Genomic DNA, 72,089 nt, shown 5'->3' on the forward strand with positions numbered 1-72,089 from the left:
TGTGCTGTTGACATGCTTCCTGCCCCGCTCACCCTGCACCCCCCGGGGCTCCCTTGCAGGCCCTCTAGCACCCTCCTGATACAGTGTGCTCCCTCACTGGCCAGTGGACTTCTGCAGAGCTGAAAACCTGTCCCCGTGACTGATCCTAGAAAGGCTGCTACTCCTCGCCTCTGAGAGAACACTGGTGAGAACAGGGCAGGCCCTCACCTTAGGAGTGCAGTGGTGGCAGTTGCTGTGGTTGTCAGTCAAGTGGGGACAGGCAGCATTTGGGGATGACTGGATGAACACAGAATGATGTGGGCTGATGGTGGAGCACCCAGGCTGGTCTGTGGGGCTGCAGGATGGTGGGGACCCTCTGGCACAGGGTCTCTTAAGGGTGGGAAGACAGGAGGCCTACTGGGAACACTCACCAAGGGTTCAGGCTTAGATTTTGATATTACAGCAAAGGAGACAATAAATACACAGATACAGTGACAGGACTGAAGGTGTTCAAACTTCACTTAAAACCGGCAGGTCCTGGCATACAGCTCCTACGGTAGGGCAAGAACAGCAGCAGCTGCTCACCGGTGGGAGAACAGAGCGGGGTCAAGACGCCATTCAAGCCCTGGGGAACCCACTGCCTGTAATGCACTGTAAAAGAAGAAAATGTAGATATACAGTTTCTATATTACATACAATATATATGCTATATGTAATTAAATTCTGTAATTATTGCATGGCTTGTACTTTTGTACACTAATTTAATGCACTAATTTGCTCAATGTAATAATTTAAACAATATCAGAATTTTTGTGACCTTGTTTTGAGCCTCCATTTTCTAACTGATTGAGAGTCACAGTACGTGAAGGCAGACAAGGCTCTTCTTCCCCAGGAGGCTCTGGGGGTGACGGCTGGCCCCAGGGAGCCCTCTTCCATGGGTGGTGGATTCATGCTTGCCCAGGCAGCCAATGGGGAGTTGGAATAGCAGCTAAAGAACCGACTCAGCTGTCTTCTCACATCTGAGCACAGGGCTCTGGCGTCCATCTCTTTACCTCTATCACCTGCCCCAGGTGAGGAAAGTAGCACTGGATGTCAGGTGCCTTTCTGTGCCAGCGGCCTCTGCACTGGGAGCTCCATGGCCCTATCACCAGGTGCCTGGGACTGGATTGCCTGAACTCTCTGCTCAGGCGCTCATCATTTACACGCCTCTCTCTTTTTGGAATATAACTTTGATTGGCTCCTCTTGCTTTGCATTTCTCAAGGATTTTTCATTTCCCTATTTCTCCCTGGCCTCCTCTCATTCCCAATCCCTGCCAATAGGAACCTCATAGCAAACTCCTGTTCCCACTCCCTGCCTGCCCCCGCCCCAGCCCCTCTTCCACGACGCTCTGGCAGAATTCTGATGCCGAGGCTGTGGCTCACGCGCTTGTCTGCAGCCTGCGGGGTGCCAAAGCCAAGGGAGTGGCCCGACTTCGGCTGTGGCTGGGAGAGAGGAGGGGAGGGCCAGAGGACCAGCCAAATGTTTGTTTTCTCTTTCTTCTCCTTTTAAGTTCTGTGATCTTCAGAAGCAACTCAGGCAATAGGACTCAAAGTCTGAGACTTTCAATATCATTTATCTACGATTTGAGTTACACTATATGAAAAGGGATCTCAGTAAACGAAATGAGTTTGGGCTTTGAAGTTAAATTTGGGTTGAAATTTCAGTTTAACAATTTAGCTGAAGTGGATAATTTTCTGGAGAAAAATAATAATTAAATTTGACTCAAGAAGCAATAAAAATACTTATGAATCAGTATTTTACCCTCTTCTCTGCACTTTCCTGTATGTTTGAAATATTTTATAATAAAATATATTTTGAAAGCCAATAATGCTCAACAAGTATACTCTACATTCCATTCCTTTAGGGAGAAAACTAGTTGTTCTCATTTATAGTTGGCACTAATATAAACCGATGCAATCTTGTGAAAGGGTAATTTGGCAATATTATCTAAATTAAAAATGTGCACATTCCATGGTCAAGCAATCCTAATTTTTTCTTTTTCTTTGGCTTAAAACAACCACCATTTATTATATCTCACAATTTATGAATCATGAATTCAGACAGGGCTTGCCTGGAGCAATTCTGCTCCACACCAACAAGGTCACTTGCTGACCTCAGTTAGACTCAGATGGGCTGATCTGGAAGGTCCAAGATAGCTTCACCAAATGGGAAAGGCTGGGCTCCACTGGCTCCAGAGTGCCTATGTGTAGCCTCTTTGGCATGTGGAGCAAATCAATCTCAGATTAGCTGGAATTGTTACATGATGGACTACTTACATGGCCTGGCTGCTCAAAACATGGTCCATAGACTAGCAGTATAGCCATCACCTGGAAGCTTCTTAGAAATGCAGACTCTGGCCAGTAATCCCATTATTAATAATCTATAGGAAATACTAGCAAGTACATGTACAGATATATGTACAAAGATATTCCCTGAAGCATTGTTTATAGCAGAAAAACACTGAAACAGAAATCTCCAAAAATAGAAGAATGGTCAAATAAATCATGGAACATCCATACCATGGAATACCATGGAACCATTATAAATAATGAGGTAAGTCTACGTGTACTGGCCAGGAAAGATGTCTGCAATATACTATTTAGTAAAAAAAAAGCAAGTGGCAGGTATATATACATATTAGGACTCCATTTTTGTTAAGAAAAAAATTTCAGTAAATATCTCCATCCATTCATCCTAAAGTCCAGAAGGATGGGCACCAAATGAACAGCAGTTACCTCTTGGGCTAGTGCAGGATTTCTGCATTTTTATATATTGTATTTCAATGCACAAAAAAGTGAGAGTATGAAATAATTTTTTCTTTTCTGTGTTTTTTGTACATTTAAATAAAAAACCTTAAAAATACAACCAAATCACTGTGTTCTGGGAATATTTGTGAACCATCATGGCCAGAGGTCATGAAGATATGCTTTCCCGGTGGAAAGCCTGTCAGCACAAACTCATGCACCCTTGCCATTTCCTCAGCGCCTCTGCCAAGCCTGCCACCTTGATTTCCCATCTTTTGTTGTAGGTGAGGAATCATTTCATCGCTCCTTTTTAACTTGAGATCCACTTAGATTTCTTGAAGTGCTTGAGTCGATTTTTGAAGTGAATCAGTTAAAATATTCCAATTTTCTTTCCAAGGTGGAGCCACAAGCTCAAGATGACAAGTGCTTCGGTGTAGACAGGGTTGTTAAACGTCGTTGGTAAGACTGAGCTAGTGTTTGGGGCCTATCCTTTTCTCCTAAAAACAAAGACTGGTAGTTTAGACTAGGGAGGATTTCTGTTTTCGGCCCGAGAAACACATTTAACTCCACCACTGCAGGATATCGTTAACAACAGCAGACAGCTTTTGATGAAAAATGGAACAGATGATGTTTCAGAAAAGTGTTCTCAGTGCGTCTCCGAGACCAAAGCCCAACATGGAAATTAGATCGGGTCCTCAGTGCAGGGCTGCCCCCTATGGGCTGGATTCTCAATTTATTAGTTTTACCGAGTCTGTAGGGCTCAGAATAATGGGTCTTTTTAAATCCCCAAGTTCCTGGAGCAAAATTTGTCCCTCTCTTCTCCACTGTAACTAGCTTTAGCCCTGTAAAGCCTTCTTCAGGATCTCCTTCCTTTGCTGGGTCCCTCAGACCTCAGGGATGGCCGAAGTTGGGCTCAAAATATGACTCAACAGCTGACCCTTAGTTGCAGTAAGAATTTTAGACTATAAAAGGAGAAGTTTAAGTGAAGTGCTTTCCTTTCTCCCTCTCTGTGAGCAGTGCATGTTTCTAGCACAAGTGTTGGCACGCAGTCTAGCAGTTTCCATTTTGGTCATATTATAATCAGTGGTGAGCAAACGGGAGATGTCCAGCATTGAATTTCACTAGGTTGTGAAATAGCTCTGCCTGTAGATGTCTGTATTTTGATGTTTGGTATTGACCAGAGTCAAAGACACTTAACATCAAAGACCAATTATTACAATTCCTTAGGAAACGACTCATGTTTTACCAACTCTACTCCTGTCTGATGACTTCCATCTCTGGGCCCTGTTGCCACGAACCCAGCACAGTGCAAGCGGGCAACTGAAGAGAAACGCGCCTGTGCTTTGAAGCTCCCTTTAAGTGGATCACTTTGGGTTGCCTGCTATAAGGTGAAGCTTGGCGGTGCTAAAACATGTTTAACGCCACACAGGAAGAATGATGAAGGTGAAAACCTGTTTAGAATTTTGGCAGAAAGCTGTCTTTAAGGTATGCATGTTCATATTGACAGAGACCTTAGCAAAGAATTCACACTTACTAAGCACTTACTATGTGCTAGGTACCATGCTAAATGCTTTCCATGGATTATTTATTTCATTCACTTCCTCCCAGCAATTATGTGAGGTAAGCATTCTTATAATCTCTGTTCCACAGGTTGGGGAGTAGAGGCTCAGGGGGGTTGTGACCTGTAACACATCTCATCCCCTGTAAGCTGTAGAGCCAGAATTCAAATCCAGGAAGCCTGACTCCGGACCTGTGCTCCTAACCTCACCCAGCACAGCTGCTTACTTAGGGCATGACTCTGCTGATTAACAGGGGCAAAGGCAAGAAGGAGCATGGAGCTCCTTTGCTGAGGACATGGTGCTGAGCTTCACGAATGCACACATCATCTATGCCTTTACAGGTGGGGCCGTACAAATCCTTTCCATTTCCTGGGTTTTCACTGGATCTGGGATAGTTCACAATAAATTTGTGCTGGCAATTACATTAAATACCTAAAGGTCTTCCATAAAAGCTGAGTGGAAAGAAGCCCAGTGGTCTTTTGTACATAGACAGCTGTGGAGGGAAACCAAGGCCAGAGGGAAGGGACTTGGAAGGCACTTGCTGGGTCGTTCCAGGTGCTATATGCTGAGGCTAAAGATACTTATAATAGGATATCCCTCAATCCACTGGGAATAATCTTGTTTAATCCTTTATCCCTCAAGAAAAATGTATAAATAAAGCATTATATTCTTTTTTTTTTTTTTTTTGTGAGGAAGATCAGCCCTGAGCTAACATTCATGCTAATCCTCCTCTTTTTTGCTGAGGAAGACCAGCTCTGAGCTAACATCTATTGCCAATCCTCCTCCTTTTTTTTTCCCCCAAAGCCCGCAGTAGATAATTGTATGTCATAGTTGCATATCTTTCTAGTTGCTGTATGTGGGATGTGGCCTCAGCATGGCGCGATCTGAACCCGGGCCGCCAGTAGGGGAGCGCGTGCACTTAACCGCTAAGCCATGGGGCCGGCCCTAAAGCATTATATTCTTTGAGAGCAAATCTTTTATAATTTTCCTTACACATCTTGTGGATGTCAGTTGTACAACATCTTGAATATAACAACTTACATTGGCTTTTAAGTTATGTAAAGTTTCTCTACTGACTTAAAATTCTTTTCTGTCTACTTTCTAGAGTCCTGCTTTGTACTTGGTATTATTAGTAAGTGCTGCTCTTTGCAATGGAAGATGGTGTCAGTGACTCCCTTTCCGAAGGGCCACATGCTCTGAGGTGCTTCTCCTAGTGGGGAGGATTTGCATTATCCACATTTGGAGGTTGCTATTCTTTTCCATGTAAGATGAATGGGTCGTTACGGGACTCAAACCTTGAACTTGGTATTGACGCCATGCTATTTTTAGGGACTGAGAGAAACACTGATGACAATACACTCTGAACCCTAAATGAAATAATTATTTTAGAATGATTACATCATGAAAAGAGATTCATGAAAGTTTAATCCTGGAGGGGACATTAAGAATCACTTAGTATTAAACCTCATATTTTTATACTGGCAGTGAAAGCTCTTAGCTAAATGATTTTTTTTTTTTTTTTTTTACAGGTGAGGACACTAAAGCCCAAAGAGGAATGTGACATGCCCAAGGTCATATTGCTTCTAGTGGATATCAACACTGGCTTGACACTGGAATAACTGGGAGAGTTTTTGAAAAATATTGATGCTTGGGTCTTGCTGCGGACAAATTAATCAGGGATTTCTGGGCCTAGGGCCTGGGCACTGGCACTTTTTAAAGCTCTCCAGGTGTCTCAATCTGAAGCCAGAGTTGAGAACCACTGAGCAAGACAAGAACCCAGGACCTAACCCTGTCCCAGGGTTATCAAATCCATGGTAGTCTCTCATTCCTCATTCCTGAGCCCATGGCACACTTGACTAATGGATTATGGAATTCTTTCCCACTCTGCCCAACCTGCCTCCTTCTCATATTGTTCCTGGAAGCTACCACCTGTCCATCAGCACTGGGAGACAACCTGAAACCTAGCTACACCTGGGCACTGTATCGTGCTTTCTCTAAACAAAGTCATAGAAAATATCTGAGTGTTATTCTGGTAAAACTGAGATTATATGTTCTCACAGTCACGAGTTTTTATCTATTAGTCCATCAGGGCTCTGCTGGGGAACACCAGGGTGAAAGCCCTGACTTACTCAACTGAGGATCTGCTCTAGCTCATCTTGCATAAAGCAACTTCTCCTTTTCCTTTCTACATAGATGCAGAGTTGACTAGGTTTGAATTCTATTCTGCTATTTACAATATGACTTTGGGCCTCAGTTTCCTCATCTATAAATAAGAATAATGATGAAACTATTTCACGGGACCATCCTTCTTGCCTCTCCTCTGGTACTGATCTCTAGCAAAATGAAGCCTGGGCCCTCAGTCTAGGTCAGCCTTCTTTGTCTGGCTGAATCCCAATCCTCTCAGCCCCGATAATAACTTGTTCTGATGAACAAATTCTTGATAAGAAAGTGTTAGTTCTTAGACCTTACTCCTCAGTATTCAGAAGGCCTGTAAATGGCTTTCTGAAGATAATGACTACATTTCAATACATTTTTTCTTCAGCACTTTGCACTCTTCCAGCCAGAGATGAGTTTTGCAGTCTCCTAACAATTTGAATTTTATTAGAATCAACTCTATTCAAAACTGAGAGCAAAGGATGTAGACTGCTGGCCTGGGTGCAAGAGCAGCTGTCCGGCAGCCTGGGCCACGCCCCAGGGCCGCAAGCCTGCCGCACACGGGCACCCCGTGTCTAGTTGGAACCAGGCTTTCAGTTAGATCCTTGAGGCTGGCCAATCCCCCACTGCTCTGACCCCTATTGTTTTTGGGTTGAAATGTAAGTTCCTTCCAGGCTCTCATCTCAAATCTGCTCTGTTCGTCTTCCCCATCTCTTGCCCTTCCCTGCTCCCCCATCTTCCTCCATTGTTGCCTCTTGGTCAACTCCATTCACCACGCCTTCTGGAACAGCCATTTCATAGTAAACTCCACACGTCCTCACTCGGCCTTAACTGAACATGGCTTTCTTGGAAAGGCCTCCCTGAGGTCCTTTCATTCTCCAAGTGTGAGATGTCATTCTTATCCACCTGAGTTCAGGTGAGGATGTGCAGTCCTCCTGAGGGAGTGGAAAGAGCAATTGTGAACAACTGTACCACTCACAGTACATGTCACTTGAAAAAAGTGTTTTGACAAACACTTACTTTCTCTCTCAACTGCCTCTTCCGACTAGTTCAATTTCTATCCCATGGGACTATGCAATCCTACTGATGCATCCTACTTAATGCAATCCTACTGACCTCTCTAGTGCAACCTCAGATCTTACCACTGCATTCGCCCACATTCACTATAAAAATCAAGTCAAATCAATTTACTTGTGGTTCTTCAAAAACATCAAGACAACTTAAGAATCATTTCATACAAGGAAGAAGAACCTCCCTCCTTCCCATCCTGATTTAAATGCCTGTCTTCTGTAAGGACCTGATTACTTCTCTCTGAGAGCACTGACGGTCTCAGCAGTAAGAGGTTCACTTCTTTCCTCCACTGACTAAAAGCTCCGAGAGGACGCAGATCACGTATTTGAAACCCATGTCTCTGACCCCAGAATCTGAGCCCCACTACACATACCTCATCTCCCAGTGTACGGCTAGCACAAAGGATTTTGAGAGGAACAGTATTCATACCATTTTCAATCTAGAAGGAAACTTATAACTTATTAAATCCAACTCTCATTTTATAGATGAGCCCCAAAACACAGTAGCTTACCCACAGTGCTCCAGGAAGTTAGCCGCACAAGTGTCCCAGATGGTTTCCCCTATACCACTGAGAGACCATTCAAGACTTTTAAAAAGTTTGGCATCTAATCTCCAAGATGAATACAGTAAGCACACATAATTATAATACAAGGTATTACACGAGAAATAGAAAATTTGAAAGCAGATGAAAGGGGGAGAAATCACATCTTTAGGCTGGGGTGGGGTGTGGGCAGGGAGGGTAATCAGGATTGTGTGTAACAGTTCTCAATCTTTTTGGTCTCAAGACCCTTTTACACTCTTAAAAATGATTATGAACCCCAAAGAGCTTGGTTTTTGTGGTTATATATATTGATATTTATCATATTAGAAATAAAAACTATTTAAGTTAAAAATAATAATAAACCCATTACATGTTGTCAAATTTTATTGAAAATAACTATTTTTTCCAAAAGAAATATAGTAAGAGTTGCATTTGTTTTACATTTCTGCTACTCTCTTTAATCTCTGACTTAATAGAAGATAGCTGGATTCTCATAGCTACTGCTGCACTCACTCTTTTGAGATGATGTTTTAGTTGAAGCCTTAGAAGAAAATTTAGCCTCATGCAGGCATGTAGTCTGGACATGTAGACATGGAAAAGACATATAGTCTGGACATGCAGACATGGAAAAGAGAAGAGTATTTTAATAGTCTTTTCAGATAATCGTGGCTCTTCAATACTACACCAAAACTTGACAAGTGCTAGTTTCTTAAAAGTTAGTTGCAATGTGGAAATGAAATCATATCAATGAACTTTTAGTACTCTGTTACATTAAAATCCATTGGTCTATCTTGCACTTTAAATGCACAGTATTGTAACCAATGCATATTGGTTGTTTGGCAATAATGGTTTGCTGAATTATATAGATCTTCCAAATATTGTCACATTTCATTATATAGCACCCCCCAAAATCACTTGTTCATTTCACCACTAGTCTTATCAGGAAAGTCTTTAAGTATTGGAGAAGATGTGATGCTCACAGTGGTGAATACAAGTTTTCCAAACAAAATTCTAATTTTTGCTTGAAGATTTGAATTTTATCATCGGCAACAAATAATGTCAGTTATTTTCCTGGAGGTTACTCACTTAATTTTTGAGAAAATGTGTGCCATATATTCAAGTCTGGGTACCCACAGTTTGTCTGCCAGTTGTTCTTTCAAACAAAAATGGGGGCCGGCCCCGTGGCTTAGCGGTTAAGTGCACGTGCTCCACTGCTGGTGGCCCGGGTTCAGATCCCGGGTACCCACCGACGCACCACTTCTCCGGTCATGCTGAGGCCACGTCCCACATACAGCAACTAGAAGAATGTGCAACTATGACATACAACTATCTACTGGGGCTTTGGGGGAAAAAATAAATAAATAAAAAATTATAAATAAAAACAAAACAAAAAAAACCAAAAATGGATTCTATGAAAAAAGTGATTTGTTCAGCTCAAAAACCAGTTGCACAGTGCTTTTTGTATACTCCCCATTTAGTCACACAAGGATAGTAAAAAGATATGTTCTTGAAGGCTGAGATTAATAAAATTAATAATTTTTACTGCCTTTATCAAGGATATGCTAAGTGAAACTGTTTTTTTCTACTACAAGTGCATGGTGCCACTGCTTGGACTCATGCTAAGTAAGGTGCCAGCAGGTTTACCTACATTTGCACCAATGTCAATGCAGCGAAAAAGGAAATTAACGTCTTAGTGTTGTAAAAATAGATTTGACCACATGGACCCCCTGAAAGACTCCTAGCGACTCCCCTGAGAGTGGACAACACTCTAAGAACGACTGGTGTACAAGAGAGAGGCTTTGAAAAATGAATCAGATTTTGAAAGGATAAGATGAGGGAGAGCAGAAACATGAAGAAGGCAGTAAAATGTGAGGTATATCTAAGGAATAGTGAGTAGCATGTAGGTTTGGTTGGAAGAGGAGGGAAGCAGAAGCAGATGAAGCTGAAAAGGTACTGTGAAAGGCCCGGAGAGTCTTCATGATGATCAATAAGGTTTAAACCCAGACAGGAAGAGAAGGGTAGGGTGAGTGGGTTTTTGTTTTGTTTTTAAAAATTGTAGTTTCAATTTATATAAAAATAAAGTTGACCATGTTTGCATTTACTAGTTATAAAATAAAAATGATAGCATAGCTTCTTTTCTCATAAGGAATGTGCAGACAATGAAAAAATAAACGTGGTCAAATGCTTTGCTTAAGAAACATGCTGCACTATTACTTTAATTTAGATAGTGTTATTTTCAGAAGGAAAAAGAATATTTATTAAGCACTTATTCTGAACTTAACACCATGCTAGTCACTTTTCATGTTATATAATTTAATCCTTACAGCAAGCTTACAAAACAGATATCACCATTCATATAGATGAGGCAAATGAAGCCCAAAAAGTTAAGTAACTCTCCAACGGGTGTGACTCTTAACTCTGATTTTGTAACACTTCATATTGTCACCCATTACCTCCAGGCATTTGGGGAAAGTTTGAAAACAAATTTAATTATCAAGCACATGTCAATCTATATATCCCATGCAATCTTTTAAAATAGGGCCCAAAATGGTGTCACAAACCCAAATAAATATAAGATGTTAAATCTATAAAGAGATTGTATATTTTGAATTTTTTCTTCCCTTCAAGAACTATTTTAAACAATACGTAAAGCTGATTACTAGGAGTAGTATGTTGGCTGATACAGATTTTGTTAAAACTTAACTGAGAAAAATCAGGATTTGAAAGTTACTTCTAAGCTTCATCACAGTACTTATTGGATACAAAGACATTTTATTCCATATTTTAAAATATCAGATCAGTAAGAAAAAGAAGGAAATTAATTCAAAATCATAATCTGATGCCATCTTCTTTGGCTCAAGAAAAGAAGGGTGCTAAGCTTACTGACATTAACATGCAGGGTCTGGACGTATACCACCATATCAGCATGGCTCACTCTTCTTGCACTGGGACCTGCTCCTTTACATACCCACGTTCTTTTCCATATGTGCGCGCGCGCGCACACATAAACACACACACACACACACACACACACACACTCTCTCTCTCAAACTTATGGCATGCTTCTCCTCCTCAACCTAAATAAATTTTCTGTTCAATTGGATGTTTAGAAACTTTTTGTTGACATTTTAAAAGAAATTATCAAAATTATTTCAAATTAATCCCCATATGAATATTTTACTATAGAAAATGGAACTAAATACAGAGTAAAGCTATTTATTATTTATTCATTTCTAGGCAAGATAAGGGTCTGAGAGTATAATACAGTTCAAATAAAGTAGCTACCTGGCTTGACAAAAAATAGATACTTGCTAAAAGTAGAAAATTATTATAAATAATTGAAAACAAATAGGTAAAACACCTTGAAAGTTTTACAGACTTTGTATTTTAAAAATTATAGTTCACTAGAAACTATGCTTTTCTTCTATATTGATACTAAAATAGTTTTGGCTTAAATTAAAACTGGTAATAATTTATCTATTTGTATATAAATGTAATTCTACATTTTAGATTTAAAATTGTACAATATTAAAAAGCTTATAAATTGCCAACAAAAACATGAACTCATATATACATTTCTTTTTTTTTAAAATAATTTTATTTATTTATTTATTTTTCCCCCAAAGCCCCAGTAGATAGTTGTATGTCATAGTTGCACATCCTTCTAGTTGCTGTATGTGGGACACGGCCTCAGCATGGCCGGATAAGCGGTGCGTCGGTGCGCGCCCGGGATCCAAACCCGGGCCGCCAGCAGCGGAGCGCACGCACTTAACCGCTAAGCCATGGGGCCGGCCCCATATATACATTTCTGACATTTGGGAATTATTATTATAATTACTATGTTATGGAATGCTAAACATGAGAAATGTATCCAAGTTATAGGATGGTTATGATGAAATAATAAAAGAGAAAAAAATATTTTCAAATTAATGATTTAGTAAATTTGCTCATTTGAATAAAAAGAAAACATCACCATTATCACTAATGTGCCAAATTCCATGGGGTTCTGAATGTGTGGGTCTTATTGCTCCGCTATTTTTTGGAATAGGGGACTTCAATCCAAATCCCCCTATGTTTCTGACACAATTACACTGAGATAAAATCTTAGGGAGTAAAAAATTTTTATTGAAAGATAAGATCTGTAAACATATTCTTAATATAAAAATACAAACGTGGCATTTGCCACTATGAGATTTGTTCTGTTGCAATGCTAGACTTACTAGAGTTAAGTTTCACACATATGCAAATGTGTCATGGCTAGGAAAAGAATTTTAATGACCAGATTTTCCTTCTTTGCTTAAGTAGGGTGGCTGGAATGGATTCAACATATTAAAGTAGATCATAACTTTGTTTCAGTTACTCCCTTTCAACATGCCTTGCGTCACACATTTGAACTATACATTAGACACATGTGGTGAAGAGCTTCTGGCAGATTGGAAAGCCCCCAGAATCTCTTGATGGGGCTAGGAACTGGTAACTTTGAGGTAACTGATTTCCTGGATGTGCTGCTTTGTAGGGTTCCTCAAGTCTCAGTCTTATTTCTCTTTTCATGCATTCATCTGATAAACAATATGTCAATCTGATCCTACCAGAAAAATCAACAGCTACCTAAGAAAATATCGTACTTGCTGTTCACTTTACTTGATGGGAGTTTTAGGCATTAAAGGCTAGAAAGTACTTGCAAAATCCAAAACTGACCTGTCTATATTAGGACTTTTCCTTGTGATTTTAGGTACATCAAAAAAATTTTTTAATATATAAATGTATATTCGCTAAAGTAGCAAACTAAATAACTTCTCATATGTAAATGAACAAGAGGAGAAATAAGCTAAAACTGGCAATATATACTTATCATTACTGTGTATAATGTCACTTTGAGTTGGTAAGGTAAGGTCAGATATAGGCAGTATTTTCGTTTACAATACATGTGTACCCCCCAAAAACCTTTAGTTAGATCACTTGGTTTCTGCCATGTCTAAATTATGATCTTTGGCAACAACAGACTTGAGGAGGTGATGTACACACTCCTCAACGACCTCTCTGCACTGGTGGCTTTATCCCCTTTAAATGCTATAAACGAGGAATGTTTACGCTAAGCATTTTAGCAGTCAGTAGTACTGCAGTTGCTAACAAATGGCTACATATCTGTATGAAAATCCATAATTAAACTTCCATTTAACAGGAGATAGGCTAGCAAAGAAGAATTTGGATAACTTGTTACCTTACTTACTAAGTGAAGTGTCCATATATCAACAAAGGAATAGTTCCAAAATGTTAAAGTGCATTTTCTTGCCAAGTCCATTTGATCTTTGAAAATTCGTACAGTCATCAAATGAAATTTCCCATCTTTTTCCAAAGGGCACAATACTGCTATGTACCTTTACCTAAATATTATGATGATTAACGGAGACTGCTCTCATGGATGCATCTGTCTGAATGTGAAAATTCTGCATTCTTAATGTTTACCACAAACCCAACGAAGCTGGTGCTCGGTCTGAAGGTCAGTCAGTTCTTCAACAGTTCTCCAGCTACACTGGCAAGCATATGCCCGCGTTCCTTTCTTCTTTACCAACTTTGTTTTTAATTTGTGGAATTCTGGCATGTTGTTCCTATTGGTAAAACATGAAGGTTTTAGCTGAGTGGCTTTGTTCAGTGCTTAATGACTGGAAAAAGAAAAGGAAGTCTAAAGTGCTTTATTCTCCTATCTTTATAACATCCAAACACTAAACAGCCTTGGTTCCATCACACAAACAACAGAAGATGTGCTTCAGGGTTCTGCTGGTATTTCCTCGGCATCCAGTACTTCTTAACGGCAACCCTCTACATCTACTTAAAAGGCTGCTATAGGACACAATGACCTAAAAGGCTGAAGAACTACTGACTTGTCCTATCAGAGATGACATGATCTGAGAACAGAATGGGAAGGATCTCCTACCTCAGATATTCACCTATATCACACTCTAAAAGCCTGCAATATGCCAAATGGAGGCTGTATATGAGGTATCAAGATATCAGGCTTCTGATAGGGTTAACTATAGAAATTTTTCATTAACAGAGAAAAAGTGCCTGTCATTTCCATGTGTTGAACTGATATTTTAGCTTTCATTTGTTTCAATGATATGCTTATTCAGTTATACTATCAGCAACAAAATAAATGCCTATCCTGCACTAAATGTCAATAATGTTAAAATAATTAAATCAATGGGCAGAACTACCATAAAAATTGATAACCATCTGACACGATGCTATTATAAGCAAAGACTAGAGAAGTTAATTTAAGTTTAATCAATGGAAAATCAATTATGATTTTCATGATAATCCGTGTACTGAATTTATGTAAATATTCCATGGCAGAAGAAAACATAGAAAAATTCACAGGAGAATGATGAAAAAAATACAAAGTAAAATGATGAAATACAGTGTAAATATTTAAAAAAGATATACAGTGCTGTCTATCTGTTACTTTTGATGTCACTGAAATAGAAGGCAGGCTATCAAGTGCCCTCTGGTGGCCAATGGGTACCACATTCAGTACTGTACCGTACAAAATCCAGCCACAATTTAGAAGGTTAGAACCTAAAAAAACCTGTGAGATTTTCCAACCCAACTGTCTGATTTCAGGAAACCGAGACTCTGACCAGCTAAGTGACTTAGCTAAGGTTACAATGAGCTAGGGGAAGAAATGAATAACCTAAGTTGTACCAGAAAGAAAAAAACTCCACAAAACCAAACGTGTTTAATGAAAAAAAATGTTTTTTATTCAATCTGCAATATATTTTAACAAACTTAATATCTGATACTTGATTGAATCCTTAATTAGAGATTTTAGGAGTAGGAATCATGAATAGCCAGGGAACTAATTAATATATTTCAAATACTTTTTTTAAGAAGCACATATCTTAAAAGCTTAGAAAGAAAAATAATTTCATTATTTCCCATAAAGAAAACAATGATTTCATAGGAAAATAACAGCATTTTATTTAGCTATTATTACAGGATGGTCAAGTATAGCTTATACTTCTTTTAGAAAGTTCTAGAACTCATCAAAGCTAGGATACACTTATTTCCCTCATCTATAAAATAAGGACAAGAAAACAAATGACTGCACAGCATTTCACTGTATAATCAATGTGCAGACTGATACCACTAAAAATAAATGGCTCTTCTGCTGGGCACTCAATGACACTGCAAACCTTTTAACTTGCCTTGGATCACCACCTACTTCTGGTTTTCCTCAGCGATTATTCCCCACCCTCCTCAAGTGTTTCTTCTACCCTCCACTCCTTCACTTTCAGCAGATCACATCCTCATTCCTGACGCCAGGCCATCAGATGTGAAAAGCCTCCCATTTCCTTTCCCCCTGAACGTATCAGTTATCTTACCTCCTTCCACCCAGTCACAGCTAGTAAGCCTCCTCTTCCTAGCCAAGGCTCGCTTTCCATCAGCACTCTGGACCCCAAAGCCTCCAACACCTTGTTACTCACATACCTTCCCCCTCTCATGTCCTCCCTACCCCTCACAATATAAACATCAAAGCATCTCCTATCTTAACTAAAAGATCTCTTAACTCTGCATTCACTGACAGGCTTCCCACTTGCCTTCCTGGGTAATACCATCCAATCTCCTGGTTTCAACTACCACTTTATAGATTACATTTCTTACCAGAGCTTCAGAGCCACAGTTTCAACATGCTCCCATAAATAAACATACAGCCTCTTCCTTCAAATTTGTTCTTAAATTTCCTCTATCAATGGACAGTATCATCATCTGTGTATGTAAACCAAGACAGAAACTCAGACTCATCCTAGATGATATTTGTCTCTCGCCTTCCACAGCCAGGACTACTTCTAAAAGCTCTCAAATACATTTATTCCTCTCTACCCTACTCACTGCCATAATTCAGAAGCTCATTTCTTTCCCACTGGATTATCATAACATCCTTCATTAATCCCCATGATTCTAAACTAGCCTGGTTCCTATACAGTAGTTATCTTTTAAAAATTCAACTCTATTCAGATATCTTCCCTGATGAAAAGCTGTCAATGGTTATCTACTGCCTAAAGAATTAAGTCCAAATTCCTCAGTCTTGCTTTCCTGGCTCTGCTCTTTTTTTTCTCTCTCTCCTATTTCATTCGCCTCTTGCCATCTCTTGCCCTGGAATCCAACACTGTGCACAGTCCAAACTATTTGTAAGTCCCCAAACATACCACGTGGTTTTACCTGTGTCTTTAAAAATACCTCCTAAAAGAACACCAGTGTCCATCTTATTTGCTAGGCAAACTCCTAATTATTCTTCAAGACTCAGGCCTTCCCTGATATCTCAGGGTGGGTGTAGCTATCTTGCCCTGTGATATCCCTCTTTCTTTTAACCTATCTCCACTGTCACATTTGTCACATGATGTTATAGCACCTCTTAAATATTCCTAAGCCTCTTGAGGGCTGAGACAATATTTTTTACTAATTTAAATAATAACTATTACTTGTTTTTTATATTGTATTTAGTATATTTTGGAAAGACAACAAATATTGTTATTTATTTTTAATAGTTTTTTTTTTTTTTAATAATTTTATTTATTTATTTTTCCCCCAAAGCCCCGGTAGATAGTTGTATGTCATAGCCGCACATCCTTCCAGTTGCTGTATGTGAGACGTGGCCTCAGCATGGCCAGAGAAGCAGTGCGTCGGTGCGCGCCCGGGATCTGAACCCGGGCCGCCAGCAGTGGAGAGCGCGCATTTAACCACTAAGCCACGGGGCCGGCCCTAATAGTGTTTTTAATAAATCTTCTAATTCTCATTGTTTTATCTAAAAGTATATATTTTTTTAAACCAGGCTGCCACAGATCTAGAGTAAAACAACTGATATTCTCGATAACTTGTGACACTACAAGTTCCTCAAGTACCAACTAATTCACCAATAAGCTTAATGCCTGTGCTCACCACATATGTGTTCTACTATCCTACACTAGTTTTATAAAAATTGATGGTTCATCTTGGGGACATTCGGGGATTACTAACCACTCATTAGGTTAACCAGAAGATAGTATAAAGTAGAGGATTTAGAAAAGTCAGAAAAGGCAAAATGGACCTGAAATAAAAGCTAACTTTTCCAACTATGGGATTAAAAGTGGGTTAACCTGACCTGGGATTTTGGGACTGCACTAAGCTTTATTTGGGTTGGGGACTGTGAAAACTCTCAAATGATAATTTTTCCATCTTTTTGTATATTGGAATTTTTGTGTGTGTGTGGACAGGATTCAAAGTTTTCATAAGATTTTCAAAGTGGTTCTTGATGTGAAAAAGTTTAAAAATTATTCAAGTAGAAAAGACTCCTATGGATTTACATGAGAATGGCTGCCAGAAGAGGTGTGGAAAAATGACTCTCACCCTTTTCTTTTTGCTATTGGAGAATGCTGCAATAAATTCTGATTACTTGTATCTGAAAATATACTCTTTGTCTAGGCACAGGTTTAGGGGGCCAAAAATGCATGATATATGCACTTTATTAACTTTTAGCTCTTAATTTTTATTTGAAAATGTGAATGCGTAGTTCAAATACATTTTTATAACTTATAACATCTTAAAAATATTAGGTACTCAGTAAGTGTTTAAAACTGTACAAATTACAAAAATATGAGTAAGACACTATCCCAACCACAAGGAGGGAGGCAGACATATATCAACCCAAGATTTTCCATCTTATATTACAGTAAGTACTACAACGGGTACGAAGTGCTGTGGACACACAGGGAAGGATGAATTTACTTCGAAGTTGAGATAGTGGTGAGGGAATCATGGAAGATGCACAATGAATTGTATTCTGAGGGACAGGTAGGGTTTGCGTAGATAAAATGGTGGGAAGGTGTCCCAGGAGGTGGAGAGCTTACACAAAGTCATAGGAATGGGAGTATCGAGTACTTTGAGGTAGCTAAAATCTTGTAAAGGTGAAAAGTATGTTGTAGAAACACAAAGCTGAATGATAGATGAATGGGGGCTGGATTGTGGAAGGTCTTGAATGCCAGACTAAGGAATTTGGACATGACTCTGAAAGCAGAGGATTTTGGCAGGAGAATGGCATAGACTTATGCTCTAATTCTCAGTAAGGGAAGAGTGGTCTGAGAGAAGAGACTGTAGGCGGAAAAATTAGTGAGGAGGCTATTTCTATACTCTTGGCCAGAAGTAACATATCTTTACCTAGGCTGACAGCCGACAGATGGAAAGGAACAGATGGAGGAGAGAAATATTCAAGAGGTGGAGGCCACACAATCTGGCCAAGTCCACCAAGAGACATTACGGCAAAATAAGAAATATAAAGTTGTACTTGGTACATTTTTCACAGAGTGAAGTTCTTTAGAAACCTACCTGAAAAACAGATAATCGCATGATTTATCCCACATGTAGTCATCGTAGCTTACTATCCAGAAATCACACACTATACAACGCAGATGGTCACATGTTCTGTTCAGAGAAAAAGAACTGTCATTAAAGATTATTAGTATCTTTAAATATGAAAACATGGTGATTTATTCATAGGATATACCACATATTATAGATTACTGAGTAAACAACAGAAAAGTAAAGATTAATCTGATTACAAATTTTTTTTTTTTTGGTGAGGAAGATTGTCCCTGAGCTAACATCTGTGCCCATCTTCCTCTATTTTGTATGTGGGACACCACCACAGCATAGCTTGATGAGCGGTGTAAGGTCTGCGCCCAGGATCCGAACTCACGAACCCTGGGCTGCCAAGGCAGAGTGCACGAACTTAACCATTATGCCACCAGGCTGGCCCCTGATTATAAATTTTTATACTAAAGGACTGATTACATACCTGAACTTTCAGGTTAAATTTCTGCACGAACATACTTATTTTACTATGCATTGTATTGCAGAATAGATACATATATGCACCCATGTATATCGTACAGATATGAAAGAAACAAATTGGACACCTAGGTCTTTTAGTTCAGTGGTTTTCAAATTGTGTATGGGGGAGATCTTCACTTAAGCTAACTTCTTTAAGTTGCTTCCCTTCCTATTGAAATTTTCAGGATGCCTCTATCACAGAATTTGCCACATTACATGGAAATGTCTAAACCATAAGCTACTTAAGTGCTGGAACAGTATCTTATTTGTTTCTGTTTCCCTACTACTTGGCATTAATGCATTCATTCATTCACTTAAAAAATATTTACTAAAAGCCTATTATGTGCTAGTGAGATTCTGTCCTCATGCAGCTTTGATTCTAACGAGAGGAAATAAACAATACTCACAACAACTAAATTAGATAGTATGTTAGAAGGTGAAAAGCACTTTGAATGAAATAATAAGTAGAGTAGGGTAAATAAAATTGGGAGTACTGGGAGGGACTGGATTGTAATTTTAAATACAGTGGTCTGCTGCATAGGCCTGAGACAGTATATCTGAGCAGTTTTTTTAAATGCAGTGGTAGCTGGTAAAGGAAGTGGGGTTAAGAGAAGGTTATATTTGAGAATGGAGGAAAAAGAGCCTGTTGTACGTTGATGGCAAAGATCGCAATGCTGATGATGCAGGAGAGAGAGGGCAGAATTGCTAGAATGATACTTAACATTTAATACGTACTTAATGAATATCTGAGGAATTGAAATGCCAAGCAATTCTCAAAACTTATATACTACATAGTAACTTTAGGAGTAAAATGATAATATATGGCAATAATTATGAACTGCTGCTGTAGGCAATTTGATTTGTATAATAATTGTGATTTACTTTAAAGAAAGAAAGCTTCTCCATTGTTTGAAGTATTTAAAAACTAGACTCAATATAGATACATTTGATCATCTAAAAATTAAAAGGAAATAAGAGTTTATGATACCAAAAACAAAGTAAAAAGACCAGTAATAGAGTGGAAGAAAACGTTTTAAACACATGGTGAAATACTTATACTACACAAAGAGTGCTTACATATGACAACAAAGAAAAGAAACCTTAAAAATATGTTCAATCTCACTAATACAGGTATCATAGGATAGTAGTTAAGAGCATAGACTCTGGACATAGACTTCCTAGGTTCAAATGCTGATTCCACTATTTATTAGCTGTGTAACTGCAGTCAAGTAACTTAACTTCTGTGTGACTCAGTTTCCCTATCTGTAAAATGGGGATATACTTATATACCTCATAGAATTATTATGAGGACCTAATGAGTTAATATTGGTAAAGTGTTTATAAGAGTGCCTGGCACATAGTGTTAAAAAGTTAAAATATTACATAAATAATTAAAATTTAAAGCAACCACAAAATAAGTTTTTTAAGCAATTAAGTTAGCAAAAATTAGCACTCTTAGACATTTCTGGTGGATATGTGAATTGCTATAACCTTTTGGGAAAAATCTTGGCATTATTTTAAAATTAAAATTATCCCTAGCTGTTGCACTAGCAATCCCATTTTGGGGAACCTATTACATATAAATAAAAGCACCAGTATATAAGTATATATCTCAAGAATTTTTACTGCAGTATTGCTGAAGTGGCAAAAAGCAGGATACCACTTGGATACCTAGGAAAAAGGGAAGAGACTGAATAACATGCATGATAGTTACACTATGGAATATTAGGCAGCTGATAAAGAGAATTAATTAGATTTATCTACTGACCTAGAGGGATGTCCAAAGCAAGGTGCACTGTAACATATATAGCATGATCCTATTTCTGTAAAAACAATGGAAAACTATTCCTGTATAGGTGTTTATAAGTTTGTAAGAACATGGTGAAAAATGTGGAAGGTCATATATACTATGCAGCTAACAGTGGTTGCCTCAGCAGTGGTGGGAATGGAGGGGAGAGAGGAGATTATTATTTTTCCCTTTATACATTTTTCAATTTTGTTTTCATTTTTTCAGTAAGCATATAATACTTGCGCAATTAAAAAATAATAAAGCCCATCATTAGATCTTTTTTCACTTATTTCCCTCTAAAATTCAGATACGGTAACTTCAAATTTGCAAATATTTTTTGGCCTGAAAGTTTCTTTAAATATAAATGCTCTCTATTTCTAAAATTATTATTAATCACAGCAATAACTAAACATTCAAAATCCACACAAGTTTCATAAGCAATTTCATATTTTCTTTCAAACCGTTAGCAATTCATGAAGTTATATTTGTACATAAGACAATTCAACACAATTACATTTGTACACATTTGAACTTGGATTTTGAATGTACAAGTCAGGAAATGCAAAATGATGGCTCCCAAAGCTGCCATAACTTGCTTTCTTATGCATATGTAGTTTATTACATGAGTGTTAACTTTAATGCCTTAATACATATGTGCAATTTGGCTGAATTATTCCTGTTGTGGGAACTATAATTTAGAATTTTCTGACATTTTGTATGTGTAAAATCTCAACCATAATATTAAATACAGCTTTTTAATTTAATTTAAAATTTAGTAGTTTATTCAAATCTATTCACAGCACCACATTTTCCTACAAATACTGCCCTTTGAGAAAAATAAAATTAACTTGCAGCTAAGAAATCACTCTGCTGCTACGATTCATTCTATTAGATCATAATTAGTACCAGTCTATGGAATAATCCAGTTTTGCAAGTAGTTTAAAAAATAATTAGGAGAGTAAAATTCAATTTGGCTTGAAAATAACACCTTGGGGTTTTATCCATATCTTCTTAATTCCACCATGCTTCCTGGTACTAATCTTTTTCCTTTCCCCCAACTGGGTAAAAGACTCAAATCTTTACACTCCAAAATCATTCAGCATTACTCCCAAACCAGAGCTTTACCCAGAAATCAAACATATAAAACATATGGAAAATAGGCAGGATAGACTCAATTTCCTTTATGCCCTGGGCATGTAAATCAGTGCTTACTTTCAGGGTATGAATATATTTCTCTTCCATAACTATGTATATACAAGAGCATATCTAAATTATAAAGTCATGATTCCAATGAAAGATAAATTGTCAGGTTTCCTCTCTGTAACGGAAGTGGAGGGAATACAAATATGAAGGTCCTTTTGTCTAGCTATAAGTAGAATCTTTACTATTTTAAAGATGCAGGGGCCGGCCCCGTGGCTTAGCGGTTAAGTGCACGCACTCCGCTACTGGCGGCCCGGGTTCGGATCCCGGGCGCGCACCGACGTACCGCTTCTCCAGCCATGCTGAGGCCCCATCCCACATACAGCAACTAGAAGGATGTGCAACTACAACATACAACTATCTACTGGGCTTTGGGCGGGGAAAAAAAAAAAAAAAAAGGAGGAGGATTGGCAATAGATGTTAGCTCAGAGCCGGTCTTCCTCAGCAAAAAGAGGAGGATTAGCACGGATGTTAGCTCAGGGCTGATCTTCCTCACTAACTAACTAACTAACTAACTAACTAACTAACTAAATAAATAAATAAGGATACATATGGTGAGAATGCTCAAAATACATCCCTATATAGTCTTTTGTCCAGACTCTGTGGTTCTCAGTTAAATCCTTTCAGATCTACACAGTGTACTACAGAGTCTCGCTGTTTGGACGGTTGGAAAATTAACAGCAGTTGCAATAGCAAAAACAGCTAAGATTCTTCCCTCTTACAAACATTATGAGATTGCAAATTGGTATACTAGAAAACATAATGGACCAGGAATCAAGTTACACATTTGAATCCTTGCTTTGTAATAATTTATGTGACCTTGGGCAAGGCACGTTACTTGAGAGTCATTCTTTTTTTTTTTTTTTTTTGGTGAGGAAGATTAGCCCTAAGCTAACATCTGTTGCCAATCCTCCTCTTTTTGCTGAGGAAGACTGGCCCTTGGCTAACATCCGTACCCATCTTCCTCTGCTTAACATGTGGGACACCTGCCACAGCATGGCTTGATAAGCGGTATGGAGGTCTGTGCCGGGGATCTGAACCTGTGAACCCCAGGCCACCAAAGCGGAGCGTGTGAACTTAACCACCACGCCACCGGGTCGGCCCCTTGAGAGTCATTCTTGACAACATTCTCTCTTACCTCCCATAGCCATTTAATCACTGAATTCTGTCAATTCTAGATTCTAAATAGTACAAATGTGACAACTTTCCCCTACAACCACTCCTGCCACTCAGGTCACAGCTATCATCATCTCTTTCCTGGACCACTGTTGACTACTGCCTGCTAACTGGTCTCCGTGTGTCCTCTCATGTCTTGCCCCTCCAACTTCCAATCCATTTTCCATTCAGCAGCCAAAATGACTTTCTGCAGAAACACAAATATGGTGTCACCCCATCTGCTAAAAAGAAAAAAACTAAAAAACAAACCCACCACCAATGGCTTCCACTGCATGTATGACATAACTTTTCTAAAATCCTCCAGAGGACTAGAGGACCCCATACCAAACGTCTCTCCAGCCCCAACAGGAGCCATTCTTTCCCCTACTCACTATGTTCCAGCTCACCCGGCTGCTCTCTGCTCCCCCAACACCTCTTCCCAGCCCAGGAATCATCAACACGGTGTGCTCTCTGGCTCCAACGGTTCCCTCTCTTTGCTTAACTCCTACTCATTTTTCATATCATAGTCTGATTAAATGTTATTTGCTTAGGGAAGCATTCTCTAACTCTTCATATTAGCTGGGGTGCCAATTATCTATGCTTATAGTATCTTGTACTTTCCCTTCACATTATATATTACATGGAAATTAAATACTTATTTGTAGAATTATCTGTTTAAAGTCTCTCTCCTCATCTAGACTGAAAGCTCATTGGGGGCAGGAAATGTCCATGTATTTGTTCACCACAATGTGTTCATTGAAAACCTAGGACCTAGCAAGCAGGTGGTTAATAAACATGTGTTTGATGAGTTTAACACCAGTGCCTCAATTTCCTAATTTATAAAATGGGGTTAAAAATTCTTGCTCTACCAGCATCTTGGTTTTTCTCCTGTGGACCAGGTGAACCAATATGCATATAAAAAAAAGTGCTCTGGACAGTATAAAGTACTTCACACATAAACTGTTTTACATGCACATGAAGATGTATATGCTTATCTTTTTTTTTTTTTCTGAGGAAGATTAGCCCTGAGCTAACATCTTCCTCTTTTTATTTTGCTTGAGGAAGATTAGCCCTGAGCTAACTAACATCTGTGCCAATCTTCCTCTATTTTGTATGTGGGTCGCCACCTTAGCATGGCTGAGGAGTGATGTAGGTCCACGCCTGGGATCTGAACCTGTGAACCCAGGCTGCCAAAGTGGAGCACGCCGAACTTAACCACCATGCCACAGGGCCAGACCCCCTGCATACTGTTCTGTGATGCAGATCTGTGTCACAAAAAGGGTGGTCGATGATTGGTATCTTTGTAATGAGTGAGGAAAAAAAGATCTGTGACTATAAACACTTACCTGTGCATATATATGCAAACGCTATGTGTTTTCTCTTCTTGTAGCTGTAATAGCAGGTAGGAAAGGGGTTTGATGGATTTTGGCATTCTCATGGATCAATATTATGTGATACAACTCTCAAGCTATAGAAACAGGTCATTCTTTTGTCTATTTATATTCCATCTGGAACAAGACTCTTCTATGCTAGAACTAAATCACACTACATGTAAAAATTACTATATAAAAGAAAATCTTAATGAAATATTTACTCTTTGGAAGTAAACCAGAATATATTGTCTTAAAGACCATTTTTCAAATCAGAAGACACTGTGAGTAAACACTGATATACACTTCCTGAGATAAAATGGTAAAGTAGCAGCAGAATATAGGGTTCCTGCTGCTGAAATACAACACGACGAGAAGGCAGCACTACCAGACAAGAAAGACACACAAATAATTACAAACTAGTGCACCTATAGTAGCTAGCTGTCTTTTGTACCACTGGCATACTTTAACGTATTATTCCATTTCATCCTCACGATGTCTCCATGAAGTATGTTTAGTTTTTACGGGTGAGGAAACTGAGGTTTTAAAAGATAACGTTCTTTCTCTCAAGGCTTCACAGCTTGTAAGCAGCAGAGGGAAAGAGTTGAACTCAGGCATTCTGCCATCAGAGCCCTTTCTCTTCATGCCCCAGGAGGGTAATCATTTGCTTCTTTATCAGTTCCTCTACTGGCCAGTGTTTTATCTTTTTTTTTTTTGGGTATCTAGTATATAGCAGACGGCCTAGGACATGGTGGGCATTCAACGATATTATGAAAAGAAAAGAAAAGAAAAAAGAAGTTCAAATATAATGAGAAAATGAATCTGTGGTATGTGAATTAAGCGGGGACATGCATTAGAAAGGAGGGTCATTACAGACAGGAAATAAGTGTAAAAATACTCAGAGGCAGAAAAATATAAGTGGAAAGTAGAGGATAACGTGTTCTGGTGGAAGTGGACTCAGGCCTTAACTGAAGGTGAAGGGACTAAAAAGAGAAGAGAAAGGACACAATTTGGTAAAGCAAATAATGAGTTTAGAGTTAATGTGAGACAAATGGCAACTTTCATTTTCCTTCTGAACAGGGGAGAGGCGCTCAAAATAATACATTAGGGATGTTATCCTTAATGCTATATGTGGGTGAAGCCAGAGAAGATGGAAGTGGACGCTAAAAGGGAAACTGTTGTAGCTCAATGGTGTCTTGAGAGAAGCCTGGATTCAAGAGGGAGGGGTCTGGAAACGCCTGAGATGAGTCCCACTGGGTTGACACAAGTAAATCAGGCTTGATAGCAACCACACTGTACTCTTTTCTAAGGACATTTCATGTCTCTAATTCTTTGTATAGACAGTCCTCAACACACGATGATTTGAGTGCTATCAGTTCTTATTTACAGCCCTTATAGCAGGCAGCACCCTTGTGGAATTCTATTAGCCTGTCTGCCACCTGTTGTTCCTGTACAGGCTTCCCAAGACTCCTGATTTCCCTTTGGTCCTATAGCTCTTCTTTCCAGGCTTTCTAGGATCTAGGCAAGCACCACCACAACCCTCCAACGATGTCTTTTTAGATCCCACTTCTATTACTCAATGTAACAGTTATCCCTCCTGAAATGTGGTCAACCTGTAATCATACATCTTAGTCTTTTTTCTCTTAAAAATAAAAAAAAAGTGTTTTAGAAATAACTAGACAAAAAATATAATAATCTAGGTAAGAAGGCCTCTACAAAAATAGAACCAAAAGTATTAGAACAATAGAAAGATTTGCTTAAAACCAATCTGTTTCCCTGCATTATGACAATGATAATGGAACATGCCAGGAGTAGGAGGCCAATTGGACAGGACTTGGGGTAGATGGCATTATGACCATAAGACTGTCCAGAAAGAGGTACTGAGGAAGACGTTAAGTGTAAGAAGAGGTGGTGAAGAGACAAAGAAAGGAGGATTTCTGCTTTTTAAATGCGGAACATCAAACAACTATGCTGAGAACTTTTTGGGTACTGCAGACCTGCAGCTTCTCATGCTGACTGGCTGGCCAAGTCAGTGTGGGTAACACATCATATAGCTGCATGGCTCCATCGCTTCACCTGTCTTATCCACTGGCTTCTGCTGCCTGGAAAGAGAAAATGGCAAGGCAGAAGCTCACTCTCCCGGTGTCCTGTGAAGCCAAGTTGGGAGTGGAGTGATTCAGGCACGTCAAGTGGGGCTTGAAAAGGAGTCAACCCAATGAACAACACATACTCAACATCACAGCTTTCAATAGCTACCGCCCAAGAATAACAAATATTTCAGTAAAGTGTTCTTAGATTGGGTAATAAAATATACCTCTCATTATGAAACAGACTGATGTCAAAATGCTAAGAACAACGTTTTAACAATAGGGTATCAATTTGGAAAAACCTAATAAGAAAGTATAATATATTTCTGACATCCTACCTCTGTGAAGTACTGGTCCCAATCCCACATGGAGCAGCGCTTCCACCAAGGTACACTGGGCTGCAGCTAGACAGCCCACTAACAGAGGAGAGAAAAACACCACCACAACAAAAAAGAAATAGGAGAAGTTAATTTGGCCTCATTGACTCTATATTCTTGAAATCAAACTGCATATTTTCCTGAGCAAGCCAACTATTTCAAAGAGGTGTTTATTTCAGGATCACTGTTTTATTGGATATAACCTGTGTATTCAGGAACACTCAAGGAGTTAAAAATGAGTCACAGAAAAACGTGTTTGCCAAATAATGTAAGGAACAAAGTAAATACTGAAGAATATAACAGAACATTAATTTTGAGAAACTGTTCACACATTTTTTTTTTTTTTTTTTACATGGCAGAAAATTATTTACAATAGCAATAATCTCCCACTGAAGTTCCTTTACACTAAGGTGTCACAGACCGTAAGAACACTGAAAATATTGCTATTGGTCTTTCTCCTGAAAGCCAACCAGTGCTTTGTTGTTCAATGTCACTGTTGCTTAAATGCTAACAAAATCTATCAGACTATGTTCATAGTGTTTGCTTACTAGTGTGTATAATTCACCAAAGCAATCTCATCTTACCTTTTACCAAGGCCTTGAATGGAAGCTCTGACAGATGTGTTACCTGAAGATTTAGATTTTAATTTCTGTTAAAAAAACAAACAATAAAAGGGCAAGAGTAACTTAGAGAATTGTAACATGAAAACTAATATTCTTTATTTTATAACAAGAATACTTTTTAAATGACTTAAATAAAAATTTTGTACTAAAGTTTCTGAAATAAAAATAATGATCAAAACCTTTGAAAGGCAAAAGAGTAGACCTCCCTGAGGAATTCGCAAATTACTCTGCTAACTTTTAGTCTAGGAAATTGATACACTGCTATTATTAGCATGCTAAGATTTAGAGTCACTTTATAACTCTTCAGTTAATACTAGAGTTCAATGATTTAATATGAAGGACCTACTATTTAAAACTTCATCCTAGAAAAATTCAATTGAGGAGGAAAAAAACCTCAGACTCATTTTTAAAGGCTTTGAATGGTATTCACCTGAACTAAAAATAAATTAACCAAACTCCTGGATAACTTCAGGAATATTAATTTTGATCAAATGGAATGGTAACAACCAACAGACATTCAAGGAAAATGTAGGGCTACCTAGTCACAACCATACAGTAGTTCCTATATGGTTACATAACATCATCATTAGCAAGCATTTATTAAGTGTTAACTCGTATATGGTACCAAACCACCACACCAACCACATACTAGGACCACCGCCAAGGAGAGGAAGTGAGATGGAGAAAAGGCAATTTAAACTATGCAGAGACATGCCTTCATTTTACCTAGTAGGTGAGGAAATTTAATGGAGGCAAAGATATTTCATTTTACTATTTCTCTTAACTCTTTTATTCGACGTTAAACAGAACTGGAAAAAGTTTTGGTGCGTGCATGTCTGAAAAATAACGTGCATGAGGCTCTTTTTGTTTTTGGGACCATGTTTCATGTACCATCCAGGCTCACACTTATGACTCAAAGCCGGCACACTGTGACATTTGTTGTTGTTTCTGGGCTTTATCCCGTGGATGTCAAACCAGTTCAGAAGACGCAGAACGGTGGGTGAGCAATGGGGAAAGGAACAATACTCTCAAGAGCATGATCAGCCTCGAGGGACAAGATGGGCATAGACCAGTCATTCACAGACACCTCTTTTCTTCATCAAATCAATGTTTTACATAGACCTGCTCTTCTCCATAAGTTTATTTGGTTGCTTTCTCCCTCGCAGGCTGGAATACTGGATATAATAAATAACTAAAAAAAGGGAGCATACAGAAGAAGTGCATAAAAGTTTATTTTTTCATGATTTTAAGAGTTAACTTGTATTTCAATTAGTATATCTTAAATCCAAACCAGAGAAGTATCTCCTTCTCCTTCTGAAATGCTGTGAACTGCAGAGATAGTGCCTCACATACAGATATGCAGCCTGTAGTACTTAATAAATAATGAATTGCTCAGATGATCAATGGATAACACCATCATGCAGTTTTTTCCCTACTATTAATTAAATTAGCATTGCTATTTGGCATTTATGATGCATTCTGTCTGCAGAGTATTCAACGCCATTGCTATTGTGTTAACATGTTAATAAACTAGGCCATTAGCTTATTAATTTACCTCAGATGAACTGAAAATGTTAAATTTAGAGAAATACAAATCTTATGATCTATACTAGTCATCTTATTTTTAGTCTGGCTTGCAAAAATATAAGTGTCCCACATCTATATCCTTAACATTACCACTGCCTAGTGATTGTCAGTCCACTCTCTTGCTTTAATCTTCTCTACCTTTAAAAAAACCCTCTTTGGTATTATATCTATTTCTTAGACTTTTTTGTGGTCCTTGTAATTTAGACTCCCATCTGGTCTGTTTCTTTTAAATCTAACAAATATATTTTGCATTCACCAAACTGGTAAAAATTATATAAATTTTCACACACTGCTGGTGAGAAGAATATAAAGGATACAGTCACTTTGGAAAACACTTTGGCAATGAGTAGAAAAGTTGAAGATGAGCATACCTTTTGACCTAGCAATTCCTCTCTTAGGTTTACACATCCTAGAGAAACTCTTGTACATGGATAAAAGAAGACATGTAAAGATATCTGATGAAGGATTGTTTGTAAGAGCAAACAACTAGCATAATCTAAATGTCCGTCACCAGGGAAGTGGGTAAATAAACTGTGGCAGAGTTACACAGTGGACTATTATACATCAGTTAAAATTGTTTATGGCTATATACATATGTAATAAAAGTACAGATGGAAAGTATAGTGGTTACTTCTGGGAAGGAAGGCAGTAGAATAAGATTTGGAGAGTTCTTAAACTATATCTGTAATTTTTATTTCTTTTAAAAAAAATCCAGAGAAGCAAATATAGCAAAATGTTAAGATATGTTCAGTATGGGTGGTAAATATATAGGTGGCTGTTGTATTATTTTATGAGCTTTTTATGAAGTTGCTATAGATACATAAGCATTTAAAAAATTAAAACATTAACAATTTACTCATTGGTTCATGGGATAACAGCAATGGCATTGCATCTGAGACGCTAAGCACGTTCCCTTAATGAGAGCTGTTTGTTTTAGTCTTTTAGAAAACTGTTCCTAGAGTCTACACATAAATGCAAATAACCAGCTTCATCAGAGTTGACTTATGTTCTAACAGCTTTTCTAAATCCTCATTCTCGCTGAGAAATGAACAGCAAAACACACACTGAAAGTTTCTAATATTTTACTTCTTCTACAACTCTAAGTGGAATTATTTCTTTAACTGAATTTCTCAGAAGTCAAAGGACTATAGATACTTGTACATTCTATAAATTGTCAGACTATTCTAAACATGTCTTGAAACAATAAAAGAATTACTGCACATTTATAACACTTGACTTACAATGGGTTTTTTGTCAAAGTTGGGCTCTTCAAATATTTCATTAATAAGCCTGTCAAGATCATCCTCTTTTCTAAACGTTTCTGTTGATCTGAAAAAAAAAACCAAAACAGCTGAAGCTTAAGCGCAGATAAAGTAAGCCAGTATCAGAAGAATTTTATTTAAATGAAGTCCATTATTAGACTTGATAAAACAGAAGGATAAATGTGACATTAATTAATTTTTCCTGCTATGGACACAGCCTAAGTTTGGCGAGACAAAGTAGTTTATCGGGCACAAATTTACATATGTACTTTTACATGCTTAAAATAAGATATTTAAAGCTATACATCATAGTCAAGAGAAAGCTAGGCATGTACTGTTCTAAATTACATCAACCACTTATTTAAAGAATACAAAATATGTAAAACTTTAGGTAGAACCTGCGAGTCATAAACAAAGATAATTTTAATGTCTTTCTAATTTTTTCCCTAAGGGTGCCATTGTAAGTCAAACAATCATGTCTCTTCACTGAGGAGCAAAAGGTTATATAATCTAATGACCAATAAAAAAAAAAAGAGAGCAATATTTGCTTGAGCGAGTATCTCAACTATTTCTTTACTTTCTGCAGGTAAAGCTATATTACAGGATTGTTGATACAAATTGTCACTGCATGGAACTTCTATTTAATAGTAACATTTACTGAATACTTACTACACAGATGAAGAAACAGACTAAGAGATTCAGAAACTCACCCAAGGTCACACAAATAGCGGGAGGAGAGGCTTAGAATTGAATCTAGGGCAGTCTGTACACCTAACACTAAACGAGATGAAATCTCTTTAGAGTTTATGTGTTACAGAAGCGGTACATCAGCTTCATAACTTCATTGGATCATGAAGTTATCTGTTTTAGAAGACATGTTTTTTAGTCAAACTCTCTCATTTTAGAAGTGTACTTTCTCTGAAAATTCTTAATATCAGGAATATAGCCTTTCTTTCTTACTGCATGAGGTAAGACAATTAACCTAATGTAAGAAAATCCAGAGACTGCTGCGTAATACTGAATGTCTGGTTCCATTTATCTCCAGGCTTTGCCTATTGAGTTGTTCTCTAACTTTTATCCTTAATATCTTCCACTCTATACTGGCTTCTTCCATTGACTTATAAGTATACTCAACACTTCTCTCTTCAAAGAAACACTCCAAAAAGCCCTCTTGAATCTGCCACCCTCCCTTACTCATTACTGAAGAGTAGTCTATATCCATTACTTCTATTTCCTTACAAGTAGCAATCAGCTGGTGACCTAGAGGAGGGTTTTTCAACCTTAGAACTACTGACATTTTGGACCAGATAATTCTTTGGGGTATGCGTGTGTGCGGAGGGGAGGCTGTTGTGCAGTGTAAGATGATTTACAGCATCCCTGACTTCTTCTACACACTAGACGCCAGTAGAACACTCTTCCCCAGTTGTGATAATCAAAAGTGTCAAGACATCACCAAATGCCCTTTGAGGGATAAAATCATCACCGGTTGAAAACTACTGACCTAGTTTGAATTATTTACCCTCTCTGAACCTCAGGTATTTTATCTGTAAAAATGAGATCTAGACCACTATTTAAAACTTCTTCCAGGTGTAATATTCTATCTCTGGCCTCTATGTCCCTCAACTATATTGAAACTCTTCTCTCAAAGGTCACTGCTGCCCAAGTCATTACACTCAATGGCTTTTCTCAATTCCAATCCTCCTTAATCTTTCAGGAGTATCTGACACTGTTGGGTACCAATTTCTTTTATGACAGCAGGTTGCTAAGATGGCCTCTTGAAATTCTCTCTTCTTTTGGTTTTCTTGATATACTCTCTGGGTTCTCCTTTCTCACGCAATTTCACAATTTCAAAAATCAGATGCATTTAAACTTTACCAACCTAATCAGTACTGTTAGGGATCCAAACTGTCAGCTTATATAAGATTCTGGTCTAATATTTCACATAACTTTTTGATGTCTACCCTTGTCTATGCTTTGCTACAGAAACGAAAAAAAAAAAAAAGAATGCCATCATTTCATTGAGAATGCATACAAATTTTAAAGGACAGTGTAATACTTTCTTTTTTGGTCTCTTGATGTTATAATACAATAATCTTAATCAAAAGTTAATAAACTTTTATTGGTTTCCTCCCTAACTTTGCTTCTCACACTCTAATTTTGATTTAAGGTATAGTTTCTGTGAAAAATAAAGGTATATTCAAGATAAAAGAAATATAAATACATGAAACTCACAATTAAATGTGAAAGGTATATATAAAAGCTTAAATCTAGATCTACAGTGTCCCGGTAGACTTAGAAATAGGACCTTGGGCAAGTAACTATTTTTCTAAGCCTTGGTTTGGTTAGTGAAATGGGGTATTAGTAGTCGTCAGCTCATGGGTTTGCAGAGATTAAACGAAATAATACATATAAAGCGCTTAGGATATAGAAAGGATGCAATAAATGCTGGCTATTATTATAGCTATTATCTAGGAGGTTATGATATTATCTGTAAATATTCCCATCTGTATCATCCTGAACCACTTTATGCCTATGGCAGTCCTATTCAACCCACATCAGTCTTTTTTAAAAACTAACCACATATTTCTCTTTATCATTTTGAACACTTCAACAAATTGCATATGTTTTAACCACTTATATTAGCGGTTGTTCCTGGTATCCAGATGTAGCATGATCATTTAGTTTATTATTTGCAGAGCTAACATTTTGAGACAATTTCAGTATTTTAACTCTTATAACGAAAAGAGATACAGGCTATATTACTATACAATAAGCAGGCAGTCTCCTATTAATAAATTCATAACATAAATCAGTTCCTAATTTTTAAATATCAATTTCGGCTCATGGCAAAATTTTAACGTTTGACATTATATACTGGGTAGGGACTGTATTTGGTACTAGCTTTAGGCCCTTTGTTGTTGTTTTTTGTATAATTTACCTTTACAACTACATAACCAAATGAAACGTTTTAACACGTGAATGACAACAGTACTGGTTTGCTACAACTTTTTAAAATGTATTACTAGAAAACCTGATGTAGTAAGGTAGGATGGGGCGCTAGAGGCATTACGGGTGGACCTAGCAGTACCATAACAGGCTCTCGAGAGCGGCATAAAAGGACCTGTGCTTGGAGAGGATCCACCTTAGCAGCCCTTTCCATTTTGAGCAGCCTGCTCCAAGACATCCTACCCCTCCCATGCTAGTTCTCCTAAGATGAAGAGGCTCTGGGAGGCTCTTTGATAAATTGTCTCCATCCCCTAAAGGAATGAATGAAAAGAACAAAAGAAATTGCAAGGTAACACTGCTGTGGGATGGGGATGGTAGATGTGCTGGGAATGAGTACACAAGGACATGCAGCATACAAGATAATAATATCCAAATTAATGAGATATTTGCATAAACATTCAGTCAAATAAGCGTTAGCCCATTCAAAGTAGTCATTTTAGTTGGCTCTACATTTATTTTTCAGAATGCTGCCCAGTACTGAACATATTTTTAGAACTTTTCTTTCTGAACTTCAGAATCTTGTGAATGTTTTTATCCTCTGAGGGTAATTTTCACAAACAAACAAATGTCATTAGAAGTAGGTCTGGTAAATTGGGTAGCCATGGAGTGGGGTAATACTTCTGGGAAATCACCCACAAGCACACCTAAACAAAATAAAAACCACAGATGCAGCCATAAATGAACAAGAATGACTTTCTGGGGTTGTTCCAAAGCTGCCTCTGTGTAATTCCACAAGCAGTTCCAACAGATTCTAGCAAGAGTTACTGCAGAGGCTCTCAAGTCACCACTATGAAGGACAATACTCCTTCTGATGCAAAAATTTTGTTTTCTTGGGATTGAGGGGGAAATGAGACCATGAAGGAAGTCTTATTATTTTATGATTACACGGAAGAAAAATGACTGACAAATTTGAAAGGTAGTTTTTCGGATCAAAACCAAAAGACTTAAGAAACTTCCCCAAATTTCAATTTGGACGCCCAAAATCCCCTGGGACCCTTACCTGGAAGCCATGGGGAGAATGAAGGTGGTTGGACTAATACAGTGTTTGCTAATAATTACCCCTTTGTCAGAAATCTAATCTCATCCAATTGTCTGAGCTAAAAAAAAAATCAGCTGATGATGACACAGAATAGAATGGAATCGGTTTCTGCAACAATTGTCCTAAGGATTGCTCTGCCTGGGGAATGCTGTCAGAGGCAACAGGATGAGGTTCTCTGTGCGGACACCTCACATCGGGATGAAAACCGCTCAGGCAGGAGGCTCAGGTCCGCGCGGCCCCCTCGGGGCTCAGGGGAGAACGCCTAAGCTGCACCCCCCTTCTCCCATCAGAACTCCATGGGCTCTGTCTGGGTATCGGCGAGGCCCGCTCTCCTGTGCTTGCCCAGGGGCGGAGTCGGGCCTGGGAAAGAGATGCCGGGATCCTCGTGGGCAGGGAGCTGAGGTGTGCGCTGCCCCGGGGGTGGGGAATTGAGGCTCTGGGCCCTGACAGGAAGAGGAGCTGGAGATCGCGGGCAGGGGTATGTTTCTTTGGGTCCGGCGGCGGAGGGGCGGCTTTAGGACCGGCAGCAGGCTTTCCCAGAGCAGCCCCCTCCTCCCGCCCGTTAACCTGAGAGACTCTTTCGCCTCGGCTCGGTTCCGGTCGCTGCTGAGGCTCCTGCTGCCGCCGCCACTGGGCCGCTCGACCATGCCCAGTCTCAGTGGGCCTGGTCTGCAAAACTTGGACTCAACCTCGTCTAACAGCTCATCCAGGTCTTTCGCCATCTTGAATCGTCACGTCGCGGCCGCGCTGGGTGGTTTCCAGGGGCAACGCGAGGACCCGCCGCGCCCGCCCTCGCATTCACCGCCCCCGCGCATGCGCGCGCCGTCCCGCGGCTGCCCCGGGAGCCCGCCAGCCCTCCGCGCTCCCGCGCTCGCGCGAAAAGACGCCATGGGGCGGTGAGGCTGGGCGGCGGGGGTGGCCCTGTGGAGCCGGACGTCTGAGCTGTCCGTTTCTGCGCGACGTCGCGACGCGTTGCTCTTCTGCGTTCCAGATTGTCTGGCGTGTTTTGTCTCGTCTCCCCCTGCTGGACTCAGGTTGTAACCACAATTACACAACTCTCTAGCTCCCTCATCCACTCCTTTTACGGTCCCATTGGGGTCTCCGTTGTATTCCGACAGTTCATAAATTCCTTAAATAATCTGCAAAAAAAGCCAAGGGGACCCTTCCAGAACAAAAACAAGTGTGAGTACCAGTAGCGAAAAGCTATCTTCTCCGTAGTCGGCAGGATTCGAACCTGCGCGGGGAGACCCCAATGGATTTCTAGTCCATCGCCTTAACCACTCGGCCACGACTACTGTTGGTGTTAGTTTTGACAGCAAAATCTATGTAGAGTCTGCGCTTAAGTGTCTGCTGCAGTAACAGGTATGTTTGGATCGGGAGAAAAACATTACAAAGTTATGCTGTCAGAACAGAGCGTATTTGAATGTTGTGGCTCTAATAATTTTAGGTTTTTTAAGGACTCTTAGAGCGTATTCCGTCCAATCCTTTTTTTTCCCATCAGAAAAAACTGAGTTCTCATCAAAACTCTAAAGTTGCAGTCAGAAAACAGGAGAGAGGGAGGAAAGCCTGGTACTACTGTACACCTGCTTGCATAGTGATGGAGCCATTTCCAGGAGGAAACCTGGAACGTCGGGGCGGCCGACCAGCCTCTGGGCTTCCTTGCCTGGCTCCCAGCTCCACCCCTCCGCCTCTCTCTTGGACAAACAGCTCCCAGGACTCTCTTTTCACCCACTAGGCAATGAAATCCTATTACTCACCGATTTAAATTCACCATGCAGGGTCAGACTGTCCCACCGTGTTATAAAAGCACTATGAAAAGTGTAATGCGTGATACAAATGGAAGGTATTGTCGTTTGATGGTATTCCTATGAATACTATGCATGGTGAAACCTGAACTTGGAGTATTTCTCAAGTGGCGTAGCAAAGGGGTTGGCACCATTGGAAACTCTGGAGATAGTTTGATCCAGATGATTTAGTAGCTTCATTTATTTGATTTGTTGTTTGTTCAAAATATCTTTAATGTCCCTGAAGAGCAACATGCAGTGGTGTGCTGGAGTGAATGGTACCTGCTGGCTATAGCCCACCTTTAAATTTTCATGACTTTTGGGAGCCAGTTGTTAAATGCAACCATTATTAAAAATTAAATTATGTAAACTTATAATTAAATTAACTATATTAAAAACAAAAGTAATACTCAAAATTCATCACAGTCTGGTTATTTCACTACATTTTACTATAATTTATGTTGTTGAGGTTATTTACATCTATTGTATCTGAAATACTATCTATGGGTTGCTGCTGTGAATCTTTTAACTTCACATTCAGTGAGGTCACTTGGGTAGCCTGAAATTAGCCTTGGTGGGTGTATTTACACCAGGGAAGTTGCAAATGCTACAAAACATGGCTTTTTCTCCCTAAGAGCTGATTGTCCAACATTTACCAGCACACTGCTGTTACCATCAGTCCAACCTTGAATAATCTCAGCAAGGCAACAGTCCTCTTAGCTGCTTTGATTAGTCTCCCTCCAGCTTTGTTTTAGCCATTAGAATCCTGGTATATTGTATGATTTCCCATTCAATTTTTAATAGTTATTTTTCCCTCAGTTGCCATGCTGGGTGATTGTACTTGAAACTGACCTCCAGCAGAAAGACAGGAAAAAGCCACTTGATATTGAAGCTGCCCTTGCAACGAGGTTCCAGGGGAAGTAATGCATAGTTGCTATTAAGTTTAACAGGCTTAAATTAATGATTTGATTTTTCTCTAGAAAAGATGAAATCTGAGGTGGTATGTACCAGTCATTGAAAGAATCTGTTAGCATTTAAAAGATTTGTGTGAAGAACTATGAAAAGATAAAAGAGGAAATGTTTCTAGTTGCGTTTTGTTTGCATGAATATTAGAAAAAAATTGGAGCTTGTTCCCTTCTTCCTCCGCTGCCACCCCATTTTAGTAAAATACCATGTGAGGATCATCCAGAGGTTGGTGTTTTGAGAATTTTGTTTATAGCTCGTTCAGCTTTCCATTGGGTCTTCTGACTTTTGTCATGTTGTCTTTCTGGTTTGCTTTAGAGAGTTCAGAGTCTGCAAGGAGAAATGCCATATGTCACAGAGTGTGACACATAAATGTATGGCTGTGTGATAAATTGTAAAATGATAGTACACTCTTAAAAATCTCCAGATGTCAGGAGTGATACCAGGGTGTGCTTCAGTGGATTCTAAACAATGGAGGTAGATGTACAGAAGATTCTACATTCATGCAAATCATATTAGAAGATAATTTCTTAAAAATCATATTATATATTCTTTTGGTATTTTCTTTTGGTTTTCCAAAGTAAGGAATCTTATTTATTTTCTCTGTAATTGTTAATATGTGTAGACAATGATGTGAATCCTTGTCCCCTGTCTTTCCCAGTCATGGAAAGCATGCTGAACACCAGATGTTTCACAAAGGATTATAGCTAAATGCCTTCAGATGGTATAGTTATTAAACATGGTAGAAGGGGCATACTGTGTATTATTATATTTACCAAGTATTCCAAGGAAGTGTTTTAGGGAAAAGGTGTCCAAGATAGGAAAACAGAGCCTTGTTGGTTTTTCCAAGTAACTGAAGAATGCTCTGAGCCTGCCTTCTTGCTAGCACCATTCTAAATGAGCTAGAGGTCATGATACAGCTGGTTCTGTTGTCCCACACAGCTCCAGGCCAACCCCTTCAGTTACAAGGTGTTTTATAATCCTCCTGGCTATTCACATAATGAATTGCAAGCCCTCTTTGAATTCCCATGTACTTGGGTTTAATTTTCCCAGACCTGCTTCTCTCCCCACACATCGAAGACCTTCTAAATAAACACCCACGGCTAGGCAGTGACAGCGGTGTGAGGGGAGGCACCCTCGCAGAACAGTTGCCAGCCTCCCAGCAGCTGATGCTATGGAAGAAATGGAATAGCACTAAGGCAGTTCTGCTTCTTTTAAGTGGTCTCTGAGTTAGGCCTCAATGTCATGTAGGTAAATTCGGTCCAGAACATGCAGAATCTTTATTGGAATTTGTACAGTCTTCTCTCACAGCTGTGGAGAGTTTAGACTAATCACAACTCTCACTGGGATACTATCATCTTCGTAATTTGAAAAAGGATCAGGAGCCTGCAGGCTTGGAACATCTTGAGAAAGCTCTGGCCCTGAAATACATCATCACACGTGGGGGCCACCACTTGCGGCATCATCGCAGAGAGCTTAAGAATGCTGAAATCAAGTATTTCTCTGGCGTGATTTCAAATGACCTGTGAAATCTGAGAAGTGTTTTTTTTTTTTAACTGCAAAACAGATTCTTTCCTTTTCCATCAACCCCGTTGCTGTCACTGTGTCCAATGTTAGGTGCCAGAAATGAGCGTAGCCTCTTGATAACAATGCCAAGGTTAACACAGCTGCCAGGGGCTCTCTCAAGAATCTGTTAGGGTGTATTTTGATCCACAGACACGTTCCGAAGTCGTGCACCTTTGTAGTCTTTCTAGTCTCAGTACATTTCTCTTCAGCAACCTGGATAAAACCTGTCACTTTTTGCCAGAGCTTCTCATGCTTTGGGGCCCCTCAGATGCTATTTTTCATTGCCCCATGTGTCTTTATGGTAGGGCTAGGTTCAAAGTTGGTATTTGGGAAGCAGCCTCTCACAGCGCGGAGGCCTAGTGAACTACGGTCATTTGTTCAAAAGGCCAGTATTCACAGATGTGCTATAAGAGTGTAATATAATTTTCTGTCCCACCCAAATGGATATTTTATCACCATCCACATAGCAACCAACAAACAGAACAGCCTGAGGAGGCAAGTGCTAATGTATGTGGCTCACACTAGTCAACCCTCTGAGGAGTCAGTAGTCTGGCCTCTTTTTGAGGCTTTAACATTAAAATGTTCCTTTCAATTCTACACTTCTGTGAGTACAGCTCGCTCTTCCTTCCTCCCTGTTTCATATCATTTTTTTGTTTTATGATTTTCAGCCTTCAGAAAGTTAAACCTGATTCAAGAAAAAGAAAAAAGATCAGTTGGGGAACTACGGAGGGGAGCAGGAGTTTCATCTAGGCATTATAACGAAAGCAAAGTGAGGACCAAACTGACGGAGGCAAATTGAGAGTATCTCAGGCCTGGGCTCAGGTTTAGGGCCTATCAGTTTTCCATTTCCGTTGATTGCCTCTTAGGGAGGAACCCAGGGTTTTAAGTAGACCACTTTGCTCTATTCCTCAGTCACATTTCCACATGTCAGCCAATTTTTATGGCTTTAAAAAAAGATACCTGTTGGTTTCTGAAAGTCCAAAAGCTCTCCAGCTATATGAAAAGCTCGTGGAAGCCCCTAAGGGTGAAGCCAGCAGAGCTATCTCCCTTTCAGATGAACTGCCCAAGGAGCATCTGGGGGCTGGAAAGGACTTTAGTGATTATGGATAAAATCCTTTCATTTTACAGAGGAAGAAATCAAGGCAAGAGAAGTGAAACAATTTAGAAAATCTTTGATTATTAAGAGATTTTCATTGCAACCATTACATTGTCTTATTTCATTATCATGCTGGTTATTCTGGATAAGACTATTTCTAGTGACCATGAGATTGATGATATAAGTTTAATAGCAGATTGCCACATTTTGGGTAACCTTTTTTTTTTTTGAGGAAGATTGGCCCTGAGTGAACATCTGTTGCCAATCTTCCTCCTTTTTTCCTTTTTTTCTCTCCAAAGCCCCAGTAGATAGTTGTATGTATGTCATAGTTGTAGATCCTTCTAGTTCTTCTATGTGGAACGCCACCTCAGCATGGCTTGAGCAGTGCGCAGGTCCATGCCAGGATCCAAACCGGCGAACCCTTGGCTGCCAAAGCAGAGAGTGTGAACTTAACCGCTAGGCCACCAGGCCAGCCCTGATTGCCACATTTTGGAATCCTTTCATACCTGGATTGACATATCAGTAAAAAGATACCATATACCCTCAGGTTCTTTCTCTCTTATTTCCTGTGTCACTCTAATGTACCCACTGCTCTATAGTTTAGTGATTATGTCTAGACCTCATATTACATATGAGGACACAAGCTCCTGAAGACTAGGGACTGTAACTGATGCATATTTGTTCCTTCTATAGTGCCTAGGAGGGGAGGGAGAAATGTGGCTTTTGAGAACATCTAAATTAAAATCCTATTATTATACTACTTTTGGGGGCCAGGGAATCCCCATTGTATTCTAACAATGAGGCTGATTCTCTGACCTGTGAGTTCAAAGCCTGTAGAGATGGTAAGTTCTTCCTTTCTCCAATTTTCCTTTCTTACTAACATGGGCGTGGAATGATCTGTTCAAGCCACAGAAGTTATTGGCTAAAGGAGAATGAGTCTCCTTGAGCACACGGGGAGGTCTCAGTTCTAGGAGAGGCTGTAGGGGCTACAGACTGTGATCTCTGGGAGGGCCAGGCCTGGGCTCACCTCTGCATCCCCAGTGCTGGCATGTGCCTGGCCCGTGAATGAAGAGACAGATTCATTCCATAGCAGGAGCAACACATTTTTTGGCCTTTTGTTCTTTTCTTCTGAAACCGACATCACCTCAGACTACATGTGGCCAGATTCTACAAGATATTTATCATTTATTGGCAGAATGTCACTGATTGCTCTGACAGTTCCTGTTTGCCCTGCTTGGCTGTGGGTACTGAAATATCCCACCTGCAGGATGAATTCCACCAGCCCCTGAGCCAACCCAGGACTTGCTCACTTTTCTCCATCGTGTTTAGATCTGGAATTGGTCTGGATGGCCTAAGTCTAGTATTCAGTGAGCAAAATGCCACACTGCTGTGTGTCCCATGAACCCCTGTGTGATAGACTTCTACCTTTAGATTGAACTCCACTTCTATTCTTGGGCTGAAACTTTGTCCAAACCCCAAATCCTTGTCCAGGGCTGTAGTAGTTTCCTAGGACTGCCAATAATGATTAAAACAGAAATTTATTCTCTCAGTTCTGGAGGCCAGAGGTCTGAAATCAAGATGTGGGCAGGACCACACTCCCTCTGAAGGTTCCAAGAGATAGTCTGTTCCTTGACTCTTCCAGCTTCTGGTGGCTATAAGAATTCCATGGCTTGTAGCCTCATCACTCCAATCTTTGCCTTTGTCTTCACATTGCTTTCTCCTCTATGTGTCTTCTCCTCTGGGTGTTTATTTTATAAGGATATATGTGATTGCCTTTAGGGCCTACCCAGATTATCCAGGATAAGCTCCTCCTTTCAAGATCCTTAACTTAATCACAGCTGCAAAGATCCCCCTTTCCAAGTAAGGTAATGTTCATAGATTCCAGTGATTTGACATGGATATCTTTTTTGGGAGTTGTTTCTTAGCTTACCACAAGGGCAAACTCCTGGTCCAGGCTGGCCCCTCTTCCTGGGAGGTTGGCCCCTGTCTCTCCTGGTTCTGGCTAAGGTTATGTTTCAATATGAATGAGTCTGGCTGGAATCAAATTCTGTCACCCACTTGACTATGAGTATCTCCACAGCTCACACATTGTTACTGCCTTCCCAGGCCTCCAGTTCCAGCCCCTTGGGTATAAATGTCAGGTGGGTCTGATCCAAGCTTGCCTTTAAACACCGTGATTTTGCCTGATGGACTCCTTTCCTACAAATAAGTTCAAGGTCAGGTCAGTTCTCTTAGCCCAAGCTATGCTGGAATAGATTCCATCCTCTTGTCATCCTGGCATTGAGGTCTCAGCATGCCTCATGGTAATGATTGTGTTGGTGTAGTACTTTCTTGTCTATAGTATAATTTATTTCACACCTACCATATTCTGAGCTCTTTATATAACTTATTTTACTTAATTGTCACAGCTGAAGAAATAGGGACAGAATGCAAAACTACTTGCCCAAGGTCATATAACCTGGATTTTGAAATTAGGTCTAATTGCAAAACTAATGTTCATTTTACTCTGCCATACTATATTTTGCATGTTTTCAGTATTTATCTTAAGGTTATCTTCTCTCCTTCTCCTCATTAAAAACAACAACAACAACAACAAAACCCCTGAAGTGAAGGTAGGAATTTGCTTTAATTTGATTTTCTAATTACTTATAAGGACTTGGCAGACAAATTTACTCAACTAGACAACTTAATTCTTAAATTCTTATCTTTGTGGGAATCTTTCCAGTTCAGGGTCTTTGAGTGTATGTCAGTTTATGCTACTCTTGCCAGTTCACATGATTCTACAGTAACTGCAGTTCCCCACTGTGTGTAGAATCTCTCTGTACCCTCTTAACATTCTCCAGCAACCATCCTGTGTACACGGAGAAGATGAGATGTGAGTGTGAAGGAAAACGCCAATAAGTTCAGTCAGCCAGAAAAGTTTAAAAGTCCATATCCCAAGGAAGAAGTTGTGTAATGAATTTACATACTGGCCTCTGACTGAAATCCAGACTAATATCCATGCTCTAGTTACAGTTAGACTAAAATTCTTAGAACTCTTTGTTACTTGGTCTTGCTAGCCTTGGTTTTAGTTCTAGCTCTGTTACTGTATTATGATCTTGATGAGACTTTGAACCTTCTTCTTTTTCAATCTCCTTATCTGTAAATTGTGGTTAGTAAATACTTGATATCCTTACCATACCTAAGCTTTCTATGTATAATAAACTAAAATAAATTTTAAAAAAGATAGCTTTCTTAATCTAAAGGAAACATAATTTAATGAAAGGCAGTGCACTAATGGTGGTGAACACGTGGCTTTAGAAGTCATGGCCTGGGTTTCAATCTCACTTCCCCCATTTACTAGCTGAGGGTGGGGGCGACTTGAAGACATTGTTAATCTTCTCTGTCAGTTTCCTCATCTGTTAAAAAATGGTGTTAGTAATACAGTACTTAACTAGCAAGGATGTTGTGAGGGCTGAGGGAGCGCAAGGTGGAGGCAACAGAATTGTGGAGCTACTGAAAGAGACAGGACGGCCTCTAACAATGAGCCCAAGAGGAAAAGCCCATCCTCACTGCCTCTCTGGGCTTGCCTCAAGTTTTCTCCCTAAAGCCAGGATGCTGCTTTGTAACAGACAGATTACTGGACCAGCCAGAGAGGAGTTATTTTTGTTACTTTAAAACAAACCCACACAGCAAAGACTAGTTTGCTTGAGCCCTGGGGAGGGGCACAAGATGGAAGTTAAGCCTCCTGATAGTGAGAGAGTAGGCTGGCAAGTCAGAAGGTGCCTTTGAAGGATCCCTGTTGAGGGCAGGGAGAACAGGTGAATGATGTTCCATTGTAGATTAAGTCAGAGAAAACATGTATCTTTTGCACAAAACTCTTTTCTGTTGAATCCCGCTGTCACCTCCCCAGTTCAAATTCTTGTCCATTACTGAAATCAGAAAATATCCTTTACTGGTTTCCCTGTCCTCAGACACTCTTCCTCCAATCAGACCTGTATACTTGCACTCCTGGCAATCTTCTTAGAGCTGAGGCTTTCATGACTCACAGTAAGAAATACATTTTAGATGATAGCACAGTATACACATACATCTCTCTGCTATCTATCTATCTATCTATCTATCTATCTATCTATCTATCTATCTATCTATCTATCTATGCATCTATTACCTATATATCTATCTACTTTATCTATCTAATCTATTATCTATCCAATCATCTACCTTCTTACCTGTATGTTATCTATCTAAAGTGAGACAAAAGTTTTATGAAATTGTATTTTAATCCATGTGAGATGCATTCTGATATTTTCTATTCTATTCTTTTATTTGAAAAAAAAAGTGCTAGTGAAAACCTACTTAAATAGATTCCATGACGCACTAATAAGTAGTGACCCACAGTTTGAAGTATTCTGTTCTTAGAGCATTGCTCCGATTATGTCCTTAGTTTCTTACTAAATCTATGATGGCCTTACATTGCCTTCCATATGAAGTCCAAATTCCTTAGCCTGGAAGGCTCCTAGTTGCCCCTCAGAATCTTTTCCTGTTATCCCTGGCAGGAGGCAGCAGACTGTAGTGGGGGCTTTGGAGTCAAGTGGGCCAGAACTGAAGGCTTGTCTATGGCCCTTACCGGGGCTGTGGCCTTGGACAAGTGAACTTAATTTTTTATATCCTTGCGTTCTCACCTATAAAAGGAAATACTGATTCCTACCTCATTGGGCTGTTGTGAGGTCAGATGAGAGTACTCAGTAAACATTAGCAGTAAGGTTATTACTGCTAACATACTCCTGGTTGTTTTCCAGAAGAATTTGGTACCCTCCTGTGTCTGTGCATTTGCTCATTCCATTACTCCTTCCCTGACCCTACTGCCTTTTTTTTGGAAATCTTATCAATCTTTTATGACTCAGCCAAAATGCCATCACCACTTTAGTCTCCCCTGACCAATCAACGAGAAGTGGTCCACTCCTCCCTTGAGTATCTGTAGCCCTATAACCACACTGTGGCACTTATTGTCTGTCATAGTTATTTCTAATGTCCCTTACAAGAACCTGAGATCCATGAGGATGGGGACTGGTTCACCCCATGTGTACTCTCCCACTGTGCATCCCCTCAGAACACCTGGCACAAATAATAGGTTGAGTGATTAGGATGTACAATTGCCACTTGCAATAGGAAGCCGGGATGAGTACAGCTCCAAGTTTTCCAGTTAAAATAGAATGTCTGATACTTTGTATCTAACTGAGGATGTCTTGCCTATCTTATATTTTTAATCCCACTAGAAATAAAATAAAAATAATCCTTGGTTGAGCTGAACCTTTCCTATATACACAAACTGCCCATGGAGGCGACCAGCTTGTGGTTGGTTTTATACCAATGTTACCAGTGCTGTCAATGATTGTCATTCCCGTAACTGTCCTGTGTGCATATGTATGTGTGTGCTCTAATTCTTGTATCAGTGTGTGGTAGGGGGAAATGAATTAGGAAAATAACAGAATAATGTAGTTCTAGAATGCATCCTCTCTTAAGAGTACAGGGTGGTGGTTATGCATACAGGCTCTGGACCTAAACCTCCTGAATTTAAACCATATTTAAATAGAATTCAGCTATTTACTGGTTGTGCTATTTAATCTCTCTGTGCCTCTATTTCCTCTTCTGTAAAAATGGGGGCTAATGATAGTTCTTACATTACTAGGACTATTATGAGAATTAAATGAGTTAAGACATGTGAAGCACTGAAATAGTATCTGGTCAGCATCTACCAGTGGAACACTATGCATACCCTATGTCCTAGCAATTCCACTTCTAGGTGTATACCCAATAGATATGAGTACATGTATTTACCAAAGACATGTACTAGAATATTCATGGTAGCAGGATTTTTAATAGTCCCAAACTGGAAGCTACCCAAATGCCCATCAACAGAGGAATGGATAAATAAATTGCAATATATTTACATAATAGAATATTATACAGCAACGAAAATAAATAAACTATGTACCTGCAACAATATGGATGAATGTCACAAATATAATGTAGAGTGAAAGAAGCCAGATATAAAAGAGTAAATACTGTATAATTCTATTATATAAGGATCAAAAACAGGCAAAACTAGAAAAAAAGGATAATGACTGCCCTAGTTGGGAGAATGACTAGAAAGTAACATGAGGAGGGTTTCTGGGGGTGCTGGAAATGTGGTGTTTCTTGTTGTGGGTACTGACTAGGTGTGCTCAGTTTGTGAAAATTCACCAAGCTGTATACTTGTGATTTATGTCCTTTTTGAATGTAAATTATTTTTTAAAAGTTTTAAAAAAGTACATGGTGAATAAAAAGTGTTTAATAAATGTTAGATACTATTGTTATTGGCCAGAAAGACCAGGTTTTGAATCCTGGCTCTGTGGTCATTGAAACTATGGAGTCTCTTAAACTCTCCATTTCTACAACAATAAACAGAGATGATGATGCTTGCCTTGAAGACATGTTAGATATTATTGAGAACTGGTGATATGAGATTTTTAAATGGTGCCAGCCTCTTTAATATCCAGCAACAGCCTTGGAACACATTTTCATTATAATAGGAAAAATCACTTGAGTGCATCCCTTAGTTCTAAAAATGTAAGGCCAGTAGACACCTCTTACCCCTGGGGTACTGTTATTAAGAGATTTTTGTTTATGGTCTGAGAAAGTTAGTCCCCTCACCATAGCCCTTGGTATATAGAACTGATCTTGAGTATGAGTTGGTAATTTTGCCAAGGGGCCAAGGAACCCCCTAGAAGGAAAGGGATAAAGTCCTTGGCTCTTATCTTTTGAGGGTTAATGTCATTAGACACTGATGAACTGAAATTTCTTGGAAAGAAAGAACATCAAGGGCCCTAGAATGGAATTCACCATAGGAATGTCTGGCCTGGTATTCTGGATTCAGGGTCTAGGTTGGTTTCAGGCAATTCTGAGACTGGGTCAGGATCTCATGGGGAAGGGTTTGTTCCACAACAGATGGCCGAGGCAGGACCCTTCTACACCCAGCCGGCCGGGTACAGTTTCATGCTTAGGGATGACGACTGAGCAGATGCATTTGACCCGAAAGTGTGAGTGGAGGCTTGACTGTGCCTGTGAGAAGCAAGGACTTCTTCATGGCAGGGATAGTCAGCCATTGGACTGGGTGAGACCAGTGTTCAGTATGCCCACAAGGTAGCCACCAAAGCAATGATAGTGGTGAGGTAATAGAATTTTCTAGATATTTCGCTCACCTGGCATTTGGAAGTATGATTGGCTCTTTAGAACTGAGAAAGGCCCTAGGATGTTGGACCATGTAGCGATGGAGAAATAGGAAAGGCCTCAAGGAAGCACTTTCAGACTTCCTGCTGGTCAGGTCTTTGGGCCTCAAGCAATTCACTAGAAGAATAAAATAAATGAAACACTATTTATATTCTAAGCTAATGAAGTATACATTCTGGTTAATAATAATAGCTCTGATAATTGCTTTCATTTATTGGGCACTTACTATGTGTCTGGCATAGAGACTGATCTTTGTTCATCAAAATTTGTCGTCTCCTACTTCCTAGACATGTGGCTAGACTACCTTTCTCAACATCCTTTGAGTTAGATGTGGTCTTGTGACTAAATTCAGAGCAGAAACATTGTGTGGCACTTCTGGTCTTAGGCCTCAGGACAATAGAAGGTTGTCCTCCAATGCTCTCTTCCCCTGCTGCTAGTTGGAACCCATAATAATCCGGTTTTGACCAGACAGATGAGCAATGTCCTAGGGGATGACAAAGCAACATAAAGGAAGGAACCTAGATCCCTGAATGGCTGTGTGGAGTAGGACTTCCCTGCTACCCTGGGCTGTTAGCCCTGGTACTGTTATGTGAGGAAAAATAAGCTTCTTAGTCCTCTGAACTTGCATTTCTCAAACCTTAATAGGCCCAAGAATCACTTGGGGATCTTGTTAAAATGCAAATCTTGATTCAGTAGGTCTTGAATGGGGGCTTGAGTGGAGATTGAGATTCTGCATTTCTAACAAGTTCCTAAATGATGTTAATGATGTTAATAATGTTGGTCCAGGATCTATATTTTAAGTCTCTCCCTCAGGAATTCTGATTTAATTGGTTGGAATGGGGTTCAGGGACTTGGTGCTAAAAAAAAACAAACCCATAACAGAAACCCTCCCCAGGTGATTCCAATCTGCAGACAGGGTTGCAACCCACTGGATGGGAGGAACATTTTCTGAGGATGCAGGAATCCAGTTCCTTTCCTGGTGCCCTTCAGAGGAGGAGACAGTTCCTTCTAGCTCTTCTAAACAGCCTTGTCATCCTATCTTCTTATTAACCACTTATGGATAATGCTTCTGGTTGCTTGTCTGCACTACTGGGAGTACTTGTTTTCCCAAACTTTATTTCAGCCAGAAACTTCTTTTTTGACATCTTCTTGTTTGACATCTTGTTTTGGATGCTGAACTTTGTCTTTGAACAAAATAATTCAAGATGGTGATGTATAGAGAAGCTGATTGTTGTCTCTTCCCGAAGTCTGCCTTTAGGGACCACATATTGAGCATTTAATCTTCAGCACAGCAGTAGCAGTCTCACTTGAGGTTTCAGCCCTAAGGCGCTCACCATTACTGAGACAGATGATGTAATAATTAAACTACTATTTTGTGCAATCAGTTTCACCTGAAGGTGCCAAACCCTTAGAACATCTGGTGGCAATTTGTAGTTCACACAACATTATTTTGCATTTATTTTGTGTTGATAATGCTCTAGGTGTTGTACAGAATACAGTCTCTGCTCAGAAGTCAGAGAGAGGGCAAATATGTCCCAAAAGAAAGAAGGTGAGGCTTATGATAGTTAAGGATTTTTCGTAAAAACCCTTCTATCTATGTTAGTTGAAGCTTTATAATTTTGAAAAAAGCTGTCATTTGTATAAATTTTCTGCAGTGTATAAAATGTTTTTACATAGATTATCTAATTTTCACTTAGCCTTGCCACATTGTGGTTTAGTCAGCAGCAAATGACCGAAAACCTGACTCAAACTGCATTAAATAATAAGGAAATTTATTATTGTCTTAACTCTAAATCCTAAGGTGTAGGGGTCTCGGGGTTGGTAATCCAGCAGGTTGGTCAGGACTCAGGTGGTCCTCTCTCTCTTTCCACTCTGTCATCTAGGACATCAGCTCCAGCCAAGACTATCTTCCTTCATAGTGGTAAGAACTCTGTCGGTAGCAATGGGGGTTACCCATCTCATTATTCATGTCTAGCTCAAAAGAAGAAAAATCTGTCTGTCACCCAACCATGGAAGAGAAGTCCTTCTCTCTCCTGATTAGTCAGTTTAGGTAGTGTGTCCATCCCATGGTGGGGTGGGTTAGTGACCTGCAGTGACTGGCTTGGGTTCCTGAACCAATTATTGGCAAGGAAGGGTGGGATTACTGTGATTGGCATAGACCAGTCAGGACCCACTCCTGGAGCTAGGCATGGAGTCAGTTTCCCCTGGGTCACATGGAGGGGGTGGAAGAATGAACAGTCAGGGCTCTGTTAGGAAGTAAGCAGAGTGGAATGGATGCTGGTAGCACTCAACAGGGTTTATCCAAGTATTTGGTGCTAATTTACAGAGGAAAAACCTGAGGGTTATGGAAGTTGAATGACTGCCTAAGATCTCCCAGTTAGGCGGGTGGCAGAAAGGAGACTTCTAATCACAAATCTATTGTTCACCTTAGCCTTAGAACCAACTCAAGACAACACTCAAAGCAGAGGTTTGTTTGCAGTACTTCCCTCTCCTCCTACTCCTCTGTCATTCTCTTTCTCTTATAATTTATAAAAAAAACACTCACTGGCATTGTTGTGTCAGACTCAGCCTATTGATAGTGATGCTCTGGCTAGGAAGGCCTAAGGCACTCACCAGGCCCTGCCGTGTCACACGTAGGGAGCCCCCACAGACATTTCCCCAACCTGGGCCAATGTTGTGGCTGGACCAGCCCTTGTGGTTCTTATTATAATCACAGGACATACTTCAGCAAAACCATCAGGGAACTTTGAAGAACAAGATTTATTACTCCTGAGTCCTGGGGGGTCCACAGCACACCCAAATGCCACACAGTGAAGTCGAGCTGGGAGAGAGAGAGAGAGATGACCTGGGGCTCTGCCTTTGTTAGGGCCTAAGGGTGGGATATGTAGGGTTTTGTAGGTTCACTCTTTCTTGGCTAATTAAAGCATAAGAATGGGAATTAGAGTGTGGGAAGGGAGAAGTGGGGTCACTGAAGCCGTCAGCTATTTAGGTTACCCAGGGCTTTCTGACAGCGGGACCTGCATGGGTGGGGGCGGCCTAATTCCTTATCTGATTATTTTGCTAGTAGCTGTGTCATATAGCTGGCAATATGTTTATTCAAGATGGATGTCTTTTGAAAGGGATGCCTTGGCAATCAAAAGCTTAATGTCAGGCACTTACACTACAGGCATGAAGATACCGGTTTCTGCACTGTCATGAACCCTAGAACCTTGGGCACGTTGTTTTGTTTCTTTGGGCTTCCATTCTTCAAGGAGGGCATTAGAACTGTTGTGGCATTTGCTAAGAACTCTAATTTTCATGAATTTTACAACTGTTCCCTTCCTCTTCCCTTATTTCCCCTGGAGCCTCTGTTTATCAGTGGTTTCAAACTTTTTTTGTAAATACATGTGGTAAGACGTGTATTTTATGTAATTACCCCCCCCACACACATGCCCACACATGCGCCCACACACACAACACCTCCTTTCCTACCCTGAATTAAAAGTTTCATTGAACAATATTTATCCTTAGTACAGAATGTAATGCACTCTTCTAGTATAGCCTACTGTAGTCTATTTTATATCTTATCCTGTCTCAACCTATCCTATTTTATTTTTAAAAATTCTAGAGAAAAATGGATAACATTGATTTCATGACCCTTCTTCCATGTGTCTCAACCCTTAGTAAAGCTTTCAGGTCAACCTTCATCTGACTATTTGGGCCTTAGACTTGGCAAGTCTGCATTCTCCCAATCTCCCCATCCACTACCTGACACCCAGTAAAATTTCTCAATCTTTTTTTTTTGTGAGGAAGATTAGCCCTGAGCAAACATCCATGCCAATCCTCCTCTTTTTGCTGAGGAAGATTGACCCTGGGCTAACGTCCGTGCCCATCTTCCTCTACTTTATATGGGACGCCACCACAGCATGGCTTGACAAGTGGTGCGTCGGTGCGCACGTGGGATCTGAACCTGCGAACCCTGGGCCGCTGCAGTGGAGCATGCGCACTTAATTGCTACGCCACCGGGCAGCCCCAAATTTCTCAATCTTAAATTTCATCTCCTTGGGATCTTGGCTCCGGCTTTTCCCTGTGACAATTCGTCAGTTAGATACACTGACATTTAGCTCACCAGTGTGCTAACAGCCTTTATTCTGCCCAGCCCTGTCTGGCAAAAGCTGTTATGAAATCCACTTGTTAGATATGGTTGGGTCCTCACAGGGCCTTTAGTCACACACAGTTAGGTCTCTTCTGACTTCTGATACTCCTAAGTCGTAAATGAGACACAGAGAAACTATTCTTTTCTAGAATGGAGATAAAAGACTAGACTAGAGCATTCAAGTGAGCCACTTCTTTCCTCGGATTTCTGTACAATCAGATCCTTTGTACCTCTCCCTACTCTCTCATTCCCTCCCCTCCATCTTTTCCTCTTAAGTCTAAGTGCTCAAGTCTAAGACTTAGTAATGGTTTGTCCCACTCATCACCGTGAATGTTTGATGTTAGCTCTGCCTGTAGAACTGTAGCTCTGGCCAGAATTCCTGCAGAAATGCTGGATTCGTGCAGGTTCACCAGCAACTTTCACCTCCAGAAATCAAGTCCAGTCTAGCTATTCATAAGTACATAAATCATTTTAGGGAAGGTGAAAGTTCATCTGGCTCTTCTGTTTTTGGTTTATCTTAATCCCGTTTTGCTATTTTTTCACCACACCCTCAATCTTCTCTGTCTCCAAAAGAAGCGTAACTGCCCCTCCTCAACTTGTACAAACTCTGTTAGAGCCACTTTCCTCAATAACTTATTCCATATGTTGCATACATGAGCTCCATCAGGATCCCGCGCCCCCCCTCCTCATTTTTGTATGGCATCTCTCGGTGTTTGAATCATTAGAAGTAAAAGGAGAAAATACTCTCCAATCCCACACCAACTGGACGTTTCTCTTTGGTGTGTTCAGCATGTTCCATCATTTGAAAGGTTTTGTGGAAGTGTTTCTAACCCGGTGAGAAACAGCTGGTCTGCCTTCACTGTCCTCCTCCTTCCCTTGAAAGCCTCGTGGGGCTTGGGTGGTGCTGCCTTGCCCTGCTCAGGACACCATGCTTCTTGGGACAAATGACAGAAAAGACCTTGATTTTCCTAATAAGAACTCTGAGCAGACAGAGGACACCTCTCTGGTTTTGCAGTCAATTCCTTCTGCAAACATACTCTCAGATTTCAGCTGTTTTTAACTGCAGCTGGGCATAGGGCTGATGATTTTTAAAAATAGATTTTTTTCTTTTTTTAAACTCCATTTATCTCCATTCTGGTTCCTTTGCTGATCTGTGCCCAGATTTGACTGTTCCCTGAGAGACATACTCTGTTGTTGGTTCTCTGCTCCTAGACTAATTATTTCATTTTTCATTAGTTATAATTGCTTTTACCTTTCAGGTGGATGTAGCTTTTCCTTGTGATAAGATCTTTTCTTTTCTGTGCATGAACATGCTTTATCATCCTTTACCTCCTTCCACATCTCTGAAACAGGAGAGGGGGCCTTGCCAGCCTTGGCCTGGGGCCAGGGACCCACAGGTGCTAGGAGCTGCAAACAGTTCACAGGGCCTGGCAGGGCTGCGGGCCACTTCATTATTGTTGATTTGTAAGTCTGAGCTTTCTTATGCTCTGCCAGGAAGCTGCTGTAGAGTGTTTGCTATGCCTCACAGGCACGGAACCTGGTGGATGTGGTCAGCCTGTAGAGGCTGTGCCAGGGTTCATGAAAGGGAGAGTGATGCATGGTGAGTGTTTTTTTTACAGTACCAATTTCTTCCTTTTTTTTCTCCTTTGCAATCTTTTAAGATGTTATTGGGTTTGTTCCACAGGTCCAAATGACGGCCTCTTTGCAAACATTGGCCTTATATGTGCTGACTTCCATTGTTGGAGGCACTTATAAGCCAAAGCGGACTTGATAGATTCCTTTTTCTCTCATTTGACCCCATGGTGCATTATTTAAGGAGGTGCTTTTGTTTGGCCCCAGAATCTAGTATTCAAGTCAATAAACTCTGATGCCATACTGCCTACATAAAATATCCCAGCTATGCTACCTATTCACTGTGGATGTTGGGGAAGTTACTTAGTCTTTCTGTGCCTCAGTTTCCCCATCTGTAAAATGGAGCTGATAACTCTCCTGAGAATTAAATGAGTTAATACATGGGAGTGCTTAGAAGAGTGCCTGGCACATAGTAAGCACCCAATATATATTGGCTATTATTATTTGGCACTTCCGTGTTCTAGCTCCATTCTCCAAACTCCCCACCCTAGGAACACTTCCATGAATGGACAGTTAGGAGAGTTCTATTAGGTCACATTGGTCTTTGGAACTGTAACTGCAGGCCCTCCAGGACCAGTTCAACTGACTCCATCTTATCAACATAGTAATTAAGAGTGGTTTTTCAGGGACTGAGACCCCTTGTCCAGTTCAGGCTGGTTGAGACTGTCAACCCATCAACTAGGCTTGTGCCAATGCTCAATAAGTGACCTTTTTGACGTCAAGGAGCTAAAAACTCTACCCTCAGATCATAGTAGTGCTGCCATTTTGTGAACATGCGTCCTATGAAGAGGCATGAAGCTTGACTACACCTGCGCAGATCATCAATTACCTCACTTCTCCTTACCTCTGATCATCTGTCTCCACACTTCAGACCGCCCTGCCCTTCATCCCATAAATTGTGCCCCAAGCCCTGGATCAGGGAGACAGCTCTGAGGGCACATGCCCCCTGTCTCCTCGCAGATCAATCTTGCAGAATAAAACTGATTTCCCAAAAGCTGATGCTGTAATTAATTGGCTTTTTTATGTGCATCGGATAGGAAAACCCCATTTTTGTGTGGTAACAGAACTGTATTCTTTTTTCTATCTCTGGTTTTATTTTGCAAGCTTCCAAGATCTTAGATCAATGCATAGGATGAACGTAGGATTTTTGCATTTGGAGCTCCTCTAAGAGGCACGGTGATTCCCAGCAACAAAAACAGAAGAGATTTTCAGCCATGTGTGTGTCTCTCCAGGGAAACAGCTGTATTACTTCCTCAGCTGACTGAAGGGCATCAGTGGGAACCAGCCCATCCAGTTGTCCCTGCCTAATTACCCCATCACCTGCTCTGATTCAGCCATTACTTTGGTATTTATTAATTATGCTGTGACTAGCCTTTGAGGTATGTCTTTTGTTTATGCAGCTTAGCCAAAATCACATTTTGGGGCAACGCTAACTATAATGATACTGGCAGGTGATATAGCTTGACTTTCTAAGCTCTTTTCATATCTAATTTTAGTTTGTTTTGCGAAATGGTATAATTGCTTTCTAACTCTTGTTATCTTTCCCCGGGTGAACTGCCATTTTAATTTTTTTGGCAAGTGAGTTACAGATAAAGGCTGTGATGAAAGCAAAACACGTTTAACACTTTTGACTGAATTGAACACAAACTAAATCTTTTACTAAATTGGTAAGTTAATTGACTGAATTGGTTGATTATTAGTTCCTTCAGTCAGCTTTCTCGAACAGTTGATCTGTTATCATATAGATAGAGCCTGCAACAGTTTCACTTCCCCTAACCCCGTGCAAACACAAGTATTAATTAGCTGTGGTTCTTTCTCAAGCAGTACTTGTTCTCAAAACCCTGTTCCCAGGGATATTTTCAGGTACCATTACATGGATTGTCTTTGCAACTCTTTTCATTCCATGTGTGAATCAGTTCAGCAGAATAACAGATTGAACTACCAGGTTGTTTCTCTGCCTTGAATCACTTCCCAAGTGGTTTTGACCTTGAAAGGGCAAAACTTAGCATTGGTTTGTGTCCTTTCTTTATCACCAAGCAGACCAACTACCAATTCTATAGGGACTTGGGGGCAAGAGAGGTCTCAGAGGCTGGCTTACTTCTCAGCTTGGGTCTGCTAGTGTGGTAGTTCTTGGGGGCAACTCAGTTCTTAGTTACTGGTCTGCTTCCTAGCTTTACAGGCCTCAACATTTATTTTATTTAATTTCCAGGCAGTAATAATAACTGTTACATAATCCTTACTGCGTACAGGCACAGCTCTAAGTACTTTAGCCATATTACTCCATTTAACGCTTTCAACAGCCCTGTGAGGTAAGTTCTGTTATTACATCCACTTTACAGATAAGGAAACAAAAAGTACCTCAGAGAGATGAGGTTCTTGCCTGAGGTCCCTTAGCAAGTAAGTGGTACTATCCAAGGTCCCAGAGCTAGTGAGGGTAGAACCAGGATTTCAGCTCAAGCAGCCTGGCTCTGGAGTCATAACTGCTCAACTCTACTGAGTGAGGGACTGACTTAACTCCTGCTGGAATCAGAATGGACATAGATTTATTTACAACAAGAGATGTAATAACTGTGATAATAAACGGTTATTTTCTCTGGTCACTCCCTCCCAGTGAGCAAATCCACTTGAAAGTCCAAATCATGACCAATTGTTGCTAGATGAGCATAAAAGCAGGACAGAGACATTAAAATAAAATTCGTTGGATTGGATGGATAGGGAACCAGGAAGCATTGTTGGTCCTTCTGGGCTCCAGGTCACGTGGCCTCAGCCTTCTTTTTCAGAGACACATCAGTGCTTGGAGCCAAGAGGTGATGCCTCAGTCTTGCACCACAAAGTCTTAGGTCAGTGCCAGGAGTCTGGGGCACCGTTACCAGCTCTGCTCTGGGAAACAAGCAGAGAGGGAGCCAAGGTGAGAAGCCAAGAGAACAGAGAACCATGTGTGATGGATGAGAAGGCTCCAAGCAGGCGATGGGGAGGCATTCTGGAAGAATTTCCTGAGTCGGAGTCCACTGTTTGCCATGGCTTTTCATGTGTGCCTCCGGTATGGGCATCCTGGGAAGAGTTAAAGATGCTGCCAAGGAGGAGACTTGATTTCCAGGACTCTGAGGGAGCTGCGTGGATTGCCCTTCCTACTTCTAGGGATATGCTTAGAACTCTGACAGTGGTCCCAGAATCAGACCACCTTCACTCTTGGATGGATCAGAATCACAATAACACTCATTACTCTCAAATTCCTTTTTAAAAACTTTATATTTTGAAATAATTATAGATTGATAGGAAGTTGTAAAAATAATACAGAGAGGTCCTTCACCCAGTGGTAACGTGTTACCTAACTAGAGTACCATATCAAACCAGGAAATTGACATTGTTACAATCCACAGACCTTCTTCAGATTCCACCAGTTTCACATATACTTGTTTGTTTATATGTATGAATAGTGCTATGCAGTTTTATCATGTGTAGATTTGTGTAAACACAACCATAATCAAGATACAGAACTCTTTCATCACCATGAAGATCCTTGAATTCCTTTTAAAGAGGAAAAATCCACTCCTGAAAGCACTCTTAGCTCATGCTGCTACAATACAATTGAGCAGGTTAGAGTTTCCTTTATTTCCCTTACATTACATTAATATTGTTGTGTGAATACATCCTGTTCACATCTAAGGACCTAACAACTCTTTGATCTTTTTGACTGGATTAGGAAGTTAAAAACTGCTCCCATTTTCAACACACTGTATGGAGGTGGGAGATTGATCTGTCTTGTTAAGCACAGTCTACCCAGCACCTAGAAGAGGGCCTGGCACACAGCAGACACTCACTAAACATTTCCAAAATGAATTAGCTCATGATATCTTGCTTCTTACTACTAATGCTGTCAGTGATGGGGCCTTCCCCAGCTTGATACAGTTCTGTCCCAGCTCCTTGACTGACCTTGATTTGGGGTTTGATTCAATACTAGAACTTTGACTGCATTGTTATTTTAATGGATTATCGTCTATAATGGACTACTATGTACTTTTAACAAAATTTAAAAAAATTAACAAAATTGCAGTTAAAAATTTGTTTAGCTTAGGGCCAGCTCAGTGGCATAGCTGTTAAGTTCATGCATGCTGCTTTGATGGCCCGGGGTACACTGGTTTGGATCCTGGGTGGGGACCTACGCACCGCTCATCAAGCCATGCTAGGCGGCGTCCCACATAGAAGAATGGAAAGATGTACAACTATGACATACAACTATCTACTGGGGCTTTGGGGAGAAAAAAGGGAAAAAAGGAGGAAGATTGGCAACAGATGTTAGCTCGGGGCCAATCTTCCTCAAAAAAAAATTGTTTAGGTTAGAGTAAATGTGTTTGACAAATGTACATGGGCACTGCTCATGCCTGCCCCCTCCCTCCTCATCTGCCTGCTAGCCTATTTCTTCATATAGCTCTTCATTTCATCGGGCTAAAACATCTACTGATTCCATGACATTCACATACCCCCCAAATATAAGTTCTCATGAAAATCTCATTAGCAGAGAGGTGGAGCAAATGACCTTTTTTTCAAGTCCTGTTTGAGTTCCATTATACCTGCTCTGTGGCTCTTGTTAAAGTGATGCACGTCCAATTATTGGCCACGTGGGTCAGAGCTTGTTTTCATAACTGGGGTAGGGTTATGTCATAGTTATTGAGTGTCCCAGTGAGAGTGACTGCCAGTTGCAAAGGGAGATCTGTAGGTGAAAGGTGGTAGGAATGAGGGAGGGGTCGAAGGCCTGATGGAAAATCACCAGGTGGAAGGGCGGAGATTGTCTTTGACTACTGAGATAGATACCTGGCTCCTCTCATGGATACTGAAAATCCAGGCAATTTGTTCATGTGCCAACAAGATGCAGGCCTCACATGTTCAAATGGACATTTGTTTCACTGCCGTTCAAGCTAGCTTTTCTTTCCAATATTCTCAGTTTGGACAGAGGGACTACCTTTTTTCCTGTGCTGATGTTTGATATCTGGTTGTCACCTTGAAATTCCCTTTGTCTAGTATATTAATTCCCATTGGTTCTTCCTCTGACACAGCCTTCATTTAAAGTCTGGACTCTTAAAACTAAATGTCTAAATGGTGTTCCTGACTTTAGAAGCCACCCCGCCCTGCTTACATCCCCATCCATACTGTCCATTATTTCTAGTTTAACCTTTAAAAAAACTTGGCTTTACTCAAGAGTCTATGGCTGCCCATTGGATCAAGTCAAGTCAAAACTCCTATCATTCACAGCTCTTCTCTTTAACTTGACTCCTACCCTGTGTCCTGTATGCTCCTTTGATGGCCCCCTTCATACAACATCCAGCTCCTATTAATGTGTACAAGAAGGAGGTGTACCATAGGTACTGGTTAAACATAGTGTTAGTTTCCTGTGGTGGCTGTAACAAAGTATGCAAACTTGGTGGCTTAAAACAACAGAAATTTATTCTCTCACAGTTCTGGAGGCCAGAAGTCTGAAATCAAGGTATCCACGAGGTTGCGTTCCCTCTGAAGGCTCTAGGGGAGAATCCTTCCTTACCTCTTTCAGCTGCTGGTGGCTCCAGGTGTTCCTTGGCTTGTGGCTGTGTAACTCCAATCTCTGCTTCTATCTTCACATGGCCTTCTCTTCTCTTGGTGTCCTCTCTGGGTGTCTCTTACGAGGATGCTTATCATTGGATTTAGGGCCCACCCAGGTCATCTAAAATGATCTCATCTCAAGATCCTTAAATTAATTACATCTGCAGAGACCCTTTTTCCAAATAAGATCATGTTCATAATTTATGGGGCCTAGGATGTGGACATATTTTTGGGGGGCTGCTTTTCAACCTGCTATAATAATTAAACCGTCAAACCCAAAGAGCATTGATTCTGAGGTATCAACCAATACTATTAAAATGTTGGTAACAAATTGGACAAAAATATAAAACGTGCTTATTAAGTTTGTGGTTAAGGTGCAGCTGGATTATTCACTTGAAAACAGAAGCAAAAAACTTTTATAGATGATAAGGATGAGCCAAAATTAGGAAAATGGACTTCTACTTTTTAGTCATCTCTATTACATTACTTCTCACATGGTTTTGCCCTTACATTTGACTGGGAGTTTCTTGACTGTGTGTCTTGTGTTTAATGTATCTGTTGTATAAATGAATAAAGGAAAAAATGTGAAGTCTCAAATTTGGTTCAAATAGTTAACTGTACAAGTACAGAATTGGGGGAAATCCAGCCTTTTAGGAATGTACAGGGAGGATTATTCAGTAGACTTCAAGCTCAGCATAACTCAGTAATGCGACGTGGCTGCCAGAAAATGTCACACAATCTTAGGGTACCTTATGTGAAGTCCAGAGTCCAACTCACCGAGGTAATAATCCTTTATAATTTCCACAGGCTAGAAGACATGTGAATAGTCTACAGATCCACAAGAGGTGAGGACCTTTTATTGCTTATGTGGCCAGTTCTTATTTTTTATCAGCTAATTACCCCTTTTAGAGAAAGAAGATTCTTGTTGCCTTTTTTCTTTAATCTTTTTTTTTATTGTGGTAACATTGGTTTATAACATTATATAAATTTCAGGTGTACATCATTATATTTCAGTTTCTGCTTAGATTGCATCATGTTCGCCACCCAAAGACTAATTACAATCCATCACCACACACATGTGCCTAATCATCCCTTTCGCCCCCCTCCCTCCCTCCCCCCTTCCTTCCTGGTAACCACTAATCCAATCTCTGTCTCTATGTGATTGTTGTTGTTTTTGTCTTCTACTTATGAGTGAGATCATATGGTATTTGACTTTCTTGTTGCCTTCTTGTTGTGGTCATTTGTGAGCACCCAGGAACGGGAAGTCAGTTAGGAAAGTTGAAGGAAGTGGGGATAATCACTCGTCACCACCTGACTCAGATTTTCATCAATACTTAGGTAAATACATTTATCTACTATTTACTCTGGGTGAACATAAAAGAGAAGGGCTCTATGCTAAATCAAGCATCCTCAGAGATTGTAATGGGCAGTTTTATGTGTCAACTTGGCTAGGCCACAGTCCCCAGTCATTCAAAGTCTAATCTTGGTGTTGCTGTGAAGGTATTTTATAGACGTGATTAAAGTCCAAATCAGTTGACTTTAAGTAAGGGACATTATTTTAGATAATCTGAGTGGGCCTGATTCAATCAGTTGAAAGGTCTTAAAAGCAGGACTGAGGCTTTCCTGAGAGAAGAAGAAATTTTGCCTGTGGGCACCCCTTTTAGCTGTGCAGCCTGCCTTCCTGATGGCTTGCCCTCTGGATTTAGGACTTGCCTAACCAGTCCCACAATCTTGTAAGCCAATTCCTTGCAGTAAATCTCTTAATAGTGTCTTCTATTGGTTCTGTTTCTCTGATTGAACTCTGACTGATATAGTGATTTCCAGGATCACTGACAATGGGCCAAGCGGCTAGAGCGGAACTGGGAGGCTATTGAGTGTTTTTCAGTGTTCCTCAAACTTTAATGAGATGTGAATCACCTGGCGATCTTGAGTCACTAGGCCTGAGTGGACCCAGGTGTTGGTGATGCTGCCAGTTGAGGTGGATTATGCTTTGAGTGGCAAGGGTATATTTAATAGTTCTCAACTCAGGCTGCACATTAGAATCATCTGAAGAGCTTTTAAAAAATATTGACGGCTGGGCTACACCTCTCATGATTATGATTTAATTGATCTGTTCTAGAGTAGGTTAGTGGTTCTCTAGTCCCCAGACCTGTAGCATCAGCATCACCTGGGAACTTGTTAGAACTGCAAATGATCTGACCTCAGGCCAGGCCGACTGAATCGGAAACTCTGGGATTGGGCCTGGTAAGCTCATGATTCCCTCCAGGTGATTCTGGTGTCTACTGAAGTGTGGGAACCATTGCATAGGTGAAAGGGATTTGGGTTCTATAGTCAGGCTTCCTTTTTGGGCAGGCATTTTAAGCTCACTGTACCTGTTTTTTACATTTGTAGAATGGGGATAACAATAATACTTATGTTATAAAGTTAGGATAATCCATGTTGGCTATTCTTTGCTGCTGGAGCTGGATGAGGGAGTTGACCCTGAGATTATGGGGGGAGAAGCTGAGGTTCAAATGCCAGGAGAGCATGGGTAAGTGCTACATCTGGAGGGATCAAAGACAGGGATGGAAGCAAGGTTTATAATAAGTGAGACAAGAGTGAGAGAAAGCAGTTTGGGATTAGCTGGGGAGATGGAGTGCCCTGAGAACTTGCCTTGGTGGGCTAGTGGGAGTTTGAACTATGAGAAGGAGTTAATTGCATGTCGCAAGCTGACTCAACACCTTCATCACTGCATCCTAGGTGAAGACAGGCAGGGCTACTGGATAAAATTCCAAGGGACCAAAGTCTGGAGGATAACTTCTTCCCCTGAGGCAGTGGAAGAATCTGCTGATGGAGAGAGAAGGGGGATGGCCAATAATCTGATTTAATGAAATCTGCCATGCTGTTTGAGAAAAAGTGAAAGCTATATCCCAGACCTAAATAATTAAAAATCATATATGATGTTAAATTAGTAAATGGACTTGTTATGGAAACAACATGTGCTGGGATTTGTTAGAATGAAAATACCCTATTTCAGCTCTGAGGAACAACCACAGCTTCCCGTGTGTTGTGGATAAACACTGCACGCTGGATGTCATATATGCCCGTGCAGTGAAATGATGGAGAGACTGATGGGCAGGTTCTGAGAAAAGATGAAATGAATTAGAGGTCCAGAGCTTGACGAGGTAAAAGGGACCTTCTCATTGTCTTTAAGTAGTTGAAGATGATCAATTCTCAAAAAGAGTGTTTTAGAGAATTGAAGAAGGCACAGGAAAGTCAGTATTTTTAGGGTAGTCTTGAAGGGGCATTTATTGGCTGGTGGGTTAGGCTTCTAGTATTTAGCTAGTAGATTATGTTTATGGATTAGTAGCTAGAAAATAAAGAACCAAATTCTTTATATTTATTGAAATTTCCAGAATTTTCCCAGAAAAGATGGAAGCTGAGTTTTACAAATGGTCCCCTGAGTCAGTACCCTGCAGTCAGACAGATTAGGTTCAAATTCACTTACTAGTGTGCTTGATCACAGGGTAAGTTACTTCCCTGGACCTCAATTTTCTCATCTTTGAAATGGGGATGATTATGGGAATTAAATGAGGTAATAATGTATGTGAATGTGGTTTGTAAAGTGCTATTCAAATACTAGTTGTTATTTTTCCTAAGTCCTGTTTCCTAGAATAGAAGATTAAGTGAGATGCCGTGTGGGAGGTCTCAGGAGTTTGTTTTTACCTCCACCTAGAGGCACCCACAGAATGTATTCCAGCCCCATTACCCAACTGCTGGAATACCCAGTGGAGCCTCTGGGACCTGAGCCTGTGCTTCTCTTCCCTTTCTGTTAATGATAACTAAACGAATAGTCACAGTCATGCAAAGTCCAGTTAAAGCCAAGCTATTCCTTTCCCTAGCTCAGGCTCTTTGGGCTGGGAGCCTGTGTGCGGTTGCGGGAGGCACAGCTGGCACCTCTGTTTCCCCACCTTGTTCTTTGACTCTCGAACCACTCCCTTGCTCCCCTGGGTGGGCGGGGGAGGTCTTATTTGACAGAACAGTTGTAATCTGGCATTGGGGGCCTGGGTGGTTGGATGCTACAGTGCTGATGCTTACTCTTGAGGGAGAAGGGGCTTTCAGTGAGTTTTCAAGAACCCTACCCTAGCAGTTTCCCACCTGCAGCTCCTTTGATGTGGGCAGTGGGTACTGCATCTGGACATTTGTGACTCTCCCCTTAGCTCCTGGTGATTGTCCCTCTGTTGGGATCACCGTGACCTTCTAGGAGATTCATTTAAGATAACTCAAGTCTGTTCTCTTCCATGGGGTTTATAGCTGCCCAACAAGAAACCTATGAACATCTTTGCCCCTCCAAACTCTGGAAAGAAATGCAAGAATTTCTTTCTCTGTTGTCCTGCCTCTTTGCCACCAGGCAGGACACTCCAGCCAGCCTCTCACCTTTAACACTTCAGGGATGAGTCAAGTGTCAGTCACTGGAGTCTCCGGGAAACAAATGACAAACTCTCCAAGTTGTTTGCTTGAAGAGTTCCTCATTCGGCGTAAGGTGGGGTGAGGCACCCCTTCTCCTTGATGGTGGGAGGACTCTTGGGGCACTAACAACTCTCTGCAAAGAAAATCCCAACTACATCCTAGCTTCTTCCTCTCCTAATGAATTCTTACACTTTTTTTTTTATTGTCAGGAGGTGGGTGATGGGTTCCCTTTGGAAGAACGATGTTTTTGGTCACCCTCTTGCAAGTCCTGGAAGGATGGCCTTGGCATCTATTTTCTAAGCTTTTGGGGCATGGCCCACATTCAGAAATGGGAAGAGTCCCATCTGAACATCCTACTTTCCCAGGGTAAGGTTAAGTGTTCACAAGGATGGGGCTGTAAACAGAATTTCTTCAGCATCCTTGTACTGCCCCTGGGCTCCAGGCCCTCTTGTACATGCCCCAAACTGCTTAATACAAGTCTTTATGCTCTCAGTGCCAATTAACCCCAAACCAAGTTGTTGCTAGCCAAAGCCAGTCTGGTTCAAGGAAATCACATTAAAGCGAATGCAAAACCAATGCAGTTAACCCTCCTAGAGTTATTTGCATGTTCAAAGAGGAGGAAAATTCTCAAGGGGAAAAAAATCCAACAAGAGAATTTCAGCATAGAGTTTTTGGTAGATGAAACCCCCATTATGTCCTGTTGTGGCCACCCTGTCTAGGCTGGGGGCAGAGAGGGGGAGCTTTTAACAGGATGTGAGGCACTCTGCTTCTCTCCCTAGACAGGTTCTCTCCTACTTTCCCCCTGTCTTTGAAGTGCCTCTCCCTTCTACTCACACTGGGTCGTCACCAGTGTGACTCAGATATTCTCTGCAAGCTTATAACCAAGATGGCATATGTACCAAAATGATAGCCAATTTGAAGGGTATGTGTGAAAAAAAACCCAACCCTACCACATAGATTATTCTTTCAGCACCATTTAGAAAGTCACTGCCATTCCCTGTTCCCTCTTAACCTCTTCTTAAAATGACCAGTAGGGGGCACTGCAGGGCGAGATTCCCAGCACTCCCCCCACTTCCCTGCCCACGAAAAGTTATAGGAACATGAAGTATGGAATATAATACACCTATTTTAGTGACAATAGTAAATTTTAACTACAATAATACTTGCTGAGAGACTGTAAGATCTTGGTTGCTCTTGGGATGTGATTAAAGAAGGAAGTTTAGCTTGAAGGATATGGATACGTTCTGACCGGTGTGTTAGAAGGATGTGAAGCCCTGGGTCCTAATGATTGCCCCTGGAAGAATGGTTCAGAGAGGACCACTGTGGGACCATGATGCATTTTTACAGGGCACTGAAAGAAGGATCGGGCAGCCTTAGATTGAAGGATGTGAGGCAGCCAGAGACGTGAAAACTGAGTGTTTTAAAACCTCAGGAAGCAGCTCTCTTCTATGCCTGACTTTATTGGATACTGTGAACTTAGGCAGTTGAACTTAAAGCCAGCGGCAAGTTTATTATAAAATCAAATGAAGAGATAAATAGTTCTTTTTGTGCAGGAAGGGAAATTGAGGTACCCATGGAGAGTAAAGAGAAATCATAGATTTTAAGAGTCACAGATACTAATGCAAAAATCCAAGGCAGGTTTTGAAACTGGGGCTTTTTTAATTTGAAACAAAATTATTTATTTTTCCATCAGGGAATACATTTAGGTAATTCAAATCAAAAGGTACAAAGAGGTTTATGATGAGAAGTCTCCCACCTCTTTCTACCAGGCAGCAATTTCCCCTTCCCATGGCTTTCTAGAGAGATTTTGTGCATATACACAAATGATGTATCATCCTGGTTTTATGTTTTTAATGTAACTCTAACTTGGAGATAATCCTGTTTGAGTCCTAAAGTGTTTCCTCATTCTTTTTTATTGCTGTAAAATACTCCACCGTCTATGGATAGACTCTGGGTTGTTTTCGGTCCTTCTCTACTACAGATGAGGATTTGTTGGACATCCTTAGACAGGAAGCAGGGCTCTGGGGAGTATGCTAAGGCTCTCCACAGCAGCCACTTTAGTATCAGGCTGCTTCGAGGGGACTGCCATGGAGAGGGTGCATTCAGAGGGGGAGACAAGGACCCCAAAAGATCTCTCTTCTTTTTTTTTTTTCCCAAAAGATCTTTATATACGCACCAACCCAAGATTGTAAAAGTCTGTGTATCTATGACCTCAGGTCTAATCCAAGACCATTTATAATCTTTATAAAGTTTTACTTATAACGTGGTCTTGCTGCATAGATCCCAAGGAACTTTCTGACTTTCATCCTATTCCCTTGTCTGCTCTGGGCCTCAGTTTATTCTTCTGTAAAAGCAGAAAACTGGAGTATAAGATGTTTTCAGGGGCTGGCCCCGTGGTGTAGTGGTTAAGTTTGTACGCTCCACTTCGGCAGCCTGGGGTTTGCAGGTTCGGATCCTGGGCTTAGACCGATGCACCGCTTGTCAAGCCATGCAGTGGCAGCATCCCATGCAAAGTAGAGGAATATGGGCATGGATGTTAGCCCAGGGCCAGTCTTCCTCAGCAAAAAAAGAGGAAGATTGGCAACGGATGTTAGCTCAGGGCTAATCTTCCTCACACACAAAAAAGATGTTTTCAAACTTTTTCTTAAGCCACAGTACTTTTATTTTAACCAGATAAAATTTAGGAGGAACTCTACTAAAAGCCCCAGATAAAAGCAAGGAATGGTATGGTTTTATAGTTTCTTCATTATTTCTTGGCAAATAGTTTTCTGTGGAACTTCTGAGAAACTACGGGGATCTGTGGAGGATTGGATGAAGAGAAACAGACAACAGCTTGAAGCCTTTCTGTTTACGTCTGTGACAAGATTATAATAATGGCTGATTACCGTGATTCATAGGGGCACAGGATTCTGTTGAGATTCTACCATCTGCCAGCTTCTTTATAAATTAGGATGTTAGGTAGATTGCCCAGAAGGGAAAAGACCAGAGACTTACAACATGAAAAGTAGGTCTGGGTGGTGGTGGTGGGGAGGTGGGTGGGAAGGAAAGAAAGAAAAGGTAAGAACTGAGGAAATAAGAGAAAACATTCACAAGACCTTTAGATTCATGCATTGAACCGTAAGTGCCTTTGGTGAGCTGATGCCTGAAGGTGGGAGGCTTGAGATGGAGAAGGACCATACAGAGAAAGCAGACAGATTAAGAGGTGCTTACAGTTAACTTGAAATTTTAAAAATATGATAACGTTTAGATGTTGATAGTTTTCAGCAACATAAATAACTTAATCTCTGGATGTTAGATAGGTTGGAAAGATTCTAAACATGGTGTGGTTAAATAGCCTGGTGGATGCATATTTCAGTCTTATTCCATTTTCTGGAGGAGGACTCAGGATGAGGATGTGTTTTTGTCGTGTCGTAGGCAGAGTGAACCATCAGTGCCAGCCCGGGGATTTGGCACCATTGGCCACTTAGGAACATCCCCTGTGGGTCTGCCATGTCTGGGGAATTTGGCTGTGGCAGGCAGAGTTCAGTGGAGATTTAGCCCTAAAAACACTCCAGAGTGAATGCTTGTGGCCATGGCCCATCGAATGATAGCAGAGGAATTAGAAAAGTGATTTGATTTGTGAGTCATATCTAAAAGTCCTAGAGCAGCCTCATTTCTCTCCCCAATCATGCAAATTGTCCCCCACATCTAAGTTAAAGACTCCCAGCATTGATAAGCTAAGTATTTATCCTTTTTTAAAAAAAAAATTATCCTTTTAATCTTTTTTTGGTGAGGAAGATTGGCCCTGAGCTAACGTGTTGCCAATCTTCCTCTTCTTTGCTTGAGGAAGATTGTTACTGGGTTAACATCTGTGCCAATCTTCCTCTGTTTTGTGTGTGGGACACTGCCACAGCATGGCTTGATGAGCAGTGTGTAGGTCCGTGCCCAGGATCCAAACCTGCAAACCTCAGGCCACAGAAGCGGAGTGTTTGAACTTAACCGCTATACCACCAGGCTGGCCCCAGTGTTCATCCTTTTAAAAAAGCTTATGAGGTGTGAATAAATATAGTGTATAATAATAAAATCAGAGTTCTATGGGCTCATAATTTTTACTGTTATGCTGGCATTGCCACCTTCTCCCCATCCTAGGGTTTACTGTCTCAGAGTTTGTATCTGAATTTAATGTGAGTCAGAAGAGGGAATGGGAAGTGCAAGATGTGTGTGTGTTTTGGGGGGGTGTAACAGGCAAGAGGATTTATGGCTTCAAACTTGATTCAGGGTTTCCGGAGCTTATAAAGATAGCAGCAACAAAGCTTGATGGTCCAAATATTCTGTCTTTCTCGACCTTTAATACTATTTGGGATTATGAGAGATGCTGGGACTTTTTTTTTTTTGTCTGCAAATATCTGGGAAATTTTGTGGCTCTTCAAAGTACAAATAAAAATGTCTTTTCTGTATGTCTGCCATCTGCTAGAAATCGTCCTGTCCCAAAAATGCTTCACCACTGCGCAGGGAATTTCTAAAGTCTTTTGACTGAAATGAGTTTGCACAGACAAATGATAAGTAGCAGGAGAATGCAGATGAACCTGCCCTGGAAGGTCATGGATTGGCCAGTCAGCCTCTGAGCTTAAGAGCAGGGACTGGCAAGGCCAAGGGTAGGAGTCTGATCTCCTCAGAGGCTATTAATGGTGTTGGCAGCCCCAGAAAGAGCTTGCTGCTACTGGTCACAGAGGGGTAGGTTCAGTGAGAATCTCATCAGTCCTATTGAAAATCTGGTTCAAAATTGTTACTAATACTGGGTCAGTGATATCAACTATGTATAATAAGGAGAAAATACTATTGTGGAGGAGACACTGCTAGTCAAATGGCTTGTCAAATTAACTGTCTCATTTGAGAAGTGCCGTAGAACGATTACAATAATTTTGAACTAGCAAGTCAAGTATTTTTTGACTTGATCTCTGTTGATTATGCATCCTGACCATTGGCAAGGGCAGGACTGGTAGCCAGTTGTCGCTGATAAAGGGCGGTAATCCACACCCCATCAAATCCTTATGAACAGAGAGTAACTGCCTTTTTTTTCTTTTGGAGGATAGCAAAAAATCTTAATTTTTTAAAAGGAGTTCTTTGATGAAGAGATTGTAAGCACCTATAAGGGTAGGGACATTTTATATATATATATATATATATATATATTTTTTTTTAATATATATATAAATTTTTTTATCTTGTCACCTCCTCTTATTCTTTCAGATGTGGTTCTTTGGGTAAAATGAACACTATTGTGACTGACAAAATGATGTTCTAGCTTTCATGATTGAAATGAGTCCTCAGAGATTTGAAAAGAGGCTGTGGTGATAGAGACAGTGTTATAAAGGGGATGTGGATTTTGAAAGGACATAGAGAACTTTGAGAGTGTTTATAAGAGAGGCAAAAGCATCCTGGAAATGCTAGAAAAAAAGATCTGGACCAATTTGATCCCACTGAGAAATCTCTTCATCCCTCAGTTGTGTGACTGTGGGGAAGTTGCTTAAACTTTCAGTACCTTAGTTTCTTCATCTGTAAAACTGGAAGAATAATATATCTGCAATATAGGGTTGTTTCTAGAATTAAATGAGCTAACATATTAGAACTTGGAATGATGATTGGCATTAGTAATCGCTCAACAAATGTTAACTTTTATTATCCCTCTCATTAAAGATCTTGAGGGAAAGAATATATTAGCTTCTCCCTCAAAATGTAAAATATTTGACTAATATACTTTAAATATAACATTCTTTAATTTTAGAGAGAGAAATTTTTGTGAACCTTACAGCATAGTAATTTACAAATGTGGAGTCTGTCATGCTTCCCTCCCCTCTTCAGATTCTTTGTTCTCTCTCAGACTCCTTGGAACATGCATCTTTGGTGCTCTCCAGAAGGGAAGTAAGACCTGTGAGGCAGTGTTGCCTAGTGGAAGGAGCCCTGAATGTGGAGCAGACACCCATTTTCAGTTCCACCTCTGCTATTTACTGGCCCTGTGAGCATGGGAGTCACTCAGCTTCTTATATATCAAATGGTACCTAGTGAAGTGGACTGAAAAAAATTCTATAGGGTTTTAAGAAAAAAAAAATACATATGGGATTAAAATGAAATAAGACTGGTAATGTAAGATGTGTGACTTTATGTACATGCTAAGGAGTATTGTCTCATTAAAACATATTTGTCTTGAGAGGCACATGACACCCATAATGCTCAAAGTAATTTGGTACACCTTTCAGAACTGTCTTCAGATTCATGGATGAAAACCAGTCTCATAACTTTATATCATACTTTTAAACTTTAATTTAAAAAACTTTTTAGTTTAAGATAATTTCAGACACAAAAAAGTTGTAAAAATAGTTCAGAGAATTTCTACATACCCTTCATCCAAATTCCTCGAATATCAACATCTTATATAACCACAGTATAATCATCAAAAGCAGGAAATTAACATTAATATAATACTATTATCTACACACCTTATTTAAATTTCACAAACTGTCCTACTGATGTCCTTTTTCTGGTCCAGAAACCAACTAAGGACCAGACATTGCATTTAGTTATATCTCCTTAGTTTCTTTTAATCTGGAACATTTCTTTGGTCTTTGTCTTCTATCATCTTGACACTTTTGAAGAGGATTGGCTACTTATTTTGTATATTCTTCCTCAATTTGGTTTTGTCTAATGTTTCCTCATAATTGAAATAAGCTTGTGGATTTTTGTCAAGTATACCATAGACATGATGCTGTGGCCTTCTCAGTGCATTGTACCAGGAGGTACCTGATAACAGTTTGTCTCATTACTGATTACTGACGATATTAACTTTGCTTACGTGATTAAGGTGGTGTGTGCTAGGCTTCTCCATTGTAAAGTTACTACCTTTCCCATTGTAAATAAGTCTCTTGGGGGGAGATACTTTGAGACTGTGTAAATATTCCTTTTCTCACTCATCCTGTAGTTTTAGCATTGTTCTCGAGTTCCCCAGAGAAACAGAAACCATAGGATATATATGTGTACGTATATGTATATATATTTATTATAAGGAATTGGCTCATGTGATTATGGAGGCTGAGAAGTCCCATGATCTGCTATCTGCAAGCTGGATACCTAGGGAAGCTAGTAGTATAATTCCAGTCTGAGTCCAAAGGCCTGAGAAACAGGGAGCTAATGATGTAAATCCCAGTCCAAGAGCAGGAGAAGACCGATGTCCCAGCTCAGGTAGGCAGGCAGGAAGAAAAAGGGGTGAATTCCTCCTTCCTCTGCCTTTTTGTTCTATTCAGGCCCTCAGTGGATTGGATGGGTGATGCCCACCCACATTGGGGGGGGCAGTCTACTTTACTGAGTCCACTGATTCAAATGCTGATCTCATCTGGAAACACGCTCAGAGATACATGCAGAAATAATGTTTAATCTGGGCACCTCATGGTACAGTCAAGTTGACACATAAAATTAACCTTCACAAACATCTATGTATAATTCTTGCCTGCAACAATTACTACTTAGGTGTTTGCCAATTGGTTGCATTTTTCTTTTTTTTTAAACTCCAGACCAGTATGTCCAGATGGATGGTTCACTCTTAACGCGCTGGAGTCAGGGTGACTGTGGGTTGTTCCCACATTCAAATCCAATGTCAATAAGTGCTATTCTTCTTTCCTTCCTTCCCTTCCTTACTGTCCTCTCGTATTTTACTCTGCCTATATGGAGGCTTATCAGACAGAGGAAAGCACTTGTTCTTTGGAAACAGACAGCTCTGGCTTTATTTATTTATTTTTTTTGTGAGGAAGATCGGCCCTGAGCTAACATCTGCCAATCCTCCTCTTTTTGCTGAGGAAGACTGGCCCTGGACTAACATTGTGCCCATCTTCCTCCACTTTATATGGGACGCCGCCACAGCATGGCTTGCCAAGCGGTGCGTCGGTGCACGCCCGGGATCCGAACCGGTGAACCCCGGGTTGCCGCAGCAGAGTGCGCGCACTTACCCCCTTGCGCCACTGGGCCGGCCCCTGGACAGCTCTGGCTTTGAATCCTACCCCCACCACATACTAGTTGGGTGACCCATTCAAGTAACTTAATCTCTGAGTTTCAAGTGCCTCACAAGTAAAAAGAGGATTCTACTTCATGGGTTGTTTTAAAGAGTATATAAGCTACCATGTATAAAAATTTCTGTGTCAAGCACGATATGGGGCTCTTTAATTAATGTTGGCTCTTTTTTCCGATGAGAACACTCAAATAGCCACAGTAAACACAAAGGCTGAATTTGGATTTCATCATTCTGGATGGGAGCCAGCTTTTGGAAAAAAAAAAAACTCTTCAGGTGATTCTAATGTGCACCCAGGGTTGATAACCACTGAATTAGATGCTCACTTAAGGTCTTACTGATTTAGAATCTAAGATAAAAGAAAATTGCATATATCTTTATTTTTGTTATTTTAGCATGGTATTATTAACAGTATGGACAGTAAACATAATGAAATATGATATAAAGGGGAAAATTTTGTGAGGAGGTAAGTTTGAAGTCTTGGTTCATTCATCCACTTAGATAATCATTGGTTTCTTTAGCCCCTATGTTGAGGCATTGTGTTAAGACTGAGCATATAAAGATGAAATGGGCACAGTCAAGCAGCTACAGCACAGTACAGTGTGATGCAAGCTATAATGGAGGCAAGTACAATGGTCTAGTATGCCATGAGTACTATGCGTGGTGTTTGCCATGCAAAAGAGTTCAGGTTTTATTTCATTCATGTTTGACAACACGTGAAGAATATTGAGTGGTGGTGGGGATCATGATTATGTTAGAAATATTACTCTGGTGTGTTTGGAGTGTGTGAGCAAGGAGGTAGTGTGATCAGGAGAGAGAAGGAAGAGGAGGGAGAGGGAGAGAGACAGAGACTGAATGCTTACTGTGGGCATATGACAGTGGGGATGAAATGAGGGGCTGGACTTGTGAGATATGTTGGAGGTGGAATGATAGGACATGAAGACCATTTATGTGAGGGGGAGGCATTGATGACTTCCAGGTGCCTGAGTAGATTGTGGCATCATTTATTGAATTAGGGGAAAGGCAAGGTTGTGGACGGGGATCTAATGAGTTCAGTTTTGAATCTGTTACAGTTGAGACATTTGGGAACGTGTTATCTTACTAGACGGTGGTCGATATATGGATCTGGAACTTGGGAAAGGAGCCTACATTAGAGAT

General features: G+C 40.3%; 1 protein-coding gene and 1 non-coding gene across 2 annotated transcripts; both read right to left on the minus strand.

The window, feature by feature from the left end:
* Positions 1–11,729: 11,729 nt before the first annotated feature.
* On the minus strand, positions 11,730–35,205 carry CFAP418 (cilia and flagella associated protein 418). The gene is made up of 6 exons (XM_058564664.1): positions 35,014–35,205; positions 30,381–30,468; positions 27,514–27,578; positions 26,891–26,968; positions 18,448–18,543; positions 11,730–13,697 (listed from the first exon to the last, which is right to left on the minus strand). Exons 1-6 carry the CDS (start codon positions 35,166–35,168, stop codon positions 13,544–13,546), a joined length of 636 nt encoding a protein of 211 aa, XP_058420647.1. The 5' UTR covers positions 35,169–35,205; the 3' UTR covers positions 11,730–13,543.
* Positions 35,206–35,659: 454 nt separating this feature from the next.
* On the minus strand, positions 35,660–35,741 carry TRNAS-AGA (transfer RNA serine (anticodon AGA)). Its single transcript has one exon. It is a non-coding gene; the product is annotated as a tRNA-Ser (tRNA).
* Between the last annotated feature and the right edge of the window lie 36,348 nt (positions 35,742–72,089).

This window comes from Diceros bicornis, chromosome 21 (genome assembly GCF_020826845.1).
Source record: "Diceros bicornis minor isolate mBicDic1 chromosome 21, mDicBic1.mat.cur, whole genome shotgun sequence".
Taxonomy (NCBI): Eukaryota; Metazoa; Chordata; class Mammalia; order Perissodactyla; family Rhinocerotidae; genus Diceros; species Diceros bicornis.

Excerpts from the sequence above, each read along its gene's own strand:
- CFAP418 (XM_058564664.1), bottom strand. The coding sequence starts at position 35,168 with ATGGCGAAAGACCTGGATGAGCTGTTAGACGAGGTTGAGTCCAAGTTT. Across the intron at positions 30,469-35,013 it reads GAGGCGAAAGAGTCTCTCAG|ATCAACAGAAACGTTTAGAA; the intron begins GTTAACGGGCGG and ends TTTTTTTTTCAG. Across the intron at positions 13,698-18,447 it reads TGCGATTATCTGTTTTTCAG|GAACAACATGCCAGAATTCC; the intron begins GTAGGTTTCTAA and ends TTTTACCAATAG.